At 47.5% G+C, this 53,971-nt stretch overlaps 3 protein-coding genes across 3 annotated transcripts in view; all 3 read right to left on the bottom strand.

Annotated features, from left to right (window-relative positions):
• Positions 1-8,133: 8,133 nt before the first annotated feature.
• Positions 8,134-14,498, bottom strand: KRT1 (keratin 1). The gene is made up of 9 exons (XM_019724501.3): positions 13,887-14,498; positions 12,586-12,800; positions 12,213-12,273; positions 11,695-11,790; positions 10,681-10,845; positions 10,423-10,548; positions 9,626-9,846; positions 9,086-9,120; positions 8,134-8,994 (listed from the first exon to the last, which is right to left on the bottom strand). The coding sequence occupies exons 1-9, from the start codon at positions 14,439-14,441 to the stop codon at positions 8,624-8,626; spliced, it is 1,845 nt and encodes a 614-aa protein (XP_019580060.1). The 5' UTR covers positions 14,442-14,498; the 3' UTR covers positions 8,134-8,623.
• Positions 14,499-24,777: 10,279 nt separating this feature from the next.
• On the bottom strand, positions 24,778-37,294 carry KRT77 (keratin 77). Its single transcript, XM_074325649.2, has 9 exons — positions 36,623-37,294; positions 31,965-32,179; positions 30,755-30,815; positions 30,156-30,251; positions 28,984-29,148; positions 27,463-27,588; positions 27,116-27,336; positions 26,648-26,682; positions 24,778-26,353 (listed from the first exon to the last, which is right to left on the bottom strand). Exons 1-9 carry the CDS (start codon positions 37,223-37,225, stop codon positions 26,055-26,057), a joined length of 1,821 nt encoding a protein of 606 aa, XP_074181750.2. The 5' UTR covers positions 37,226-37,294; the 3' UTR covers positions 24,778-26,054.
• A 15,048-nt stretch (positions 37,295-52,342) lies between these two features.
• The window catches only part of LOC109443663 (keratin, type II cytoskeletal 3-like), a 7,329-nt gene continuing 5,700 nt past the window's right edge, over positions 52,343-53,971 (bottom strand). The window contains exons 7-9 of the mRNA XM_088797672.1: positions 53,740-53,960; positions 53,213-53,232; positions 52,343-52,788 (exon numbers count right to left, since the gene is read on the bottom strand). Of these exons, the coding sequence (XP_088653798.1) occupies positions 52,343-52,788; positions 53,213-53,232; positions 53,740-53,960 (687 nt within the window). The remainder of the gene's footprint in view (positions 52,789-53,212; positions 53,233-53,739; positions 53,961-53,971) is intronic.

Raw genomic sequence — 53,971 nt, forward strand, 5'->3', positions numbered from 1 at the left:
CCCTTTCATGGCCTCTTTCCTTCTCTGTAAAGTGGGCAGCATAGTTGTATTCACTTCAGAGTGTTGGTAGAAAAATAAAGGAAACCATACATGCAGCGCTTAGCATAATTTCTGGCAGAAAGCAAAGTTGTCTGCTTTCCCATTGCGTAGAAAACGTCTGAAAACTCCAAAATTGTGTGATAATAAAACAACATCAGCTCCTAGGCTGTATCTTGCCACCTGACATGCACCCCTTCCTGAGGATCACAAGCCCACCTGCCAGTCCCCCTGCTCCCTGGGGGGCTCCTGTCCCTTCCCCATTTCAGGTCCCAGAAGGTAGTCAGCTCAGCCCTGCTCAGGTATTAACCAGACGCTTGTTGCAATCTCATGGTAATGGTTCTAGAATATGAAAGTTCACCCCATAAATGAGTATTTATTTTAAAAGGAGGACTCTTGAATGCTTCAAGACCTACAAGAATGAAGTCATAGGGAAAAGGAGGGACAGGACTCAACCTTCCTCTCCCAGGAAGCAGGCTTTCCAGGGTACCCCAGCAATGCCTCTACTCAATGGCCGCACCCCACACTCCAGTATCTTCTCCAGGAGGAACAACAGTGGTAATGATAGCTCCCTTTGTGTAACACTTGAGATCACCCCCACAGATGTAATTTCATTTTGACCATCTCCTTCTGAAATAAGTTGGGCAAATATTATCATGCCCATTTCGCACATGAGCAAATGGAGCCTCTAAAAGAGTGAAGAAACCTGTCTATGATCAACAGATGAGTACATGGCAGATCTAGGACTTGCCCAATGTCTTCAGGCTCCACATCCTTTCGTGAGCCCCACTTCTACCCACTGCACCCTCTTCTGCCTAATCCTTGCTCCCAATACAGAGATTTAATAAGAATAATCTGTCCGTCTGAATGGCTCTCCACCCCATTCTAGTATATGTACTAAATAACAGCTCAGAAACATGTTAGAGACCACCCCAACTGATGCCTTCATCTTTAAGACGTAGAGACTAAGTTTAGTGACTTGCCAAGGTCTCATGACTAAAGGGTAACAGAGCAGGAACCCAGCCCAGCAGCTCTGCCACCAAACCCTACCACCCGACAGCATGGAATTCCATAGCTAGAAAAGGCCTCAGGTAGATGAAGAGCAGGGGTTTAATAAATAGAGTCAACCCCCAGTTACCCACAATGATAGGAGATCGGAAGTAAACAGGAGCTGTGTCTTTTCCAGGCTTCTAAATATTACATTGAAACACTTCCCCTGGGCTGTTAAGATGTCAAACCAACTGCTCCTTCCTAGTCACATATCTGTGGGTGGCCAGGGAAGGGGCTAATAGGTTGGGTCCAGAAGCAAGATAAATCCAACCCTTGCTTCATCAGACCCTCAATAACCACATGTTGGTGATTGTCCTGCCATGAGATGGACTGCATTTCTTCCCCTGGTCCTGCTGGGGGCACACTCCTCCATGGTGGCACATGGCAGGGCACAAGGGCCAATGAGGTGGCATGAGGCATCTGCCACACCACCTTGCCTCATAGCTTGATGTCCTCACCATGGAAACCCTGTTTATGTATTAACAAACCAAGAGAGAAAATTGCTGAAGAGAAGGCAGCCAAACACAGAGCCCTCACCCTGGGCCCAAGCACACCCCAGCAGTTAGCACATCTGAGTGAAGACACTCAGATGTTAACCTGCGAAAGTTGATAAGGGGTGATTTCAATTGCAGAACCATCTCACGCTTCCTTCAGGGTTGCAGGTGGTGTACTGCATTCTCCACTTGCCCAGAATGTTGTTCCAACTCCACCAGGTTTAGAACAAAAGGAAATCAAATGTGCTGACAACAGGAGAAACTTAAAGCTGATAAGGAAAGAGGCTAATCAATTACCCCATTGCGTACAGAGTAGGAAGGTGGATAGTAGGAATGTATAGGTTGTCGGATCCAAAAAGCTAAGTGAGGGACCTGACCCTCCCCCATCCCTTCTCATCTTCCAAATAATTGAGATTAATTAAGGACCTAGAGCTGGAGGAGGGGCAAGATGGCCTCACCTCAGTCTTCATCTCGAGTACACCTTGCCATGAACAACCCATGCTCAAAGACTGAATTCTGGTATTTTCTTAACTGAACAAACAAAAATGTTCTCCAAATCACCAATCAGATCAGCTCAAACCAAGACCAAACTTTTATACTTTTTAAATAACTGGTCAAAATATTCTGGAAGTTGAATCTGGGACTTGAGGCAGGAAGAGAGAGAGAAGAATAGGGAGGATTTGGGAAGACTGTGGGGAAAGGAGGCAACCGTGGGATCTCAAGTTAGAAGTGGTTCCATCCAGGGTTTGCCTCTCTTCTGAAGCACCCCTGCTTCGGGAAAGGCCAGCCGACTTGTGTGTCTCCAATGGAAACTCACTCATCATCTCACAGGGCATCCCCTACCACCATCAGATACCAGACCTGGCTGAAGGTTCTTCAGAGTGACCCCTGTCACTTCCAAGCAAGAACAAGCCTGACCGTCTTCCATACATCAATGGTGTGATCCATCTTCAGTGAGCGTGACGGTCACACCCACCCTCAGTCATCTATGATTTCCTTCCAAACCCCTTCTCTGCCCCAGTTCTTATCCCTGAGCTCACACTAGCTTTCCTGTGGGTCACTCAGAACTTTCCAAATGATCAGGATTGAGCTCAATACCCAGGGGAGAGATCTTTCTCCCACTGTCAGATATTCTCTGTACCAAGAAGAATTTAGCTTCTTTTTTTATGTCTTTATGACCAACAGAATAGAACCAAGGACAAGTCTTTTTTTTTTTTTAATTATTCCCAAGCAGCTTTCTGAAATATCCATATTATATCATCTTCAGTCTCACCACCCCTGGGAGCTACTGCCTTGTCGTAACCAATGCAGGTCCCATCGTTGTGTGTAAAGGAGCCTTTGTACCAGCAGAGGACACTCCATACTGTCTAGACACAACTAACAGGGCCCATTGACAGATTGGAAACTGGGCGTGGGCACCAGGGAGGGGTGGGAATAACACTACATGAACCTGAGAAGGTCATAAGTTGTCTAAGACTGTGCAATTTTTCTAATAATGGATTGGCAAGGAGTGACACGTTCGCTCCAGCGGATATGGGAGAGGCAAGCACAGTGACACAGAGCATCCCAAGGCATCTTGGGTATCCACACTTCCAACAAACAACCAAAAATTGCCAACAGCGCCCAAATGTCTCATGGGCATCTTTACCCTCCCTTTCATCTGGCATAAGACTCCAGCCAACTGGCTCCAGGAAGCAACTTTATAGACCCCATCTCTGGCTTCCAACTGTACTCAATGTGTTAGCCATGCCCTCCTCACGAGGGAAGGGGCCTGTGGTGCCACTGCATCCCTTCCACCTACCCAAATCCTGACCATATTTCTAGGCTCTTCTCAACATAGTTACTACAGAAAACTTCCGCTCACACTTGACTTCTTTTCCTGGCTGCCTTTGAAATGTGCTTCCTTCCTGGTTTCCATGACATTGTGCTCTCTCACTTCTCCCATCTTCCGTGACTACTGCTTTATACTCATTACTGATGTCTCTGTCTTTGTCTGGTCCTTAGGCAGAGTGGTCTTGAGATTTTGTTCTTGATTCTTCTCTCTCTCTCTCTCTCTCTCTCTCTCTCTCTCTCTCTCTCTCTCTCTGTCTCAAGAGAATAAGTTCCTTTAATGGTAAATAAAACAGAAACTAATGGAAATAGTTACGCAATTCAGGGGTTCACATAATATGCTCTCAGATGGAGATATGGCCTTTCCACAGCCTCTCCTCCTCAGCGCGCACACACACACACGAGGACAACTGAAAATATGTGCCTGATATTCTCCCCTGGAGGCTCTAAAAATGTCCCCAGCCACAAAATGTCCCAAAACAGCAGTACTGCCCAATGATCTTTTAAAATTCTGTGGAGACATTTATTGCTTATCTCTGTGATGTGGAGGGCTGTTACTGACATTTGGTGAGCAGTACCCACTGCACAACCTTTGAAAGCTCCACCATTTATTATGGTTCAGCCCAGGACGTTATACTCCACGTCACATCACATATACACGCAAAGTACTTTTGCTCTGTTTTCAGATACACTGAGTTGCTGAGAAATGCAACTACTGTGTACATCGAGGAAAGGCTGTATTTCCTTTTCATGGGGAAGTTTCAGAGGTTTTTACCTTTTTGGAAAATTGTATTGTCAATGGCAAACTTGCTCATTTTATTTAAGTTGCCAGTACAGCATATGTGCATCACCCTGCATTTGTAGCTAATTGAACGCATGGTAATTCAACCTGTCAGTGCAAACATCTGATGCTTCAGTGTGTCTTCTAATACAGTCTTGCCTGAGAACTTACAAAATATATATGATATTATTACTCGTTTTTTCCCTTTTGTGTTTCCTTCATATTGCAGTTAAGGCATCATGTTGATACTTGTAAATTATATGTGATCGTAAGGTGTACCATCTATGTTTTTCTTTTCTTGGCAGCAAAAGGTTATTACTTTAATTTTTGTTATAAAACAGAGGTCAATAAGACTCATACCTTTAGAATTACTGACTTGAAGAAACAATATTCTTTTTCAAAAGAAACTTTCATCAATAACCATAAAGTCCCTGTTAAAATGGACACGTTTTGACAGAACTGGCCAGTTGCATGAGGCTTCCTCCTACTCCCTCCAAGGGACCCCTAGAAGGTCCCCATTCCAATGCAGTCTGTCCTGGGGATTTGGTTCCTCAAATTCCACACAAACCCACAGGCTTCTGTTCAAGATCATCTTTTGGATTCCCTCTCCTTTGGGCTGGTGAACCCCCCTAAGACTAATGAAGACTCTCTCCCAAGGGAAGGAGTAGGATGGTGGGATGGTGGCATTGAACTAAACTGAGCTCGGATCTGAGAAGCAAGGGTTACAGAAAGAGTTGCTGGATTCTGCCGTTTTCCCAGGGGCACTAGATGATTGTCTTAGGCCTGGAATTGTGCAAGAGGAGGCAGTTAATGTGTGGGGAGAAGGTGGGAAGATTGTTCTTCTCTCGAGTTAGATGAATCCCAGAGCTTTATTGGAGAGATGGCTGTGTAAGAGCCACACTGTTCGGGAAAGAAACTTTGGCCAGTTAGGGAAGGGAGACTGTCCACCAAACTGACAGCTGCAATACTGCAGCCATTCAGAGAAGAAGGTCCCAAAGGGTGCCCCGAGGCTCTATTGGCCAATGAACTGAGGGAAGCATTCTGTCCTTCTAGCTGAGATGCTAGGAGGAAGACACAAGGATCTAGACCCACGGAGAAGAGGTGTGTACAGATAGCCTAAGGTTAGGGAGAAATGCTGATATTGGGTCATAGGCTGTGGCCTACGGGCAGAAGCCACAGCCAGATTCCAAAAGGCTTATCTGCTGAAGACCATGCAATTCAAATCCCAATGGAGCGGAGAGTGAGGTCTGTGGGGCTGGGGCAACCCCTTTCCTTCCCATTGGCCGAGTACAGAGTAGCTTGAGGTTGTAATAAGCCAATAGGTCCCAAAACCCCATCTGAGAACTCCTGACGCGCAAACAATAGTCCAGACTCCACTGAATGCCTACAAGGCCTTTCTTGATTGGATCTAACTCTTCGTACTCATTTCTTGTCACTAACTTCATGTTCCTTCAGATGATCAAATACTTCGTGCAATTTCCCTCTTCCATGTTTTCACCCATATTATCCTTCCTGCAAGAGTGTCCTCCTCTGCCTTAAATGTCCTTGTCTGCCTGACAAACTCCTATTTATCCTCTAAAAGCCTGCCAGGCATCACTTTTAATAATCCTCACATCCATATGTACCATCTCTATGCCTTGTATGTGTTTCTGTCATTGCAAGGGTCGTGTGCATTGTAATGACATGTTTATATACTCCCCGTCACCCAAGTCTCTAAGCTCTTTGAGAACACGACCATGTCACACTCATCATAGTACCCCAATGTTTGATGTTTGGCCTCATCCCTCATCACACACATGGTCTGTGTGCAGGAACTACCTGTTGAACTGAACGGAATCCAGATTTTTCCTTTACTGTCTTTCTAACACTAATGCATTTGGGCACTTGATCTCACTCAGTTTACTTCTACATTGTATACTGACTTACACAGGGTTTACCTTTAGTCCTTGTGACTTACAAGTTTTGATAAGTTTCACTGTAAATTGTACTGGTCTCTGTTTCATGTCTGACCTTACCAAGAAAACAAGATGCAATGTGACTAAAGAAAGTTGTAACCTAAGAAAAAATTTAGAAAATATGTGTCAGTGCTAGAATACGTCACTGTTCATTCAACAGTGTCCTAGATGCTATATCTCATGGCCCCAGAGGTCAGTTCTCCTGTGGAGGAGGCAAACCATCTCCCCCCTCAAGGCCACCCAACTCCCATTGTTCTAAATCTGCCTTTAGTGACGACTTCAGTTTTCCAGGTACCTTGATAGCAGGATGGGGAGGCTCTGGTAGTTCAGTCACTGAAACTGTAAATTCCCCCACAAGCTAATACATAGACATTCTGGCACACACGTTCATCTCTCATGTGTTTGATTTAGAAATATCTGTTCTCCAGAGCAGATTCAACTTGAGTGCATTGAGAAAATCAATTTCATGTCCCTACAGAGCTATCACTGGGCCACAGTGACCATATCAAGTTACTTCCCTCCTTGGTGGCCCTGACAGCCAGCCACTGCCTTCTACTTCTTTGTCACTCCCTTTTAATTTCACTTAACTACTTCTATATGCTACATTTATAGTTCACAAAGCACTTTCACGTTCTATATTTTATCTTCTTGATGTCTAGAGGTAAATATTCTCATCCCCATTTCACCTCTAAGAAAACTGAGGCTCAGAAAGGTCAAATGACTTGTCCAAGGATCCACACATGCTGTAAGCTATGGATTATTTTCCTTTCACTGCCCCTTAAATACCACAGTAGATGAAACTCAGAATCAACGTTCCTTGTTCTTTCTATCGACCATCATGTTATCCAGACTCTCACATCAGTCCAAACAGGAAGCAGCTCTGATGAAGGGATGACGGGGAGGAGAAATGGAGCTCACCAAGCTGTGCTTACAGAATACTTGTGGATCTAGACTCTCTAGTCCCCTTGTCTCTGCTTGACACTGGAGCTAGGAATATTTTTCCTAATTGGAAGCTATAAAAACTGACCCTCAGAGAAATTGACTGACTTTTTCATGGTCATAGAACCACTGGGAAGCTAATGTTCATTTGTGCATTAGAGCAAGTACTTAGAGTGGTCTAGAGACTAAGCAGCAATGTTACAACAGCCAGATCATCATCATCATTGTCATCACCATTATCATCAAAATTGATATTTAATGAGGGCTCACTATGTGCTGATCATCTTTTTTAAGTCTCACAATAATTCCCATAAGGAAGGCATTATTATCCCCATTTTAGAGATGGTAAAACTGAGGTGCAGAGAGGTCTGTAACTTGTATATTATCGCAGAGCTAGTAAACGGTACTATGGTAATATCCAAACCCAAGTATATCTGAATCCAAATGTCCATGCTTCTGGCCACCATGCTATCCTGTTGTGCTACGGCACCAGTACAGGCTATATGTCCACAAATGAACTTTAGGAATAACCTTAGGAAATCAAGCAGAGCTTTGGGTGGTGGTCTGAAAGAGAGGGGAAATGGATATGCAGCTCTCCATTACCACTCTTGGTTCTTGAACTCCCCAGGCCAAAGTCTATATTCTGGCTGTCGTAGCTGCTGACCCTGCATTACCCACACCCCTCTCATCACTGGCTGTTCCACATGAACAATTACTTTTCCATGCAATACTTTGCCCTCTTCTCAATGTTAAACTCCTCCTTCCCAACCTGATTGCTCACTGCTCTATTAAGAAAGCCTTCTCAGAGGAATAAAACCTGCTACCCTAGTCTCTCCATTTCTCTGTAACATCTCCACCCTCTGGGAAAGAGCTTGTTCTGGTGAAATGTTTAAAGCTAACTGCTGCCTGACCAGTCTCCCATCTTCCTCATGGTGATGTGTCCCAACTCCCCCATAGGCCATGTGGCTCAAGGCCTCCCTTCTTTCCCTCCCACAAAGCACCCATCCCGGATAGGCAGTGCCATGAACTAAGAAATTTAAGACTCATAGAGAATTTCAAATGCAGTTTATTGCAGCCACACAAGGAAATGGGAGTTTAAGATCTCTCCTCAAAAGACAGTCAACTTGCTTACACCATATGTACAAAACCAAAGCAGCACAGAGCTTGCTGCAAGAGATAGGATAGTAAGGAGTCCAGAGCAGGTGTGTTCCCTGCATAACAAAGAAGGGGTGGGTCTAACCAACCCTCATCCGGCGGACTTAGGAGGTGCTTTGAAATGTAATGTGTATAGTAGTGATGGCTGAACTGTTTCTGAGGCAAAGCACAAAGCAGGGTCATAGCCAGAGACTGAGCTTGCCACTGACTTAAAATTTTCTTTAGGAAGCAGAGCAGAAAGGAAAGAGCTGGGGAGGTATGATCAACCAATGTAACCAATCATAGCTTTTTTCTTCAGTAAGGCGGGGACAATTGACCTTGGTCTTGCCAAGCATATTTGGGAGTGACAGAGAAAGAGAGCTAACAGTATAGAGAGCACCTCTTTATCTGGTCCCTCGGGAATAGCTGGTGGAAATAAACTTCACGCTGGAACTGCCACCAGAGGTCTTGGTGCCCCCATAGCTGGATCCCTGGCCTCCAGCGGAGTCCCAGCTGCCTCCGGAGCTCCCGCCGCCGCCAGTACCCCTGCCGCCAGAGCTGCCGCCGCCCCCTCCAGAACCTCCTCTGTGTCCCCCACTGCTGCCTCCGGCGCCGCCATAGCTGCCGCCGCCGCCACCTCCGGAGCCGTAGCTGCCGCCTCCAGAACCGTAACTGCCACCTCCGGAGCCGTAGCTACCCCCGCCGCCGCCGGAGCGGTAACCCCCGCCTCCTCGGCCACCACCTCCACTGATGCTGGAATGGCTGGTGCTCACAGCTGCAAAGGAACACTCAGTTATCTTCAACCCAGCTCCCTTTCCAACCCAGCAAAACCTGCACAGGCCCCAGAAAAATCAGCTTGTACTTACACACACTCACGTTGGGGGCACACTCTCCTGACATCCTGTGGAGGAAGGAATAACAAATCCCTCATCATTGTCCAGCTTTGCAAACCTCTTCCCCAAGCCCTCTCAGCCCTCCCAAAGCTCCCTGTCTGGGTCTTTTCCTTGATTGGAAATCTAATCCAGTCCCCTCTCGCCTCCAAATCTCTAGTATGTTTTTCACAAACAGGGAGACATCGCCATAGAAGTTAGACAAGTGTTGCAGCTAGTGGCGGGTTTCCTTTAAAGGCACTGACTTTAGGCCATATGACATCTGAGCAGCCCAGATGAAGAATACATTTCTCCACTCAAAGCACTTCATAAAGACGCTACAGCCCTCAAAAGAGACGAATGTGTGACCCTGGCTCCCAAAGTGAAACTGAGCCTTCCCCCCCCCCCCACCATCTACCTTTCCTTTCCCCACACCCAGGACGAGCAGCAGTCACATGTTTGCATCTTCAACAGCGGTCAGCTTCAAGGGAGGAAGAACATAAGATGGGGCCCAACTGTCCAGGGTCCCTTTTTCACCTGCTTTCCTCTCCTTCCAGCAGCTTCCTGTAGGTGGCAATTTCCACGTCCAAGGCCAGCTTGACGTTCATGAGCTCCTGGTAGTCACGCAGCAGCCGGGCCATGTCCTCCTTGGCCTTCTGCAGGGCGTCCTCCAGCTCATTCAGCTTGCCCTGGGCGTCTTTGAGGGCATTTTCACCACGTTGTTCAGCATCACTGATGGATTGCTGCAGCCCAGATATCTGAGAAAGGAGAACCCAGCACATTACACACGCTCCGATCACCTAATCCCACCTTGGCCTTCTTATATCAAATTGATCTCTTCAACCCTGTGAGGCCTGTACTCTGGGTCCAACAGAACCACGACAGCTTAAGTCATCTCCTATATTCTCCTGCCTCCAGATACCGTAGCATATCACCATGTTGACTTCCTTAAACACCCTTAAAAGTGATGCAGCAGCCTCTCTTGGTCATGAGTTGAGGTTACTCTACCCCTTGACATTCTTCTAACTGTGTACCCTGAAACCTTCTGGCGGCCTTTCTTCTCATTCACCACTGCGTAAGTCTCACTTTGGGTCATGGGCTAGGTCACTCATGACCATCACTTCTATTTCTCTACTAGGTCATTTTCACAAGTTTCCTTAAAGAGAGCCCTCAGTGATGGCTGAATTCTGGAAATCAGTATAGTCACCAAAAGAACTAGAAATAATACAGTAACCTTGATGTGAACTGCAAGATTCAAAATCAGAAAAATACCCTCCAATTAATTACCTGTGGGTCCCCTTTTCCCCAATCCAGTAGCAGGTGGAAGCAAGTACCTGTTTCTTGACACTGTCAATTTCAGATCTAAGTCTCTGGATCATCCGATTCAGCTCTGAAATCTCCATCTTTGAATTTTTCAAATTGTCCCCATGTTGGCCAGCAGTGACCTGGAGCTCTTCATACTAAAGATGGTGGATCAAGTCAGTTAGATGTGGCAGAGTACACTATGGCTCACGCACACAAATATAAGAGAAAACGCAGGATAGCAAGACAAGACATTTCAGGAAACCTGGCCAGACATTCAGTCCATTCACCTTGCTGTGGTACAGGGCCTCAGCCTCAGCCTTGCTCCTCTGGGCGATCTCCTCATACTGGGCCTTGACCTCAGCGATGATGCTGTCCAGGTCCAGGGAGCGGTTGTTGTCCATGGACAGGACGACATTGGTGTCACTGATATGAGTCTGCATCTGAGACAGCTCCTACAAGACATAATAGTTCAGTGACTCTTGTAGTGTTAACACAAAAAACACCTTAGACAGAGGGAAGGGTCTCAAGATGGAAGGTATAACTGTTGGTGGGAATGCAGACTGGCACAGCTGTTATGGAAGGCAGTGTGGAGGTTCCTCAAAAAATTACGAATAGAATTACCATATGACCCAGCAATCCCTCTCCTGGGTATCTACCAAAAAATCTGAAAACATTTATACGTAAAGACACGTGTGCTCCAATGTTCATTGCAGCTTTATTTACGGTGGCCAAGACATGGAAACAACTAAAATGTCCTTCGATAGATGAATGGATAAAGAAGTTGTGGTATATATACATAATGGAATACTATTCGGCAGTAAGAAAAGATGATATAGGAACATTTGTGACAACATGGATGGATCTTGAGAGTATAATGCTAAGCGAAATAAGTCAGACAGAAAAAGCAAAGAACCATATGATTTCACTGATATGTGGTATATAAACCAAAACAGCAAAAGAACAAGACAAACCAATGAGAAACAAAAACTCATAGACACAGACAATAATTTAGTGGTTACCAGAGGGTAAAGGGGGTGGGGGGTGGGAGATGAGGATAAGGGGGATCAAATATGTGGTGATGGAAGGAGAACTGACTCTGGGTTTTGAACACACAATGGGATTTATAGATGATGTAATACAGAATTGTACACCTGAAATCTATGTAATTTTACTAACAATTGTCACCCTAATAAATTTTTTTAAAAAAGATGGAAGGTATAGCTCTATTCTTCTGGATAGTGGTGGGTTCAGGCTTAAAAGCTCTCCATTTGGGTAAACGTGGTTGAAATTAGAGGACTTACCACTTGGTAGAGCATTGTAAAGAACTCAATTTCTTGACGCAAGTTGTCAACTCTGGCCTGAAGGTCCACCTTGGTCATATAAGCAGTATCCACATCCTAGAGGAACAATAGACATCATGAAGCCATAGTCTTTCCAGGGCAAGTCCCTCTCACCAGCTGTGAGGGGATCTTCCACGTAGAAAAGCTGTTTGGGGCCTTCTCTACACCTTTGTATCACAGGTGGATCATCATCCCTAAATCGCCCCACCCCTAGGATCACAATCACGAAGGAGTTTGCCTGATTTGCTGAGAACTTGCCTCCCCACTTACTACATGAAGTGCTGAGGGATCTGGAGAAGTAGATGCCTGGATAAGTCCAGGTTCATGCTCATGTGGGGGAGGCGGGGAAACTCGACTTCAGCTACTCATCAGGCCCACTTCCTGGTTCTCCACATCTTGACTTCTTTCTGCTTAGTACTTGGACACCTTCTTCTATTGTTTATTTCAGATGTGAGGTCCATCCTACAGAATTTGCTCACCTTTTTGATGGTCACAAATTCATTCTCTGCATTAGTCCGTTTGTTGATCTCTTCTTCATATCTGCAAGGAAATCAGAAGTGAACTCAGAGAAGGTGAGCCCTGAAGTTCTGCTTTCTAGACTAAAATTGGCACTGCCTATCACTGCTTTTGTATTATAAGCCTGGGACATCTTAGCCACCCCTTTCTTTGGAGCAATAAAAACCATTAAGCCCTTTCGAGCTTCTGAAAAGATGAAGATATCTGAAAAGGCCAAATTGATCTGCCTCTAACCTAAGACAAGACACTGTTGCATACTGTTCATTGTCTTCGCTTGTCACAGTCTGGAAATATTTTAGAACGAAAGTCAAGAATTGCCCAGTCAGTTTTCCTTACCTGTTCCGGTAGTCTTCCACCAGGTCTTGCATGTTCTTCAATTCCGTATCCATCCGAGATCGGTCACTCGTCAATTGGTCCATTCTCTTTCTAAGATTATTGATATATGACTCAAAGTAGGGCTCTAAGCTGTGGGTCCTAGTGGAGGTGTCCACCTGCTGCAGCAGCTCCCATTTCGTTTGTAGCACCTGGTTCTGCTGCTCCAGGAACCGCACCTAAGAACACAAGACCCTATAACTCACTGGTGCAGAAGTGGAGTCCTATGGCCACTGAGCACCAAGGGCTACCGCACAGCAAGGCCGTACTTGACTTAGAAAAGAACTTCAATTCCTGTTTTCCTGGCCATGACAAACAGAAAAAATAGGAAAAAGAGGATCGAGTTCGTATGATCTTCATTGTAAAACCCAACTCACTGTTCATTCAGTGAAGCGTTCATTTCCCTGAGAATGGCAGTTAAAGTACTATTTCAGTTGGAACTTTAGAAGGGAATAGCTGCACAAAAACCAAATAGCAAAACACACGTAAAAAAAAAATTACTGCAATTACACTTTGAAACAGGTACATGATGCTTAAGAGATTTGCCTTCCGAATTTTTTTTTAGGTAGGTTGCCGTAAAAATTTGTTTGCATTCCCTGAGCATACACACAGTTCAAAAGTATATGGGGGAAATCCAAAACTGGATTCCAAATCTATTACGGATAACTTGAGTTGGCATTATTGATGATTAATCAAAAAGTGAAAAATGGTTTACATGTTTTTCCAGAGCAGATACTTGGAAGTATAAGTATAAAAATATCTTGACCCTGATCTGGTACCAGTGTAAAATTTCTCAGAGGGCCGACTTCCCCGTCTGACAGCAAAAGATGTTTGGCACTGACTACATACTTCCTATGACAATGTCCGTTGCACTCTGTTTACACTCAACAACTTTTTTATAGTTAGGAAGACTTTTCCAGGGCTCTCATTTGTACCCTCCAGGGTTGAGTTAGCCTCTTTTCTGTTCTCTTCATTCAACATATGTGAGTCCCAATTCAGTTCAAGGGCTGAATTAAAAAACACATTAAGGCGATGTCAAATTCACACACGTTTATGTAGCCCACAGACCCTTTTGTCAGAGAGAGTTGTCATTAGCATCATTCACAAGCATACTTCTAACATATCTCCTAGAAGACAATTTCACAAAATACCTTTTAATCATCTAAACACAGAAAGTTGTGGCTCAAACCCACACATGTCTTGTCTGCGCCCATTTCAAATGGACCAAGAACAGCTCTTCCGGTGCACTGAGCTGATACACTCACCTTGTCAATGAAGGAGGCAAATTGGTTGTTGAGTGACTTGATTTGCTCCCTTTCTTGAGACTTTACTTTTTGGATCTCAGGGTCAATTTCGACATTGAGGGGTTGCAGGAGGCTCTGGTTGATGGTGACTTGCTGTATGCCACCAGGGGGGCAGACAGGCCCAAAACCACCCCCAAAACCACCTCCACCAAAACCACCTCCACTGCCAAAGCCACCACCAAAACCACCACTGCCAAAACCACCCCCAAAGCCAAAACTGCCACCTCCAAAGCCACTGCCACCATAACCACCACCAAAACCACTACGTCTACCTCCTCCAGCCACACTGATGGAGATACTTTTACTGCCACCAAGGTTAACAAGACTTCGACTTCCAAAGCCGCCACCAGCTCCCCCACCACCACATCCTCCACCTGAAAATCTCCCGCCACCTCCTCCACTTCGGCGCACAGAGCAGCTATTGGCCCTGCGCTGGAAGCTGACCACCCCGGCAGACCCAGAGCTGAAGCCTCCTCCACTCCGGTACCCAGACCTGGAACTAAAGTGGCGACTCATGCTGACTTAGAGAGAGTAGGAACAAAGTGAGAAAAGAAAGGAGCAAACACTCCTCTACCCCAAGCACAGAGACTTCCCCTTATATACAGGGAGTGATTGGGCTTGGTCCTCGAGTCAGCGGGATGCAGTGCCACTCAAAGGTTTGACTTGCCTGCAGCCATACAAGAATTTTACGAGCCTCGACAATACAATACAATAAACACAACACACCTCACTCCCAGAATGGCTCTCAAAATTGCTGTGCATGCAAGATTTCTCTTGTAGTTATCACTTTATCAGACAAAATCTCTCTTCAAGTGCTTGCAACTTTGGGAAAATAGGACCCTACATCTGCCACCTGGTACTTCTTGACAGGATTTCATAACCTCCTGTCACAAAGCTATGCAAGTTTCCATTCTTGCCTTGCCCTACTGAGACATTCTGTCCTCGGGCACGGCAGGTACAGTTCCCCATACTTGAATCTCAGAAGGCGCTCTCTCACCCATTTCTGAGATCTGCCCTCCAAACCCCAGAGCTTACCACATGATGTCTCCTGACACAAAGTCAGAGCTTAAATAAGTGAACAATCAAAATAAATCATTTTTATTCAATGTTAGCTTTATAAGTACACTGCCTTAATATTAAAGGAGGAGAAGCTATCATCCATCAAACAGGAGGAATGGGCAGGTGAGCTGGAAGGGCCAGAAGGGAAAGACGTGTCCTTTTCTAAGTGTTCCAGTGATTCCTCTTCCTCAAAGAGACACCAGCCATAGAAAACAGGTGCAAACAAAGGCATGACAAGCATACAAAGCAGTGAGATGAGCAAATAGAAGCTATTTCATACATTTTGTAAAGCAAAGGGGTGGAGGTACAACTTGACAGGTGGCTCAAGTGTCACCCTAGACTATGTGGAAAGATAAATGTAGGTTTAGAAGGGAGTCTGGGAAGCCTGATCGGAGAATCTTAAGTTGTTTCTGGACAATAGTTGTGGCAGTAGTAGTAGTAGTAATAATAGCTAACATGTAACAAAATAAAACCTGACCATAGGAGGGGTGTAAATTATGGGGTCTAACTATCATGTTGCTTTGTACACCTGAAACTAATAAAAAAGTCAAAAAACAAAAAACAAAACTGACCACGTACCAGGCACTGTTCTACACATTCTATACATATTAACTTGATTTTCACAACTTTGAGATTGGTGCTATTATGCTACCCGTCTTTAAAATGAGGATACTGAGGCACAGAGGTTGACTAGCCTGCCCAAGTTTACCTAGATGGTAGGTGGCATGGCTGAGATTTGAACCGAGGATGCCGAGCTACAGTGTGCAAGATCCTAGCCAGCGTGTTGTGTGACAGCACAGCAACTGAATTCAGGGTGTGCTGCCCACTGTGTGTAAAGCCAGACAACATGGGAAGCTGTCCCACTTCAGAGAGCTGCAGGAGGCCCATTTTATCCTTTTGCACACTTGGCTCCAGATACATGCTTGGAAAACATTTCTTCAATTCACTCTGAGAAGGGGAGATTGGAGGCGCAGAGTTCACAGGGAGATTGAGCTTCCATCCAGGTGCAATAGTACCCCGCATGCAGTGTGATGGGCCAGGAAATCCCAGAAGCCTTCCTGGAGAGCAGCATTTGATCAATCTTAATGGGAAGTAGTGGCATTGAGATTGGAACGACCTGAACCCCACACAGACTTTCATTCTGAGGCTTCTTAGAAGTCTGGCATGCTCCCCACACTTGCATATGAATACAGAATTGAAGATTCAGTGTGGAGAAGCCAGTGCCAATTTCAGCTCGCTCTAAGCAATTCTAAGCAGTGAATCATAGACCCGTATGGGTGGTCTCCACTGTGGAATACAAGATATACAGGCAAAAAGGAATCTGTGAAGACTGTCTGGTCCTGTTGCCCTATGGTTCTGAACCAAGACAGCTGAGTGTCAGGCCTCTCCAGCCACTGAGACTTGCCCCTCCTCTTCTCCCCCAGTTTTTGCCCTACACCCTCCTCCAGAAAGTGCCCCTCACCTCTCCACTGCTGCCTCTCCTTCCCTACCATCTCCATGGCACTGTTGTCTGAAACTGTCCTAACAGCATCCTTGGGCTGCTAAGCCACCTATGTCTATGGGAATGAGTAATCCAGATCTTGTTCCTGAGTAGGAACAATGGGACTACCTGGGATAGTCTTGGCGTGGTAATGACTGTTGCCTAATTGTCTTCTCACAGGCAATCCAAATTATTTCAGTTCAGCACACTCCCTCATGAGCCGTATCACACTGCGCAATTGATTCCTTCTAGCATTTTGGAGGGGTGTGCATATGTGTATGTATGCATGTGTGTATTCATCCTCTCACCGCTGCCAGCCAACAACAAATCTTTGCAGTGATTCATGCTTCCATCCTCAAACTAAGAAACCAACAGAGAGAAAAATCAAAGAGGTGAACGGTCAGGTAACCGACAGAAATTTGCAGAGCTATATGACTTCTAGCTGCTACCATGAGGAGAAAAAGACACCGGAACTAGGAAGAACGAGAAGACATAAAAATCACTACTGGCTTGTATTTGCATAGCTCACCTCACCAAGAACACACACAAATACTGTCCCTACAAGACCCCTGAGAACTAGACAGTGGGGCTATTTTTAATCCATTTTACAAAACAGAAGACTGAGGATCAGAGAGATGAAATGACTGGCTTAGACATTAGAGCTGGGACAAGAACCTGAGTTTTCTGGTTTCGATTCAAGTGTTCTTCCTCCTAAACTGGAGAAGAGGGTCAAGAACAAGCCACTGGAACTGGCTCTCATAAATGAGGGCACAGAGAATCACAGCATATTCCCGTCTACAGGAACTCAAAGGTCCTCACCATCGGACCTACCTATCGAAGGAGAGAGGAGCCAGATCCAAAGAAGCCAAAAACATGTCTCCAAGTCATGCAATCGATGCCTGGGGAATCTTCCAATTTCTGAACCAAACTCCTATTCTCTTTCCACTGCTTACTTTTGAGGCACCCCAATCGGGCTGGAAACTGCCCTGCTGCCAGTTAACCAAGCTCATCATTTTCTGTGTCGCCAGGGTTGTGGAGGGTGTGTGGTGACATTAAAGTGGGAGAAAGGTGTGAACCACACACTCATTCCTGGCTTGTTTGTGTACTCCGAAGTTATAAAATAAAGGCAAAATGAAAATAAAAACGAAATGAAAGAGGAAAGAGGCATTACTATCTGCAGAAAACAACCAGGTGCGAGGAGCTACCTCTCATTTAAACATCACAAAAAGTCCACAAAATGGTAGTTATTAGCCTCATTTTAAAGGAAAGACAACTTAGGTTCACAGATACGTGCCCAACTCCCTCAGGTGGTAAGTGACAAGCCAAGTTTATCAGACGCCGGGTACATGCCTGCCTTCGTCCCGCAGGCCCCCCCTTGTCAACAGCCTGCATCACCTACAGCTTTCCTGATCACCTTCTCATCGAGCCTTACACCTTGACTTTTCCCCTCCCATGCTTTGCTGAGGGAGACGCTTCAGTCCTCTTCTGCCCCTTTTCTCTGTTCCTCTCCGTCTTCCAAACCCACTTTTCTCTTCTCTTCTCTGAAAGACCTTCCAGTTGCCTTGGCAACTCTCTTCAAACTCCTATCTATAGTCTAGCTCTGGAGCCACCTAAAGGTTCAATTCCTGAGCATTTGGGTCTGGATCTGGTTTTGGTCCATCAGGCCTTGAGGGCAAATGCCAACATCTCCTCTGCTCCCCGGGGCACTGGATAGGCTGGCTCTTCCAGGGAGTTTTCTTCGATTAACACTACTCAGCTGTTCCGTTGGTTTCTTTTTCTAAACTCAAGTTGCTACCAGATTCAAGTGTGTATTTATATACCAATGGGCTCATTTTCGTATGTGTGTGTGTATGTGTGTGGGCACAAGTGTGTGTGTTTTCTGGTCCCTCAATTGCTCCGTAAGCCTTTTAAAAGCAAGTCCTCTGTATCCTTGGGTGCCCTCCCAGCACCTCTGCTTTCCCCAGCCTCCCACATGGTCCCCTGCACTTGAGGGGTACCCCCATCAGTGCTGGATAACAGAAAGCCAGAGTACCTCCCACCCCAAGGACAGACACACACACACACCCCAGAACTGGTCGTGGAGATGGGGCTGTCAGAGGCAGGCCACGGCAGGGACAGGTGTGGTGGTTTTGAGAACTTTTGGGGGGATGGGACTAAGGAAAAAGTTGAAGAGACGCAAGCAGTGACAAGCCACCCAGCCCTGTGGGACTCCACCAGGAACGTGGGAGAAGGAAATTTCAGGGGCCTGGGGAAAGCTGAAACCTGGGAGGCATAAAGGAGAATCATAAACAATGGGGAGGCGGGGTGAGATGTTGAAAGCTGGCAGCCAGCAGAGGAGGGGCCAAGGCTTCTTATACAGGAGGCACAGGTACAGAACGAGGGGCAGCTTGTTCAGGGTAGACAGCAAAGAAGGAAGCGCCCAGGAGCCACTCACTAGTAGTGCTGAGCAGAGTACAGCCCGGAAAGGAGGAAGCACGCAGGAGAAGGAGGTGCATGTTGTCTTACTTTGAGGCATGGAGTCATCCAGATGGGGCCCCACTCCTGACAGCAAATTTGTAGCTGTGCGACCGTAAGCAGGTCATTTGCCCTCTCTGAGCCTAGGTTTCCTCGTCTGTGAAATAAGGACTGAATCTACCTTACAGGAAAATTGAAGTGCGGTGGATAATAGGTAGAGGGAGGAGGAGGGATTCTCTCTCACCCTTGTACTTAGACGGACGCAGAAAATGATCTAACTATTAGGTAAAGCTTTCGAACAAGCCCCTGGTGCACTGGACACAGTGGAAAGACCCAGAAAGAAAATTTAGGTTCTTGAAAAGAGGACAACTTTTAGGAGAAGGCCTTCAGGGGACCATAAATCTGTACTAGGGAAACCAGGGGCCCATCGCATACAGGAAGGCTTGCTGAGCACACCTGAAGCAGAAGAAAGTGAGGCTAGACTCGGAATTACGCCCACTGTGGAATGCCTGCTCGGCAGGGTGGGGATGACCCCCAGGGCTAAGCACACTGGGACAGGTATGGAAGCTGGGCCACACACTCTGAGTCCTTCATAAGCCCATCAGGCCTGGCACTGGGACATTCAGAACTGACCCTCCATGCTGGAGAACCTGCCAACGTCCCAAGTGCCGAGCTCAGCCTTGTAACAGAACATTGATCAACCCAAAGACATTCAGTACCCTGCACTGATCAGGAAACTGATAAAACCAGGGCAACAGAGCCAACAAAATCACGGGGGCTATACTGAGCTGGGAGAGAGACTGTCGAAGCACACAGCTCATAATTTGAAGACACATCCTGGGCCACTTGGCTGGGAATTGAGTGTGAGGCATCGGTCTTGAGAGATTTCCTTAAACCAAGGACTCCCCAGCCCAGAAACGCACCTTGTCCTAGGTCAGACAGAGTTGGAATTTTATGAAGTCAATGGTTGTTCCTCCTGTTCACCATGTTCCCAGATTGAAATCTATGTAGATGAGAAGCTGGTGGAATTAAATTTAGATTCCCAGAGTACTCCGCCCTGCGGTGGCTCTAAGAGGGAGGAGCAGCTGGCAAACTACCCTGGGAATCCTGCTGCCCTGAGTGCTGTTCCTGCTTCCCCTCTGTTGATTAATGGATGGGCCTGCTTCGTTCTCCCTCTGAGTATCTGCCTTGTGGGAATAGCATTGACCAGAAGCAGGGACAGAGTGCTCCATGATCCCTAGAAGGACCACAGAGCCCCCACATATGGTCTCCCTAGCCCTCTCTCAGGGCCAGTGAGAATCATATGAGATAATGCATGTAGGAGCATTTTGTATGTGGTAAAGGGCTAGGGAATTGCTCATTGTTCCCAATGGAATTGCTTCTTACCTGTAACAGGAATAGTGTTTATCCCAGGAAACCTCTCCTGGTATCGTTCAGTGCTATTCCCCATTGCTCAGGCCCAGAATATCACATCACGACTTCTCATTTAGACTCCAAGATCCTCCTTGATTAACTCCCTCTCCTTGGCCTTCGTTTCTCACACCCCTACTCTGTGGAATCTCTGTTCCAATATTCCTAGAACTCAGACATATGACTATGACTGAGATGGTGGAGGCTTCTGAAGAGAAAAGACCGGTCCATGTTTTCTGAGACAACCCTAATTCCTGTGCAGAAGGAGAAAGATGGGAAAGTTGACCTCAGGTTGGCCTTGACCTTGTGTTTTATCCCAGAGCCAACGTGGATTCCCTAAGAACATCCTACACACAGGCATGTACAGGGATAATCAAATCATACCCTGTAATAGTTCTAGTGGTGCCAGAAAACTTGGGTTCATTTTACAGTCCTAGCTAGAGCCCTTGGTCTCTCTATGACTTGATCCTTCCCTGGCATCTGATTTTAATTTTCCCAAATATAAAATAGAGACTAGGATTCCTTTTTTCTCAGGCTCCATCACATGAATTCTTAAGGCAGCAAAGACGTGAAGTGTTGCCATACGCATATCCCCACCCATGTTTCGTGTCCTCTCTCAACCTTTGCCAAGAGATTAGCCAACCTCTTCTTGAAATGTGTTAACTCCCCACATGGCCTCTCCTATCTCAGGATTAATAAAAAGGTGCTTCTTATATTGAGACAAATCTGCTGCAGTTCCAACCTGTCCCTGTGGATCATCAGCTAAGCTGAACCCCGTCTCTGCTAGGGAAACTCTTCAGATCTTTGCAGTTAGCCATCACGTCTCCCCCGAGACTTCTCCCCTCCAGGGCCTTCCACTGTCCTCACGTGGCCGGGATTCTCATTCACCACCACCACCGCCCTGGCCACTGTCCTCTGAATGGGCTCTTATTTAGAAATCCTCAGAGTGGTCTGATTGCAAAAGAGCCAAAGCAAGCTCTGCACACTACTCTCTTCCTGGTCCCCATGCATAGCCCCAGCAGCCACCACACCCTATTGGTTCTCATGTGTTGTCACTGTCAGCTGAACACTCTAAATTATCATGTTTACACCCTCTGCTGTTTACCCCTGTCTTCCTGTCCTGGTCCTCATGCTCTTGCTCTTTGATTTCAAAGTGTAAGAACTGCTTATCTGTCTGCCCCCTCTCTCCTTCCCGTCAGGCAGCCCCTCATCGACCTTTCCCTTTCCCAGCCCCTCCCCCCACAGGCCTGCTGCCAAGACAAGTGAGGGGGCAGGAACTTCTCAGCGAGAACGGAGGGGTGTGCCTGAGAACACAATGCCTTATCCATACGAGCTGTAGTCACATTTGAGTGATGCTCATATCCAAGATCTATCTGTATTCCTTCAGGGCATGAGAAAGTAGGTCACATCTTTTTTATCTTGTTATTAGTTTCAGGTGGATAAAAACAACATAATGACTAGACATTTACACCCTCGCAAAGGAATAACCCCAACAAGTCTACTGCCCCCCTGACACTCACTGTGCACAGCTATTACAATACCATTGACTATATTCCCTGTGCTGTACTTTACATTCTGTGACTATATTCTTTTTAAATTATAGTTGGCATTCAATTCCATTTTATATTAGTTGCAGGTGTGCAGCACAGTGGTTAGGCATTTATAGAATTTATGAAGGGATCCACCCATAAGTCTAGTACCCACCTGGCACTACACATAGTTTTTACAACATTATTGACTGTATTCCTCTTGCTGTATTTCACATCCCCGTGACTATTTTATGACTACCAGTTTGTACTTCCTAATCCCTTCACCTTCTCACCCACCCCCGTCCCATCTAGCAACCATCAGTTTGTTCATTGTATCTATGAATTTATTTCTGTTTTGTTTGTTCATTTATTCTGTTTTTTAGATTCCACATATAAGTGAGATCATGTGTTTTTTTTCCTTTCTCAGTCTGACTATTTCACTTAGCATAATATCTCATCCATGTTGTCGCAAATGGTAAGGTTTCGTTCTTACTTGTGGCAAAGTAATACTCCATTGTATATATGTACCACAATCTCTTTATCCAATCTTCTACCGATGGGTATTTCGGTTGTTTCCATATTTTGGCTATTGTGAATAGCGCTGCAGTAAACGTTGGGGTGCATATATCTTTTCTAATTAGTGTTTTGGATTTCTTTGGGTAAGTACCCAGGAATGGAATTGCTGGGTCATTCAGTAGTTCTATTTTTAATTTTTTGAGGAACCGCCATAATGTTTTCCGTAGTGGCTGCACCAATTTGCAATCCCACCAACAGTGCCCCATGTTTCCCTTTTCTCCACATCCTCACCACACTTGTTGTTTGTTGATTTATTGATGATAGCCATTCTGACAGGAGTGAGGTGGTATTTTATTATGGTTTTTATTTGCGTTTCTCTGATGATTAGTGACATTGAGCATCTTTTCATATGTCTATTGTTCATCTGTATGTGTTCTTTGGAGAAATGTCTCTTCAGGTGTTCTGCCCATTTTTTAATTGGATTGTGTGATTTTTTGGTGTTGAGTTGTATGAATTTTTTTATAAATTTTTTGCTATTAACCCCTTATCAGATGTATCATTGGCAAATATCTTCTCCCATTCAGTAGGATGTCTTTTCATTTTGTTGATGGTTTCCTGTGCTATGCAAAAACTTTTTAGTTTGTTGTAGTCCATTTGTTTATTTTTTCTTTTGTTTCCCTTGCCCAAGAAAATATATCAGTAAAAATATTACTAAGGGTAATGTATGAGAGTTTACTGCCTATGTTTTCTTCTAGGAGTTTTGTCATTTCAGGTTTTACATTTAAGTTTTTAATCCATTTTGTGTTTATTCTTGTATATGGAGTAATAAGAGGGTCCAGTTTCATTTTTTGCATGTATCTGTCCAGTTTTCCCAGCACCATTTATTGAATAGACTAGCTTTACCCCAACATAAGTTCTTGTTTTCTTTGTCATAGACTAAATGACCATATAGGCATGGATTTATTTCTGGACTCTCCATTCTGTTCCATTGATCCATGTGTCTGTTTTTATGCCAGTACCATGCTGTTTTGATTACTATGGTCTCATAGTATAATTTGATATCAGGAAGCGTGATACCTCGAGCTTTGTTCTTCTTGCTCAGGATTGCAGTGGCTATTCGGAATCTATTATGGTTCCATACAAATTTTAAGATTATTTGTTCTAGTGCTGTGAAAAATGCCACTGATAGGGATTGCACTGAATCTATAGATTGCTTTGGGTATTATGGACATTTTAACTATATTAATTCTTCCTATCCATGAGCATGAGATATGTTTCTATTTATTTGTATCTTTTTTAATTTCTCTCTTCAATGTTTTATAATTTACTGAGTACAGGTCTTTTAGTTCCTTGGTTAAATTTATTCCTAGGTATTTTTTATGCAATTATAAATGGGATTGTTTTCTTAATTTCTCTTTTCTGATAGTTTGTTATTGGTGTATAAAAATGCAACCAATTTCTGAATATTAATTTTGTATTGTGCTACTTTCCTAAATTCATTTATCAGTTCTAATGGTTTTTTAGTGGAATCTTTGGGGTTCTCTCTATATAGTATCATGTTATATGCAAATAATGACAGTTTTACTTCTTTCTTTCCCATTTGGATGCCTTTTATTTCTTGTTCATGTCTGACAGCTGTGGCTAGGACTTCCAGGCCACATCTTTTATGTGACTTCTTTACACAGACTCAGAAATGTCACAAAGGATGAGGTGATAGCTTACCTTGCTCCATTCTTGAATTTCTGCATCTATACTTTTCTCTAGGGGCATCAATGAAGGAATCTCATGCCCATAACACCCCCATCCCCGGTTAATGGGCTCACGTCTCATCTCCCCAGCTCAGTTTCTCCTCCGCAGCTGCCCCCTCTGATTCACACACATTCCCCTCCTCTTATCTATGAGTCTCTGAGCAGACTATCTGGAGGGCCCTTCCCTGACTCGCTGCCCACACCTGCCCAACTCTGTTCCCCAGCCCTGCTCCACTTTCCAGCCCTCTAGGAATCAGTTGGGACTTCCCTTCCCCAACACTGTCAACTGCTGTGAGTCCCACTGCTCCTGTTGTGCTGCATCTCCCTGTGTCCACAGAATAGGCCCTGTTCTGATTTCTCCCCCCCACCTCGCCTATGTCACTTGAGTTATTAACCATCCTTCAGATTAAGAAATGTGTTCATTCACCATTGCATTCCCAGTGCCTAGACCACTGTCTACCACATAGTAGGAGCTAAATAAATGCCTGTTGAACAAATGTGTAACTGACTTTTGAATGATCGGTCATTTTAAGGATTTGTAAGATTATGTCTACAATAAATGCAAAAAATGCAATAAAAAATAATAAACTTTACTTCCCAAACATGAATAATTTCAGAGGCCTGCAGAAACTACAGAAGAAATAACTCATCTCTTGACCAAACAGCAGTTTGAGATCACAGAAAAGTTTATTGTAGAAACACCAGAAATTTCAAGGTACCACCTTCAGCCAGGAAATGATGATGTCACAGCACTCCCCAAAGGACCTACGCTGAGCTCATCAGATGCCCCAAGAGAATCATGGACTGGGAGTTTGTGTTAGGACTCAGCAAGCAAGTGAAGGTGACTCCAGATCTTAGAAGCAAAGCCACCTTCTCTCTCTCACGACCCATGAGTTGGCCAATAATGTCCTCTTCCTATCCCCTCCAGCACATCTCAAGCATCTTATGTAAGGCCCAAAACGAAGAGTCATTCTCACAAAGTGTTCAGTCACAGAGAACAGGAGGCAGAAGGGACTTTGTAGCCTGGAAAAGAGCATTAAGCTACCTTGCAAATAACAGGCAGCTTGCAGCCTGGTTTAGAATTGAACCTCCCAAGACCCAAGTCGGATCCTCAAACTCTTCAAGGCCTGGGCACCTGGACAGAGTAGAGTTAGGCTGTATATGCCCAGGATGTTGGATAAGTCTCAGATGAGTCGTTATGGAACAGAGATCAGGAAGGGCCAGGCTTCCAAAGAATGGAGATGTCAGGAGGGGCAAGACAAAACAGAACTTGTTTGCTTGTCCATCACCTCCTCCCTTCACTGCTCGTTCCGGTCCTCCCTGTGGACAGACTCGTGACCTCTGAAATACTCCCACCTGGAGCTACTAACCTGTGGGTAATGCTTCCTGAGACAGAGCATCCGAATCAGGCCCAGACGTCACTCACAGATATGTGATGTGGGCAGCCAATCCACACTCTCCATGACAGTGTGTGAGGCTATAGACCAAAAGGCAGGAATTGGTCCCCAGTACAGAAGAGCCCATGCCAAGCTAGCTTGCCTTGCCATCAGCCACTCACCCAAGGGCCTCATTTTGTGGCTCCTTGAGGGATGGATTCTTGTTCCCAGGCAGCTCAGGTGCAGGAAAGGGGGCCTGGAACTGAGAAAGCTGCTGTGCTTGACATCAACTCTCCACTATCTGCCTTGTAGATGCTCTACACTCCAGGGCTAAAGTGGGCCCTGGGCGTCCCCAGGGACAGGAGCAGGGCCCGCTGAGAGAGTCTGAGTTGAAAATGAGACTGGCTGCGTCCTGACTGCCAGCCAATGCTCTCCATAGATAGACCTACTTCCCCATCTAGAGTGGACTTGATTGGCGAAACTGCTGCGACCCATCAGGAAAAGGAAGTGAGAGGAGGTCAGAAGGAGGTAGAAAAGGGAACAGGAGCGAGCCACCTCTACTCCACGATTCGCCTGTGGGACGTGTTGGTAGAAGTTTGGATGATCTGCAGGCGGGCGGATCCCCCGCCGCTTCCGCCCTTGGACTTGCTGCTCCCGCCGTAGTTCCCACCGCTGCCGCCCCCATAACCACCGCCACTGCCCGCGCCATAGCCTGCACCGCCCCCGAGAGAGCTGCCCCCGCCGCTGCCTCCGCTGCCTCCGTAGCCCCGGCTGCTGCCACCGCTGCTGAACCCTCCAGAGCCTCGGCCACCTCCGCCTCCTGCGCCACCGAGGGTCATCTGGCTGCTCTGCACAGCTGTCAGGGGAGAGGGCAGTGCAGTTGGGGGTCAGAAGGACTTGGGGGGGGGGTACCTGCCTACACCCACCCTCCGGACAGCCTCCTATGTCCTTCATCACTGGCAGCATCTGACTTGCAAAAACTAGATACAAGTATATTCATTTCCAAAGCATTCTTCATGCTACAAAAAGATTCCGGGTACATTTTCAGTATTAATATACCCACTATTAATGCCCTCCACTATTAATATACCCAGTATTAATGCCCTCCACTCAGTACCAACCTGCCCCAGCCCTGGGCTCTGCTACTTACAGATGCTCACGTGGCTCTGCAGCTCCCCTGACATCCTGTAAAAGCAAAGCACACACATCAGCCAGACCTGCAAAGCCAGAAGGAGAGCAGGCAGCAGCCTGGTGACATCAGGAGCGGAGATGTCCCCAAGCTTTGTTGCGCATGGGAAAGGTGTGTCTGTGCATGGGCAGGGAAGTCAGGGGGCCAGCGAGGCCAGAAGGGATTTTAAGCATTTTCCTCAAGACTTCAGCATTGGGAGGTGGGGGGTGGGGTCACCACCTGGCTGCAATGGCTTGGGTTGGGATATAGGAACATTCTGCTTAGAGATAAGAGAATGACAATGACCCTGCCAAATCACACATCCTTGCTTCTGACTTGAATGTTTCTGCTCACCCTGGGTTACCAATCTTCCCAGAAAAGCTATTCTCTCCAAATAGTCCCACAGCTCCAGGGGTGCAACCTGCACTTTGGTCCCAAAATATGGCCCACCTGCTCTCCTCGCCCTCCAGCAGCCTGCGGTAGGTGGCGATCTCCACATCCAGGGACAGCTTGGCTCCCAGCAGTGCCTGGTAGTCACGCAGCAGCCGAGCCATGTGCTCCTTGGCCTGTTGCAGGGCGTCCTCCATGCCCTGCAGCTTCTGCCCCGCGTCCTGAAGGGCCCGGTGTCCTCTCTCCTCTGCTTCCGAAATGACTGAGTGCATCTGGTCGATCTGCTCAGGAGATGGTCACGGAGAAGATGCAGGGCAGTGGCGGTGGGGGGGAGAGGGAGGTTGAGTTTGAGGAGCCCCATCTGGCAGGGCACCATGGGAGGTGACATGTCTGGACACCCATCTTACCTGCTTCTTGACGTTGCTGATCTCTGCCTGCAGCCTCTGGATAGTGCGGTTGAGATCTGCAATCTCCATCTTGCTGTTCTTCAGGTCGTCTCCATGTCTTCCCACTGTCATCTGGAGCTCTTGGTACTGAGGGTCAAAAGCAGCACCGCAGTCAGCCCGCTGCTCCCCATGAGCCCTTCCAGGAGGGCGGGGGACTGCCTTCCCAGACCCTGCCCAGACCACTCTGCCCTGGGAAAGTTCCCAGAGAGCCCAGCTATGCTCCCATGCACACACACTCTCACCTGTACCAAACCTCCCTTACCTGAGCTCTGAACACACATACACACATCTATATAAAGCCTCCCTCGTTCCCACCAGTCTCTGGGTCAGCCCCACATCCCAGACAAACAAAATTGCTTGGTGATGTTCTTTCTACTTCTTTTTTCCCATATCTAAGCCTTTGCACCGATCTTTACCACACTGGGACCCCTCCTCACTTTTTCCACTCTGCCATATTCCTTCCTGCCCTTTTCCAGAATGATTTTCCTAGCAGTCAAGCCCTCATTTCCTCAGGGGCCCTTGGCACACTCCACATTTATTCTCATTTTCTTTTCTATCTCCTTTTCCATGTCTATGTGGCCCCAGCAATAGGAACCCTACCCACAGGCCATGACTCTGAAGGAAGCAAGGGGGATGGTTGGCTCAAGGAAATCTCTGCATTCTGAGGTTTTCACTGTTAGCCATCTACCTCCCCAATCTGATGCTGAAATCCATGCCATTCAGAACATCCGCCTGCAGGACAGGGGGACAGAGGCCAGCAGGGATTGGAGTTGGCCACAGGTAATCCATCCACAAATTAGAGCTCAAGTGCCAGGTGTTCAGAATTTAGTGACTGGCCCTTGATCCTCAATGACAGTCTTCACCCTCCAAAAAGTTCCAAGTCAATGTATATTAAAGAAGTAACCAAAGTTGTGGCCAAAAACTTAATTTCAAAGATGTTTATCTGATGAGTAAGAGTATATTCCTACCATCGATACCACGCTGCTATTAAAGGTGATGTAGAATATTTAATGTCCCAGAAGGACATTCAAAGTGATAAACAAAAAAGTACAAGCCTATATTTGAAAAGACCTCACTATGAAAAAATAAGAATAGAAACATGATAATGGTGGAGAGCATGGGTTGCTAGAAGACACACCTGAGTTTAATTAAGTTCTGCCCCAGCCACAAGACCTTAGAGAAATTAGGTCATCTCATGCTCTATTATCTGTAAAGTTGGAATAAACTACACAATATATATATAAAGCCCCTAGTGCGGTGCCTGGAATATATGAGTTTTCAATAAACGTTAGGTACAAAGAACTGGTAGAACATATGCTGGCATAGTACTATCGGTAGCGAGAGATGAGTAATCTTGACGTAATTTCGCAGTTTTCTGTAACAAGCATGTTTTACTTCAGAAATAAGAGAAAGACGATACAAGTTCCAGGAGGTACGTTTGGCTTTGGGTACCGAGCCTGGCCAGGGGACCACAGCGCTCACCTTGGTCTGGTACAGCGCCTCCGCCTCCTCCTTGCTCTTCTGGGCGATCATCTCGTACTGGGCCCGCACGGCGCTGATGATACTGTCCAGGTCCAGGGAGCGGTTGTTGTCCATGGACACGATGACTCTGGTGTCACTGATGTGGGTCTGCATCTGGGACAGCTCCTGCGAGGCAGGGACCACAGGTTAACTCCTTCCACTGTCCTCTTAGGGCCTCAGTTTCCCTTTTCTGCCCACCCACCCCCCTTGAGGCTCTGTGGAGAAGCCAGAAGCCTGGGCCAGGTAGGAGTCTTAGGGGAAATTTCTTTGAATTTTTGTTGTCCACTGACAGGTACCTTAGCTAAAGGTAAAGGCACCCAGACCTAGTTCCAGGAAGAAGAGAGAGCCTGAATTCAGAGCCCCTGTAGACACCACCTGCCCAGCATGCTGCTCCTGGGCCCTATATACCTGCCTTACTCTGGCTTGGCTACCATCTTGAGCTGGGCCCTCTGACAGGCAGACTTGCTCCTTGAAACCACAGGAGCTCTCAGAGGCCATAGGAAAAAACTACACCTCTGCGGCCACTCACCCTCACTTCTGAGTCTGGGCTGTACCGTTGACTAGCTAGGTAATCTAGCAAGTGACTGACTCTCTCAGTGCCTCAGTTTTCTCATCTGTAGAGTGGAGATACCCAGGATATATGAAGCTCCTAGCACAGCATCTGGCCCAGAGCAGTGTCCCCAGTTTAGACATGGGTGACTGTAGGACCAGGTGCTAAGAGCATATTATCTGTCACCACTGCAGTCTTCATCCTCCTTCCCTCTAAGATCCACTCTGTCCTCTTCTATGGAGTTCCTCAATAGCCCCCATCAACTTGCCAATGCTGAAGATTTCTGGTTGGTTTTGCCCATATATGTCCCAGATATTAACCTCATTTCTTAGACAGAAGTGGGGACGGTTTCACTTTCTCCTACCTCAGGACTCTCCATGCCTCCCTTCTCCAGTACCCCCATCCAGGAATCATAAGCACTGAGGGTTAAGAGAATGGCTGATTCCTGCTCCACAGAGTTGAGGTGACTGGGGAGAGGCGCCCCTAGTAGGCAACGTTGGGTTGCAGGCCTCCCCCTTTCACAGCCCATTCCCCATGTAAGATATGAGAAAAGACAAGGGTTTCTTATGAGGATTGAACTCACGATCTCAAATAATTGCTTCAGGAAATTGAGCTCCCCAAACAGAGAGTCCACCTTGGACTGCAGGTCCACTTTGTTCATAAAGGCAGAATCCACATCCTGAAGAGAAGGAAAGACAGTCTGACTTTTTGCCTGGTGTTGCCTGATACCAGCCGGCTGGGTGGCCCAGGCAAGTGGCAGGGCCCCTCTGGGTTTGTTTCCTCCCCTTATTCAAATAAGAGACCTGCAAACCTTGGTTTTTCTGGCCAGAAGGAAGTGTGACACCAAGCTGTTCATCTTGGTCAATCACACACGACACCCCAGGTCACTCCCCAGTCCCAAGGCCACAAATAACTGACACTCAAAAGCTGTCCGTTAATTTAATTTCACTTTCAGGCCCCTGGAGAGGTTAAAAACTCACGGATTCCTAAAGATTCATATTAACATCGCTTTCAAACTTTCCCCTTCAGTGTAAGCGTCCCAGCATTTGGCCAGCACACTCCACAAGCTGGCCCCCAAGGTCACCCTGTCTATCCCTCAGTCACACAGCATTTCACAGGAATTCCTCGCTCTATTCAGCCTCCTGGGCCGACTGTCCCCTTCGGGATACCCCCATTCCTCACCTTCTTCAGGATGACAAAGTCATTCTCATTGTTGGTCCTCCGGTTGATTTCTTCCTCATATCTGTGGGGGGAGGTAAGAAACAAGACAGGCTGCAGGGGCTGACCTTGACGCTTTGAGATTTCTCCTGCAGTGGAAGGCTTGGAATTCCTTAAGTGTTTACTGTCTTGGACGCTGGCTTCCCCCTCCCAGGGCTGCTGCTGTCACTGACAAGCAGCTGGAGCCAGGTCCTGGTTCTGCGGGTCAACAAAGGGGACAAGGACCCAACGTGGAAAACCTAGAGCCCCATTTGTATTTGTAAATTTGTCGAGCTCAATCATTTATTTTTTTTAATTGAGAACTTAAAGTAACCACTTTTGCTAAATCTTTTCAAAGAGAAAAAAATGTCACCTATGATTCTGCCCCCCAACACCTTCAGTGCGAATTTCATTTCTCCCTGTGAACTCACACACACTTGACTGTGTACTGGCCCAAGGCAATAAGCATGTCAGGGTGATGTTTAGAGAAGCGCCCTGCGCCCCTCAGCATGGGGACGGAGAGGCCCCTTGTCTGCAGGTGTAGGAGCAGCTGGCCTAGAATAGACAGGTCCTGTTACTCCTATCGTTATGAATAATAGCCAGTGCCTACTGAGTACTTAGCAAGTGCAGGCACAGCCTACGAACTTGTTCAGAATAATTTCATCTAAACCAGTGGCTCTCCAAATGTGATCCCCAGTACCCACCATGAGTGTCACTTGGAAACATTAGAAGCGAAAACACTCCAGCCCCATCCCAGACCTACTTGATCAATCTGATTTTCACAAGCTAAGGCACGCTCACATTCGAAAGCGACAGATCTACCCCTCACGACAATCCAACAAGGAGGGTACTCACTATCCCCACTTTACTAATGTGAAAACTAAAGGCTTAGACAGCCAGAAAGTGGCAAAGTCCACACCAGAACCGAGACGTATCTGGTGCCAACACCCGTGAAGCTAGTCTGCCTCTCCCCACGCAATGCAATTGAGAGCTTACTGGCAATACCATCCTACTGGGGCGACCATGTGTAAAATGCCCCCCACCCCACAGCTGTGCGGTGCGGAGCCTGCATGGCTGTGTCTGGTGGGCCTGCTCCCACCCCTTACACATTAACACTGGAGCAGAAGGTCTTGCCCTGTGAATCAGTTCCCTGCCATGCTTCTCCCCAGGCCGTTCGCCCCGCCTGGAGCCTTACTTGTTCTTGTAGTCCTCCACCATATCTTGCATGCTCATGACCTCCGAGTTCTGGCTCATCTGCTGCGCATTGAGAAAATCCACCTGCCTCCTCAGCTCGCTGATATAGTTCTCTAAGAAGGGTTCCAGGTTGTTGGTCCAAGTCGAGGTGTTTACCTGCTGCAGCAGCTCCCATTTTGTTTGTAGCACCTGATTCTGCTGTTCCAGGAATCGCACCTAAGAGGAAGAGACCTCCAACTTCACCCCAGGCTGTGGATCTGAGAAGCACCCCACGGGGAGGAGGATGGGCAGCCCCACAGCATGTCCAGGACTCAGAGAATCAGGATGGCCCCTCTAGGGGTCAGAGAGCTCCCCTTTCTCTGGGACCAGAACACATGGGCACAGTGTGGGGGCTGATGGTTGATAAATGGCTATCAGGTCAACTCACCTGAAATTAACACTAAGCTAACTTTGGTGTTGAAGGTAAATCCCTCCAACAGGCTCCTTGTTTCCCCTAACAACCCCCATTTACATCATAGAGCTGTCACTCAGTGTATTCATGCCAACATGAGGAAGTGGTGATCAGCGCATCTGACACAGCCAAGGCTCATTTCTCTTTGTGGTTGAACTACGTTATGTGACTGAGGAAGGAAGGAACAATTTGACTTCGAGTATTACACTGATTCCTGAGCAAACTTGCCTGGGTGTCCCCTCCCTGCAGGCCCCACCACCCCTGCTGTCTGCCAGTATGTTTTTCAGGAAGGTTACCTCACGTAAATGTTCTTATAACCCAGACAGAATTTTAACAGTCAATAAATATTCTCTTTTTTTTTTCATGTTATATAATGCATTCCAGTGCCCCACAGTCAGAACTTTGGGGTTAGCTAGTATTCAGGTTCTATTTCCTCCATTCTCACGGAGAATGGAAAGTGGACATCATCCTATAGTCTTACCATCTGTTCCCCAAAACTGTGGCCACAAAGGTCAGGTACAGCGTCTAGAGAGCTGGGGGCTATGCAGACCAAGTGCATGGACTGTCAGTTGCCTGATAACGATCAACCCTCAGCTTACCTCTACTGGCTGCACACACATGGAGCCCCCCATGTCTTAGGTGAAGACCATGGATGCCTCTATGCTTTGTTCAGGTACACACACACACACTCCCCAGGATCTGTCTGGGGGCTGTGTCTAGGGACAAACCCCCTGCTTCAGAATGCTGAAGACAGCCCCCTTCAACACGGCACTAAGGAGGGTGCTCAGAGTCCCCAGCCCTTGAGACGGCCCATCTGAGGATCCTGTCCTTGTCAACCACCTTGGGTTCTGACTCTAGGCTGCAAAATGAGTGCAGAGAACACGGTTACTCATGGCTTATTTTTGTTCAACTTATCAAAGCCAGAGATAAGGCAACTAGCTCTCACAGGTTTGTCCACACAGCTCATAACAGCCCTGTGAGAAATTCTTGCCACCTGGCCTATTTTTCACTCTGGCAGCACTCCCAGGGAGTGGAGAAATCTGTTGAACACTTGTTCACAGCCCTGTGCTCTGCGTTGTGGGGATCAAAAGAAAGAATCCTAGGGGCCCACGGTGAATTTCCACATCAAGCAATGAGGGGACAGTAGGACACTTCTGAGTACTTTGGGTTTCTTTGAGTCCCCCTAGTCAAAGAAACCATGGTGCTCATCAGGCCACCCAAACTGCAAAGGCAGAGGCTGGCATCACGGATTGCCAGACAATTTAAATGGGATTAAACCACGAGACAAGTCATTGAAAGTCACTGTGATCTTTCGCCAGGCCCCAAAACACTCCTGAGCTGTGTTCCCCATCGGCAATACTCAGGGGAAGCTCAGCTAACACAGATAAAACTTACAGCATGCTGAGCTAACCCTCTTACTGGAAAAAGCACACCCCACTCAGCCTCTCGTGCTTCTCTCCCTCCCACTCATGACTCTGTAGCCACAGAGACCTCCTGGTGCCTCCAGCAGCCCAGTCTCCCCAATTCTTAGCCTGGTACCTCCTATTCACACTTTAGACCTCCACTGAAGTGGCATCCCCTGGTGTCTCCCCTCTGCTTTTCCCCTGCAGCATCTTTCATGATTACAGTCTTTTGGTGTGAGCCCCAGGAAGGCAAACCATGTCTGCTTTGTTCTCCAGTAAACAAGGTGTTTAGATCAGTGGACACATAGTGGCCGACACAGAGAAGACAGTTCGTAAGCATCACAGACTAAAGAAATGCTAACCACTTTGAAATTGTCTGCTGGTATAGACTTCCCAGGCCACTTGCTACCCTGGCATAGAGGACTCAAGTTCAGCTGGACAAAGGCAAGCCAGTATCCCCATGAAAAAGGCTGAAATCCCCCCGTTTCCTTCCTGAGATCCCTTTCTCTTGTCATTGGTTCTTGAAAAAAAGCCTTTGTTCCCATTCCCACTCTCTGAGGGTCAAGCCCGATAGCTGAAGGGCTGACTCAGTTTTTCATTCAACACAGATTTATTGAACGATTATCATGTGCCAGACACCATTCTGGATGCTTAGAGATTCAATAATAAACAAAACAGAAAAAAAAAACCTGCTTTCCAGGAGTTTGCATTCTATTCAGAGAGACAACTGTAAAGAAATTGTTGAAATATACAGTGTATCAAATGGCAATAGCAGCTGTGGAGAAAAATTACACAGGAATAGCAGACAGAGATGCTGGAGTGGGCGTGTTACTTTAAATAGAGAGTTCAGGGAAGACCTCACTGAGACAGTGGCATCTGAGCAAAGACCTGAAGTAGATGAGGGGGGAAGCCAACCCATTCTTTGGAAGAGAGGAGTTCCAAGCAGAGGAAATAGCAAGTGCAAAGGCCCTGAGGCAGGACCACACTTCGGGTGCTAGAGGATGCAAGAATGCAATAGTGTGCTGGTAAGTAAGAGGAAAGAAAGCAGAGAGGGAGTGCGGGACCACTGCAGACCGTGAGTGTGTACCCTGGGGAGCTAAATTCCAGCCCTCATTCTGTTCACTAAAACTTGCGGCTTGAGAGTCGTTTCATCCAACGGTAGCAATGTCGCCTAATTCTCACCACTGCAAGCTGAGGGTTAGCAGCAGCTGTGGGTTGGACAGCCAGATCATACAGGGCCTCACAGGATCTTGGCTTTTATTCTACCTGTGGCAAGAAGCCAATGGAGGAGTAATATGATAGTTTGAAAGGATGTCTCCCATGTGGTGCTAAGAATAGGCTGGCTGGGGTTAAGGGTGAAAGCAGGGCCAGATCAGAAACTAGGGTCAGGAGTCACTGCAATGGAAGGCTTCTCCCTTCCAACCAGGCCAGGGCCCTCCTGGGTGAGGATTCTCTCCTCGTGGTCACCACAAACCATGCCCTTGGGGAAGGACAAGTCACGGTTTCCTGCATCTTGGCCTCTGTCTGCAGCCCCGTGCCAGAAAACTGAGCGGATGTCCTATCAATGACAGGAACCACATCAAATGAGTCTCAGGAGACCAGCAGCAAGCAGCCCATGGCCATTTCACTGACTAACCCCCACCTCTCAACCAGCTTGTGTCCCTGACCCTGCCTTGGCCTATCCTTGACCTCTCCTTCACCTGTCACCTCCTTGCTCCAGTCAAGCTGTCCCAGTCCCTACCTGTGCCTGAGATGTGACCATATTCCGCCAAGTTTCCCACCCAAGATAACCAGAAGTAGCCAGAAGCATTGAGCTCTGTTGAACTCTTTTTCGGCTATCGCTAGGCCTCCTCCTCCCCCACACACTCTGGCCTGTCCCCAGCATTTACCCAAGTATCAGGGGCCTGGTATACAGCCCAATGTTGGGCTTTGGCCATGGCTACTGTGCAGTCAGATCACAGGTTAAGCTCTGGCCTTAACACAGAACTTCTGTGGGGACTGGGGGAAAGTCACTGAGCATCCAGCGGCCTTTGTGGTGCTTCCCACTACTTCCCAAGAGCCAAAACCTTCTGGGGATCCGACAGTAGCTGCCTTGCCTCCGCTTCTGGACAAGAGGAAATGCTGGAGGAAAGTTTTTACCATAGGTCTTCTACCAGCCTCTTCTTAGTGATTTCGGCCTGGACCAGACCTAATCTGAAATTTAATGAGGAAACTAGGCTAGGGAGAAGGGCGTCAGTGGCTTCATCTGGCCTATTTGGAGCCCTTAACAAGCTAAAATGAGGAGTTCAGTTAGAATCCTACTTAATATGCTATTGACTTCACACCCCAGCAATACCCACCAGGGCATTCACCTGGGCTCTGCCATGGCTCCTGGAGGGCAGGACTGGTGACCTAGTTACCTTGTTGTCACCCTGTGGTACAGTGTCTGGCATATAGTAGATGCTTAGTAAGTGTTTGTGCGATGGATGAGTGGATGGAGGGAGGGAGGGAGGGATGGATAATGGATGGATGCAAAGTGAATAATGATGAATGAGAATAAGGTTACTACACCATGTCTGTTGGATATTTTCACATCTTTTATCTGCTTTCCTGCCAAAAGGAAAAGATAAAAATGCATTCCCTCATTAAGTCAAATTGAGGCCTAAACAAAGTAAATGTTTTCTTGAGGTCCCAGGATACACACATCTGGAAGTGATTGTCACCACCAACTGACACAGCACAGTGCTGTGAGAGGTGGCCGGGCACGCGGCCCTCTCGGTCCTATGGTCAGGGACCAGAGAGTCCACCTGCCCCCGGAGCACTCACCTTGTCGATGAAGGAGGCGAACCTGTTGTTGAGAACCATGATCTGCTCCCGCTCCTGTGTCTTCACTCTCTGAATTTCAGGGTCCACCTCCAGGTCAAGCGGCTGCAGGAGGCTCCGGTTAACAGTCACCTCTTGGATGCCCCCCACGGGACAAGACGGACCAAAGGCCCTAAGCCCAAAATTACTCCCAAACCCAGCACCCCCAAAGCCACCTCGTCCATAGCCACCACTTCCAAAGCTCCCACCCCCAAAAGCACCACCTCCAAAACCACCACCTCCAGAGCCAGCACCTCCAAAACCACCACCCCCAAAGTTTCTGCCCCCTCCAAACCCCCTTCCTGCTCCTGCACCCTGGCAGAAACTACTGGTGCCTCTCCCCACTAGGTTAACGGAGATGCTTTTACTGCCACCCAAATTGTAGAGGCTCCAAGAGCCAAACCCCCTCGTCTGGCTCCCATACCCACCACCGCCACACCTCCCTCGGGCCTGACACAGGGAACCCACAGCCTGACTGCCACCACCAGTGCCTGCAGAAGAGCAAAGGCTGTAAACCCTCTTGCTCCTTGAGCTAAACGCCGACCGAGAGCTAAACTGGCGGCTCATGGTTGCTGGAGCATCCAGGCAAGCAGACACGAGAAAGGGCAGCTGGAAGGAGGCAGAGACAGGGGCGGGAAAGAGTGATGACTCCTTTGCAAGAGGCCTGGCTCACTCCCTATATATATAGACACACACACACACACACACACACACACACACACACACGCACGCACTAGCTGGGCGGGGCACCCTCCCAAACCTGAGAAGGGAGTATCTATGTTTAGTTTGTCTGCCAGCAGCATCTGTTTAAAACCTCATACCTGTGACTTGCCGGAATTACACTGTAGACAAACTTCCCCAACTTGATCATTTATCATTCATCTCTTGCCATTTAGAGAGCAGAGTGCAGTAATCTCTTAGGATCAAGTCGCTGGAAACTCCTCTACAAGTTTCCCCCAAATCATGAGTTGATAGCTTCCTAAGAAACTCCACCATTGAGTTGCTTGTTTTTGAGGTGTGCCCTGGAGATCTGGGGCAAAGGTAGGGGATGTCCACCTGCCTTGGGACTACAGCGGGGACACCGGTGGAGACATATGCTGCCATAGAATTATGGTGGGGCAAAAGTTTGTTCTGGCCTCCCCCCTACCTGCTTCTGTTCCCCACTGTTACCATCACCATGTACACCCCAAATTTTAATCACATGAAAATACAGGATTGTGGTCATTGAGTGCAAGTGAAAACTAGGAGACTATGTCCAAAACCACCCACATTTTGCTGGGGGCATCACTGCTTCTCTGTACGCCTCAGGCTGCTCAAACACAGAACAGACAAGTCCTGTAGCACTAAAGTTCCATGGTTGTGGATTCACTGAGCGTCTACCAGGACATACCATTGTCTGCTAGCCCCAAAGACAAGCTATCCCCAAATCTCTCTTTTCTTTTTCTCTTCATTTCCAATCTATTGTAGACCAATGCTTTTGTAAAATTGAATAAAAAATGAATTACTTTTAAAGGGAGATGTTTTAAAGATATACAAAATACAAACCCCAATTTTTTAATTTAGTATCAACATACATAAAATTGTTCTATTGCTAAAAGGAAAAAAGAAATTTAGAGTTCTTAAATGCTTCTTCTCGAATTCTGTAACTCTTATTCTCAAACCAATAACAAAGTGCCCTGGACCAGCACTCGTGTGTGGGCCCACATTCTGGAAAGCGCTGTCCCAGACGGTAAGCAGGGGTGTGAAGCTCATTCACTGAGCATCAACGCTGACCACCAAAAAAGGTGCACTTGCTCTCCACACTCAAATAGATGGTAGCTATCATCCGAAACTTAATGATGATGATGATGATGATGATAAATAACAAAGAATTGGGGGGGGGGGGCGGGGGGAAACCTAAATATCCACACTCAGAAAAATGGCTGAATGATGGCTTGCTCACTTGGATACAATTATTTAAAATTATCATCATGGAGACCATGTAGCAGCATTGGAGATGCTTATGATACAATAGTAAATGAAAGAATGGAGTCTGCTGTGAATTCCTAAAAGTTAAGAATGCAGAGAAGGCAGACTTAAAAAGTAACATAGAAAGTGAATTGATTATTAAAGATTATAGGAGGGGTTTCCCCTAATATTTTAAATGTCTTTTTCCTTTGTATTTGTGCCATAAGTCGTTATTTTTTGCAAAAGTTGGGGCTGAAATCACAGCTGCCAGCAGCTATAGAGGTTTAAAAGGTGGTTGGTGGGAAAGAACAAGAGAGGCTTTGGGAGCTGTGGTGAGAAGAAGGCATGCTTGGGCTGGGAGGGGCTCTGTGGGTAGCCTCAAGCCTTCACACCTTCATAGCGACTCAGTAACTGTTTAGTGGACTGTCTCCAGGAGCCACTGTGGGATAGAAGAGAGAGTGAACCTGAAATTTACTGTCACAAGAACTGGTTTCAGCTCCCAGCCTTGCTTCTACTGGCCTGTGATCTTAGGCAAGTCGCCTACTCTAGACTCTCAGATCCTTAAAGGAATCAGAGTATCTATTTCTCAAGGAGTCAATGCTTTTAAGGCCTGTGAAAAAGCACAGAACACTGTCATATATTAAATGATCATAACTATACCTACCCTCAGATCCTGGTAGGATGACTAATCGTCCCCCTTTGCCAGGACTTTCAGTGCTTAAACCCAGGTAGTCCCGGGCCAATCAGGACAGTTGTCACCCAAGTCTTGGCTCGTCAGGTCTGCACAGCCCTAGTCCTGACCCTAGCCCCCTCAGGGAGCTTCTAGTAGGAAAGGGAAACCCCCAGGCGCAGGAAACATAAGGAGAAAACCAGTAGAGCAAGAGGAAGGAAAGAGAAGTGCAGCTAAGGATTGGGATAGGTCCATGTGAGAGAATGGCCTGAAGGCAAGGATTCTGAGTCAGGTAGAGGCAGAGAGAAAAGACACAGAAAACTGAAGGTGTCTGGAGAAAGGGTGGAAACGGCAGTGGTGTGGCGAAAGATCCTTAAGTTCAGAATTGAATACCTGGCTTTGAAGCCAAGCTCTGCCCTTTCTGACCCCATGGCATGGATGGACACTGAATTCATTGAGCCTCAGTTTCCCGGCCTGTAAAATAAGGATCAAATACCAGCTTCACGGGGTGACCATAATGAGTAGCTGGGATCAAATATGGAAGAGCACATTGGAAACTCCAAAGAGTTGTACAAGTGGGATTCCTTCCCCGCCACCTCCCACAGCATCCCTGAAGATTCTAGACCTCAGGAGCCCACCTACCTCTCACCTGCTGCAGGGCTTTTTCTGCATCACTCACTTTCAGCTCCTGTCGTGAAGAATGCACATAATTAACCCCTTCACAAATGTCTCTACTGCCAACTAAATAAATAGGAAGCTCACCCAGCTTATATTTACCCTCCTGCTGAATATGGGGAATCATTAAATTGTGATCAAACAAAAGAGCAAGCTCCAGGCAGCAGAATTTAGAAAGCCTCTCTGGTCTCTGGCCATGACCAGCTGCCACCATCCAGTGCCAACACTCCAATCCATTTCCCATCGGCTGGGTGGCTCTTGGGGGGCTGCTGTCACTCCCTTAAAGGGCTGGGGGTGAGGTGCCCATCAAATACGACTAATTGAGCTTTTGACCTAGGGTGACAGCTATTCTCTACTCCTTCAAAACAGGAAAAATTGGCTTAACTTGAGAAATTTAACTGTCCCAACGGAGATACTTAACCCCAGGGAAATATTAGATGGTGAATGAGGTTTCTAGGGCAATCTGCTATCCCCAAAGGAAACCACTCAACTGGATGGACAGCGTAGATCTGTGGTTTGTAAAACTGCTACACGTTCATATCATCCGGAGACCTTCAAAATCACTGGTGCTGGAGCCCACCCCTAGAGACTGGATTTCACTGGTCTGGGTGTAGTCTGGGTTTGGGAATTTTTTTAAATTCCCAGGTGGTTTTAATGGGCAGAGAAGTTTAGACACCACTGGCCTGGAGGAAGCAGAAGAACAAATGAAATGGCTTCTTCAAATTCCATTCAGTCTGAGGACAAAAGAATAACAATAGGCATGATCATAAGCGCTAACCTCTTGTGGAGTGTTTCCAGTGGGCTGTGCCCTGTGCTAGGTCTATAACAGTCTCATTAAATCTAAAAGCCAACCTTATAAGGAAGGTATTCTTATTATTGTCCTCATTTTACAGGTGGTTGGAAACAGACTTGGAGAAGTAACTCATTCAAGAACATGTAAATGAAAGTGATGAAATGAAGATTTGAACCCAGATACTCCCACTCCAGAACCCACATATGTTGCAAAAGAGATGGGTCTTTGGAGAGAGAGAGAGCTGCCCCCTTCCCATCTCTCCCTACCTGCTCTCCTTAAAAGGAAAGGGAGAAGTCAGTTGAGGTCCCCAGCTTGCCCTGCTTGTCTCCCAGGTACTGAAACCCAGGGCTGCCAAAAGGGAGAGGCCCAGGGCCATTATCAGCCATCAGATCCCAGTCTCGGTCAGTGGTGGGAGGCAGGGTTTGAAAGGAGTTGCTGGTGTGACTGGTAGGGGCAGCCCTTGCAGATCTGCTCCCCATGTCACCCTGCATCTCCCAGGTCTTGAGGTAGATATCACAGGGAAGCACAGAAGTATGACAGGGGCATGGGACAGAGGCAGGCCCCCTCGGGCAGAGAAAGGGAAGGGAGAATTTCACTCACCAGCCGTTGGCCGGAAAGGAAGGGAGAACTACAGCCCTGGTGTTGGTTTGGGGGCTTTCAATCTTCTTGAAATAGGAGCTTTTGGACCCGTGGGCAGCAGAGGAAGGCAGTGATGTGACAAGAGTCAGGGAGAGAAGCTTCCTGGATTTTAATCGAAGCTCCTGGCCCTGGCTTCCCACACCTGCAGACCACTATTCTCCCCGCATAAGAGTGTCAGACCTGGACAGGTGACAGAAACCATCAGCCCGACGCCTTCATTTTACAAAAAGGAAATAGGTATAAAGAGAGGAAAGGACTTGGTGTAGGTTACAGGGGAAACTTGGTGGTGCAGCTAGAACAAGCTGGGTATCCTCCCTCACAATCCAAAAAAGAACGGTGGCACCTATGAGGAGTTCCCGGCAGCCTCTGTGCTCCTACAGCCTGGGCGAGATGGGCATATGGGGAGCTCCCCTCCAATCTCTAACAGGCCCTGCCTGCAGGGTGGGAAGCTGGTACGGGGTACACAGGAACACACTTCGTGAATCCTTCTCCTGGTTTCTGGGGTATGGTGATTGTTTGAGGCAACAACTAAGCCTTTGAGCTCCTCAGGCTCCAAACAAGCCAGGCCCCTACCGCAGATATCCTTTTGACTAGAATCCTGGGGCTCATATGGAAACTAAGGATCAGACAGTGTTTCTCTTTCTCATTAAACCTAATAGATGCTCTTGAACGCGAAGGCCTTGCAAAGTCTCACATTCTCATGGCCAAGGTCCAGGGATAATATTGTCCTAGGCATATTAAGCTCTTCCATCCAACATGCTGGAAGTCATGACTATTTATACAACCACTTACAAAGCTGGCAACTCTCTCGTCTCTGAGACAAGGGAAGCAGCTATGTAGGTGTGGGCCCAAAGGAAAATGAAGCTGCAGGTTAGACTTGGACTGAATTGCAAGAGAAACTGTGAGGCCCCAGCAGGGCACAGGGGTCATCTAGGCAAAGGGTGCTTCTCTACGTTGGGTCAAAGAGGGAGACGGGACAGACTCAAGGTTACAGGTTAGTTAGTGGTGGGGTGGGCACCAGAATCTCAAATCCTTGGCGGGGGGGTGGGGGGGTACAAGACCTGGAAATTCTCAGATCAGGTCTCACCTTGCCCGTGGTAGGAGAGATTCGAGTGCTAAACAAATATAAACAGTTAACAATTTATTATTATATCTTCCACTTTAAGAATAGGTGAGTTCCTGGAATGTTGGCCATAAATTATAATGACACACAGACAAGGGGGAAGAACAAGAAAAGCCAAGATAAGACATCTGATAGAGGAAGAGTTTTCACAAAGATGGCAGAAGTCCCAGAATCTGAATAGAAAGTGTGGTGATAAATGTGGAAGAGTGAAAAAAAAAAAAAACAGGGCTTGAGAGTATCAGATCTTAAAACCATGAAAGAATAAAACAGAGCCTTACAGCTTCAAAGATGGTCTTCAGGAAGGAGACCTCATCTGTCAGAATCTCCACTTTGGCCTCCAGATCCACTTTGGTCATGAAGGAAGTATCCACTTCCTGGAGAGAGAGAATACCAGACCAGCAATTCGCACACACTGATTTGTTTAAAATATATACTTGTCAATAATTACAATTTTTATGAAGGGAAATGGAAACTATTTTTACTCTGGTCACTAATCCACGGAGAGTTAAGAGGGACTTGAAAATGGGACCCAGAAATTAAAGAGAGTTATTTTACATGATGCCAAGGTCATTGCAGCAAGAAAGTGGCATTATATTCCAAAAAGCTGAAAGTGGTTCGGCCACTGTTGAGCCCTTATAGTCTCTGGAGTAGCTCAGTCACAGGAAGAAAAAAAAAAGACAGCACAATTTATGCCTTAACATACTAGTGATGGTGGAACGCAAAGGGTTCAAGTGCAGCCCTTTCCCCAGCCTGAGAGGTTCCCTCTCTCCCTATAACCCCCTACCCCATTGTCCCTGCCTCTCTGACATTTGAGAGATCAGTTTCCAGCTCTGAGAAAGTCCTGGGAAATCCCACCAGCACAATGGGAACTTCTCCTGCCCTCAGGGCCAACCTGCCTTTGGCCCCGGTTCCACCCCTTTCCCTTCCTCTCCCAGCCCATCTTTGCTCACCTTCTTGAGAACTACAAGTCATTCTCAGCTGCTATGCACTTGTTTCTCTCTTCACCTGCAGGAAGGGAGCAGCCTTATTCCGGGATAGCTATGCTAGACAGACGTGCTGGGAGAAGTTCCCTCAGCAGCCTCACCTGGTGTAGACTGAGGATTCCATGGGGTTGGGGGAGCGGAGCAGAAATCTGACTTGGTCATAGGGACCCACTGAGCCCTGAGTCCTCCTAGCCCTTGTGGGCACTAACATGAATGCTCAGGATGTTGATAATGGAGACGGGGTAAGAGCTGTACTTCTCCAAACCCGATAGACCTAGATGTACGCAGGCTTTTTCATTCCCTACCCCTGTTCCTCGTGCTCAATCCTGTTTCCTCCCATCTGTCTCCATTCCCCCACTGAGGCTCGAGGGTCCTCCCACCGCTCCAGGGTCTGTCTGTGTTCCTCAGTCATCACTGCTGTTAGGGGCCCTTCCCACCCACGGGGCTGGGAACTTCCAGAGAGCAACGCAGGGCATCTGTCTCTTGGACCCTTCACCCGTCTAGTCCCTGAGCCACAGCCACAGCTGAGCTCTGAGCTGCGCTGCTGCTGCTACTTGCGAATGCAAATCTGATCCCCAGAGAGAGGACCCTTTAAGAACAGGAACCATGAGCTTTTTGGTCACAGCAGCCCCAACACCTAATACAGTGCCAGGCAGACTAGGCCCCCGATACACTTTATTATTATGTACATTTTAGTTCATCTCATTGTGATAATAATAAAATGAATATTATTAATCTGATTACTGGGCCTTTAATTAATAATAATAATAATAATGTGTCACTATTTGCCAGGCACTTTCGAAAGGCTCCGTATATGTTAAATTCATTAACTCTTACAACAAACCTCTGAGTTGGTACAATTAGTATCATCACCACTTTACAAACGAGGAAACTGGGGCACAGAATGATTAAGTAAATGAACTATGACTATGCAGCTAGACAGTGACATAGTTAAGCTTAAACCCAGGCAGTGTGGTTTCACCCAGAAGCTTTGGAGCAGTTCCTGATGGAACCAGGGGCTCATAAACACAGTCTACACTGCAGCTCTACCAGTTAGCCACATGAAGCTTTGTCCTTCTTCATACTGTCCCACACCTGTGACCACAGAAGCCCAACGGTCTTCACACACGCGACACCTGAGCCTCAGCACACAGAGGGCTGCTTATCACCTTCTCCTGTACTCCTCCCCCAGCACCTGCGTCATGCCCCGCTCCCCAGCCAGCCCTGCCCCCTCAGCAGCCTGGCCAGGTGGGCCTGGAGGCGGCCGATGTAGGACTCCAAGAGGGGCTGCAGGTCGTTGGCACTGGCCCTGGAGGTGGTCGACTGCTCCTGCAGGAGGCACCACTTGGACTCCAGCACCTTGTTCTGCTGCTCCAGGAACCACACCTGTGGTCAACCACGGAAGAGAGGTCATGGCCACAAGAGAGGACATGGCCACTCAAACCGACCCCTCCTGCTCCCAGGCCCCTACTCCGCCACAGGCACTCACCTTGTCGATGAAGAAGGCAAACTTGTTAAGGGTCTTGAGCTGCTCATTCTCTTGCATCTTCACCTTCCCAATCTGGGGGTCGATCCCCATATTCAGGGGTTACAGAAGGCTCTGGTTTATGGTCACCTCATGGATACCAAGGGTGCCCCCTGCACCCCTAAAGCCCCCGGCTCCACCAGGTGCTCCTCAAAAGCTTATGGGTCTCCTTCCGATGCTGAAGGAGCCTCCTCCAAAGCCACCTCTCATGCCCCTTGCTCCAGCCCCACACAGGCTCCCTCCAAAGGCACCCCCAGCCAGGACAGCCCCTGCAGCCACACTGAGTGAGGACTTCTTGCTCTCCAAAGTTGTACAGGCTCAGGCTGACAAAGGCACCCCCTATCATAGCACAGGCCACTGCCTCCCCCAGTGCATGAGGCCGAGTGGGACCTGGTGGGCTGATGTGGCTCTGGCCAGACCCCACAACAGCAGAGTGGCCACTGGAGCCCTTGGTGGCCTGAGACAGCCTGCGTGACTGGTGGCTCATCGTCATCTTCTCTGGAGGCAGGAGGACGTCCTGGTTCAGAAGCCTCCAATACCTCTGACACAGGGAGAGGAGAGGCCCCTTTTGTAGGTCTCAGTGAATTGGTTCATTAATTGAATGGGTTTCATTCTCTGGCTAAAACTAATCCCTACATCAATTTCTTGCACTGTGATCCCAGGGTCTGCATTTTAGGCCTTTCCTGTGATTAACCTTGTGTAGATTTTGTGCAGGACCAAACTGGGGCCCTCCTTTGATGAATGAGCTTGGTTCCTGCCAGGCATGGCCCAGCACCAGGGCCCCAGGCACCAGCTTCTCAGGAGGCAGCTGGCTCAAATAAGTCATTCTGTGGCTCTTTCATTCCCCCAAAACCCTGAGCAGCCACTGGTACCCTCTGCCCTCTGCCTCCCAGAACAAACAAGACTCACACAGTAATCTGGGAAGAATTTGGGAAGATAGAGTGGAAAGCTGGATTCTTCCTAATTGTTGCATAGTGTGTATCCATGGAACTCCCTAGAGAACCTCAGATGCCCTTTCCTGGGTCTGCAACACAACCAGCACTTCTGCTATCCCAGTCGCAGAGGGGTATTAGTCCAGAAAGTACTAGACTGACCCAGAAGCCTGAGTGAGTGGACTAGATGCAGAGGATATTCACCTGTGCTTTGGCTTTGCTCATCATTACAGTGACTAAGAGAGTTCCGAATGTCCCCTCTCTCTCCCTGTGGTTCCCTGGGTGTTTCTATTGCTTCTGCTTAACTCGCTGCCCCAGTGGCCTCCACATCTCCTGTCTTACTCCCACGCCCAGTCTCTTCCCCTTTCAAACATGCCTCCTCAGTCCCCTTTTCAGGAAGTCTCCCCTTTTCAGGCCCCTGTGGGTTCTGCAGCCTGCATGCTGTTCCTTCCTCTCCCCCACATGAGCGCTACAGCCCTGCCCCCTCAACAATATGTGCCATGAAGGCAGGGCCATATCTTCCTGGCCTACCAGTGTTCCCCACTGCCCAGCACAGCACCTGGCCAACAGTGGGCTCCCGGGTTCTGCAGAACGAAGGACTGTGCGGTTTCTCCTGCTTCTAGCACTGCCCCTCTATGTGGGTACCTTTGTGTCCCAGCTCCATTGTCACCCAGATAAGGAAAGTCTTCTCCCTACGGACACTCCTCCCGTCCCAATCGCCTCTGACTTCCAGTTCAGGACAGAGCCTTGATCCTGTGAGCTCAGGATGGGGTCTTGAAAGAGACTGGCTAACTCAGTTGCCATTTGTGTCACTGGCTTCCTTCTCTGCTAAAGATGTCACTTGTGCATCGAGTCTATCTTAAGTGTACAGGAAATGCAGCCCATAGTCCACAGGTGGGAGAAGAGACCTGACCGATTGGAAAGCCTTGAACTTCTCCTCAAATGCTTACACTTTCTTAGTCCCTAAAAGCCCCCTCACATCCCACCTTAGATACTTGTCTTCACAGCCTGACCCCCTGGGGGCCTAGGAGAGAGGCTGCTGGCTGTCCTCAAAATAGACAAAAGAGAGGTGATTCTATTAAGAACTCCACACTTGGAGTAATAGCAGCAGCCGTCTTGGCTACACGGAGAGATGAGGAGAATCTGGTGGTTTCTGGTGAACACTGTCCAAGGACAAGGACGCACGACCGTAAGAGGAAAGCCGGAGGCCTTCTGGACAGAGGCTTAGGAGCGCCGGGCACTGCTGTGAAATCGCCTCTGGAAGGGAAGGAAGTAGCATTGGGTGTCATGGGGGGTCCACTGCCATTTGACCCTGTGGGGGCAGAGGGGGGTAAACAACTTGGTGACTTGAGTGCCTTCTATGGATGATAGGAAGGAAGGGAAGGAGGAAGGAAGGGAAGGAGGAAGGAAGGGAGGAAAGAACAAAGGAAGGAAGGAAAGGGGGGAAAAAGGAAGCGCTGGGTGTACTGGAGTTGACAGAGTGTATCCCACCTCCAGGAGGTGCTTATATCAGGCTTGGAACAGACACATTAGTTCGTACCTCAGCACCTGTGTGGACCTAAAGCCATGCCTTGTGTCTATAAACAGCTCCACAGAACTAGCTCACAGAATGGCAAGTCCGCTCTCAAAGATGTTCAGGAAAGGTACTCGTTGCAAGACACACGAGACAGAATGAGAGCTGAAGTTAAACAAAAGCAGTTCCATTCCAGTATTATTGAGCAGTGTGTATGTATATGTATATGTATTTTATATGTGTATGTACATAGAAAACAAGGAGCACAGTAGAAGGAGATGGGTTCTGTACACCTAGGAGTCATTCTGAAACTCTCACTCAGAACATGAGACGAGCACAGGTAGAGCCAGAAACAGCCAGGTGTCTACTACAGTTACAAGAAGAGGTGAAAACGAGAACTGTGGAGGGAAGTTAGTCAAGGAAATCTTCCCAGAGGGGGCATCGTGGGCCAATTTGATGGAGAAGACAGAGAGCATCTTACATTGGGATGCACAGAACCCATCTGTGCAGCAAACATTACAGCTTCATTTGAAGCTTAATCATTAGAAGCTACTGAAGGCAACAGAAGGGAGCATGTTATATACACAGATGCAGGGGCGTGTACCAGCCTAACCTTGGGAGTTGAGTGGGAAGAAATATGCTGGTCATGGCGAGCTGGAAAACTGCAATGGGTCATGAAGTTGGATGTGGTTCACTTCTCCCCAAAGACCCCCCAGAGCCTCTAGTCTGTCCTTGCTCCCACCCACCCCTACATCACTGCCAGCATGATCTTATGCAAATACCATTTTCATCATGTCACCTCCTACCCAGAAAATGACTGGACTACCTCTTCTAGAAGAATGAGTTCCTCTCTTGACCTCTAATGCCCTTTCACCTCTTTCCCTTATCCCTCTTCCCTCCCCAGTGCACCACTTTAATTAATAGTAAGACCTTACCACTCCATCCAAGCCAATCTTGTATCATTTGGTGGGAAGTTGGACCAAAGCACCTCTGAGGTTTCTTCCACCCTTGGGATTCTGAGATACCATTGAGGCTTCCCCTACCTTCTTTCACCATCATCTTTGAAGAGTTCTGCCCCTGAGAGGACACACCTAGCATCCCAGCCCTGGAATTTCTTGATCTTCTCAATTCCAGTCACCTTCTCCTCCACTCTAGCTCAGCCACCCACTCCAAGGGCCATGCTCTGGATTTTCACAAAGAGCTGTTCCCTCTTGAAAGTTTTATTTTTTTTTTTAATTAAAGTTTATCAGGGTGACAATTGTTAGTAAAGTTACATAGATTTCAGGTGTACAATTCTGTATTACATCATCTATAAATCCCATTGTGTGTTCACCACCCAGAGTCAGTTCTCCTTCCATCACCATATATTTGATCCCCCTTACCCTCATCTACCACCACCCCTTACCCTCTGGTAACCATTAAACTATTGTCTGTGTCTATGAGTTTTTGTTTCTCATTTGTTTGTCTTGTTCTTTTGTTGTTTTTGGTTTATATACGACATATCAGTGAAATCATATGGTTCTCTACTTTTTCTGTCTGACTTATTTCGCTTAGCATTATAATCTCAAGATCCATCCATGTTGTCACAAATGGTCCTCTTTCATCTTTTCTTATCACCCAATAGTAGTCCATTGTGTATATATACCACAACTTCTTTATCCATTCATCTATCGAAGGACATTTTGGTTGTTTCCATGTCTTGGCCACCATAAATAAAGCTGCAATGAACAATGGAGCACATGTGTCTTCATGTATAAATGTTTTCAGATTTTTTGGGTAGAGACCCAGGAGAGGGATTGCTGGGTCATACGGTAATTCTATTTGTAATTCCCTCTTGAAAGTTTAAACCCCAAATCCCCACTCTCTAGCCATAACATCTCATCCTTCCAGATCTCTTCCACCTACCTCCCACCACACCTGCTCTTCAATCTTATAAATATTCCCACTGTTTTCATTCACTCATTTTCTCCCTATCCGTTAGCCCTCTTCTCACCTCTTTCCCTGTTCATCCAAACCTAAGCATTACTCATTCAATCACCCAACAAATACTTTTTGAGCATCTGTTATGTGCCCGTCATCGACCAGGTGCCGGGGGGGAGGATAAACAAAAGTAATGTTGTCTCCCTCATGGAACAGGCTAGTGACTGTCCAAGCAACCTTCACACCAGCATCTTGTTTCCCTTATCTCCCCATTCTTCCATCATCAGCCCAACAAAGTCCCATCTCTATGTAAAGACTACAACCTTCCTTCCCCCTCCTATTTCAGAGGCTGAGCCCTGCTGGGGAGAATCAGATAAGCCTGTAATCTGAGGCAAAATGGAGTCCTGATCTCTGCCCTCAGCTGAGTGTTCAATTCCTTGCTTGTCCTGGTAGCTTATTCACTTCCCTGGACCTCTATTACAAATTTCCACTACTCTCCTCCAGCTCGCTTCAGTCCCCATTTCCTGCCCTCAGAAGATGGCCTGGTTTCCTACTTTACTGAGAAAACTGAAGTTGTCATAAGTGATCTTCCCTCAGCGTGTCTTCCATGCTTTTACTCTTAGCTGCCTCCACACCCACCTTATTTTCTTTTCTGTTGAACAAGGCTACAAGACAGCCTCAGCATCCGTCTCCTCTAGGTCTTTACTCCATCAGTGACCCTCCTCCCTCCCATGTCCTCAATGACTCCTCTATGCTCCTCTTTTCCATCCTTAACGGCCCCTCTTGACCCCGAGACACCTTCTTGCTATCATCCTGTCTGTCTCTTCTCCTTCTCAACTAAATGTCTCAAATGGTAACCCCAATTCATCTTGCCCACTTCCCCATCACTGATCAGCTCCTAAACCTATGAAATCTTGCTCTACACGTAACCCCCAGCATCATGGGCACCACACGCCTGAGAGTACATTCCTGCTGACTTCCTAAAAGTCAAACCCAACAGATACCCTTCAGCCCTCATCCCCCTAGATCTCTCTGCTGAAGTTGAAACATGGTATTAGAATTGTGACTACATAAAAACCATTATTTTAAGTACTAACTTGCCCATATTGTTGTGAGTCTCCACATTCCTTAAAGGGCTACAATCCGCATAAATAGGTTCCCAGTCCTCATCCCTTGGCAAATTTCTTCTGGATATGATGGTCAAACCATGGATAGATCTGACTTGTTGAGAGTACGGACAGAGCACTCCTTATGGATGAAAGCACACACCCATCCCTTGCAGGCTGAAATGAATCTAAAGCCATAACTTTATGTGAGACCCTGGGCCATTGAAGAGCAAATTAAGAGTAGCGGGGGTGTCATTACCGTCTTGTTAGAAAGGCAGCGCCAACCCTGCATGGAGGGGTGCAGAGGCAGGCCAGCTGCAGAGGCTGGGGGCAGAGAATCAACAAGGGATTGGGGATAGCTCCTCTCCTCCGCAGATCTCAGGGCTCAGACACAAAACCACCAGGGCCACCATGTACAGCTGTGCAGGTTGCATCCTACGCGAGGTTCCAGGCCAAGAGTCTTAAAGAGTTAAAATCCAGCCCACAGTCTGGTCACCAAGCTGTGTGCTGTAGCATGGGCTGTTTCCATCTAGATAAAGCACAGTCACCTTTTACTTTAAACAAAGTCATGTGCCTGTGGAGCTGTGTCTGCACAGAGTATATACTTATTTCTGATTCACAAAAAGACCAGGGGGCCAAGGAGAACTCAAAATACCAGAGTTGGACAATGTGAGTCTACGGGGTCTGACCCCATAGGGAAGGCCATGATGGCCCTATGTTCTGGTAGGAAATCTGACCTGGTCGTGAGGTCCTGTAAAGGAAACCCATGCCTCCAAAGTATAAGTCACATTCTCCAATATCTGCTTTGTTGGTAATAAAGCCAATATTGGCTCTCCATTTGCTCATTCCTTTGTCTTATTTTTTAATTGGCTCGGAACCTGGTCAGGGAAAAGAGGGTGTGATGTATTGACCTCTTCAGACCCCAGAAGCTATGTTCACAGAAAGAGAATTTGCTCTGTATCTGGCTGGCATGGGAATGGAACAAAGGAGCCAAAGTCCTGGTGGAATCTATTGCCTTGATGAACTGTAAAACCCTCTCCTTCCAAGACTGGATCACGGAGGCCTGCTCAGAGGCAGGAAGATGGATGGGAAGACCTCTTTGTGAGTTGGGGGTTCCTCACTTAAACAACGTAAATACTCTTGGACAGACCTATCACAAGAAACCCAACCACAAAAAGGAGAGGCCAAGACTATTCAGTATCCTTTATATCCCCTACTGAACTTCTGGAAGACCAGCATACACATTTGATTTCCTTCCACTCTTGGGCTTTGGTTTATTCTGTGATTCCTTGAATGAAAGCCAAATACCAGAATATGAAATACAGTGCAATTTATTGAGAAAAGAAAGTGTAACATAATCATCACCAAAGGATCCACAGCTCAGGGAATTAAAGGGATAGAGGTAAGTCAGAATACGATGTCCAGATGTAAGGAGGGCACCCTGGGAACCATCCACCCTCTAGCACTGTACACACTGCACTGCCCTCCTCAGGTGGGGCTGAAACATGCTAGTTTCAGACCATCGATTCCCAGTGCGAGAGGGAGATGAGCCAGAGTGGGAACAGGCCAGTCTGGGAAACAGGCCACACTGGTTTTGACTCAGGAGTTGCTGTCCACTATCAAGGGCCATCGCAAGGCACATCTAGGGACATCAGCATCCCAGACCAGCAGCTGGACCTCTCTGGCCTAGGACACATCTTGGGGATAGAGGAGCCAGGAAGAAGTTCAGCCCCTTCTCCAGGGAACTTGAAGAAAAGCGAGGTTGCGGCTGGCATCTGTGGATGCCAAGCAGAGAGTGGAAAGTGCTGCTGCAGGCTGAGGGGGAAGCAGGTGAGCACGGAGATTTGGCCCTGGAGGATTACTTGGAGCTGTGCTGGCTCATGCTGGTGGTCTGGGAGAAGCGGATACCAGTGCTGCCTCCACTGCCAGACTTGTAGCCACTACCTCCAGAGGACTGGATGCTGCCAGAGCTGGAGCCAATTCCACTCTGGCTCACAGAGCTGCTGCCTCCACTGCTGAGCCTGCTGCCACTGCCACCGCTCTGGTAGCCGCCAGTACTGCCGCCCGTCTGGTAGCCGCCGGTACTGCCGCTGGTCTGGTAACCGCCGGTACTGCCGCCGCTAACGCCACCATAGCCACTGCTGCTGCCACCCCTTACTCCTCTGTGGTCACCAATGCTGCCTCTGCTGGTGCTGCTGCCTCTGTAACCACCGCTGCTGCCACTGACCCCTCCAAAGCCTCCATGGCTTCCGCCAGAGCTGCTGCTTGTGTGGGCGACACTGCTGACCACCGCTAGGGAACAGGCTGGATTCAGGCTGACGGCCTGGCTCTATATCCCAGCTCCACCCTGCTTGGCTGTGTGACTTAAAAAAAGATACCTAACTTCTCTTAGGCCTCAGCTGGTAAACAGCAAGAGTGAGCCTGGCCCTCTGGTGCCCTTTTCCAAGAATAAGAGCTGGCAGTATCAACAGAAATGTCTGGTTCTCCAACCTAAGGAACTCCCCAAGGCCATCAAGGTTCTAACTTTGGCCTGAGAGTTTGCCAGTTTACACAAAGGACAGAGTGTGTGGCCATGGTCTGAGACTCTAGATGCCATTTGGTGGCCTGGCCTCCTTGCATGGGTCCGGTTTTCCTGCCTGAAGATCAGTCAGGAAGAATGTCCCTAGTTCCCTTTTTTCTAACGCAGGGAGAAGGTTTTTAAAGGGCTACTTACAAATGCTCACAGCACTCTGACATTCTCCAGACAGCCTAAAACGGAGGAGAGAAGATGTGGATTATTTCTGCAATGAGTCATTAGCCAAAAAGCTGAGAGTTCATGGTTTTGGGAGCCACATTCACCCATTTGTCCAACTCAGTTCCTCATTTCCACCAGCCACATTTCCAGTGCTCAAGAGGCTAATGGCTATTGCATTGGACATGCTGTTGCACAGATATAGAACATTTTTGTCATCTCAAAAAGTTCCGGTGCATAGCGCTATAACTTTTGTCATAACCCCAAAGCACTTTTTCTTACACATAGCACATAGCAAGGATCCACAGGGTTATGTAATGCAATATTGATGTCCATGGTAAATTGGACAGTTGGATGATCTCAGTTGACAAAAAATAATGGGGCTTGAATCCTAAGCACTGTCATTCAGGAGATGCTTTGCCCTTTGTCTGAGTTGTCCTCTGCTTACCATGTTGCCCTGTTTCTTCATTATCAAAGATCACTCTAAAATTATACCCAAAGAATGCTGACTCCACGACCCTCACCTGCACTCCTCGCCCTCCAGCAGCTTCCTGTAGGTGGCGATCTCCACGTCCAGGGCCAGCTTGACGTTCATCAGCTCCTGGTAGTCACGCAGCAGGCGGGCCATGTCATCCTTGGCCTTCTGCAGGGCGGCCTTCAAGCTTTCAAGCTTGGCACTGGCATCCTTGAGGGCCATTTCCCCACGCTGCTCAGCTTCAGCAATGGCTGCCTGAAGGTTGGCATTCTGGGGCAGGG

This window comes from Rhinolophus sinicus, chromosome 1 (assembly GCF_057876585.1).
Source record: "Rhinolophus sinicus isolate RSI-liver-muscle chromosome 1, RSI-T2T, whole genome shotgun sequence".
In the NCBI taxonomy this organism is placed as follows: Eukaryota; Metazoa; Chordata; class Mammalia; order Chiroptera; family Rhinolophidae; genus Rhinolophus; species Rhinolophus sinicus.

What these genes read in the sequence shown, in the direction of transcription:
- KRT1 (XM_019724501.3), bottom strand. Translation starts at nt 14,441, where the DNA reads ATGAGTCGCCACTTTAGTTCCAGGTCTGGGTACCGGAGTGGAGGAGGC. An exon ending in TTGCCTCCTTCATTGACAAG is followed by an intron (nt 12,801 to 13,886) that starts GTGAGTGTATCA and finishes TTGTGTTCTTAG; the next exon opens with GTGCGGTTCCTGGAGCAGCA. An exon ending in AATTTGTGACCATCAAAAAG is followed by an intron (nt 11,791 to 12,212) that starts GTGAGCAAATTC and finishes TTGTTCCTCTAG; the next exon opens with GATGTGGATACTGCTTATAT.
- KRT77 (XM_074325649.2), bottom strand. Translation starts at nt 37,225, where the DNA reads ATGAGCCGCCAGTTTAGCTCTCGGTCGGCGTTTAGCTCAAGGAGCAAG. An exon ending in TCGCCTCCTTCATCGACAAG is followed by an intron (nt 32,180 to 36,622) that starts GTGAGTGCTCCG and finishes TCTTCCTCTTAG; the next exon opens with GTGCGATTCCTGGAACAGCA. An exon ending in GCAGAGCCACGTGAGCATCT is followed by an intron (nt 26,354 to 26,647) that starts GTAAGTAGCAGA and finishes CTCCCCTGACAG; the next exon opens with CTGTGCAGAGCAGCCAGATG.